The following is a 72089-nucleotide window of genomic DNA, read 5'->3' as shown; positions in this document are numbered from 1 at the left end:
GAAAATACATTTTGGGGAGAAGTGGAACTTAAAGTCATTTTAGCATGAGGGGGAGATCATGATTACTTGATATCTGGGCTAATGCATTCAGTTGACACACGCAGTACAAGCCAGACTGTGCCGATTGCCTATGTCAAATGAGGGTCAACGAGCTTGTTAACCTAACGTTACACAGCCTAGGATAGCTGGAAATATGCGCAGTGTTGAAGAGAAGACAAATGATCACGCATCGCATCGCATTTCTCTGGATCTAATGCAAGCGGTTGGTGCCTAAAAACGTGGATTTCAATGTGTTGCTGTTGTCCTCTCCAATTGAACATCCAAAGGTAGTAGATCCCTATTTGAGATGTATTGATGATCAGTTATTAATCCAGTGGCAGCGAATGGTTTCCAAGCTGTTTAAACAACTTTGAGGTCTCCCCCTCTGCTGTCTGCTCAGAGTGACTGAGTGTGTGAGGAGGGGGGAAGGGGGAGGGGGGAGCAGGATGCGTTGCAGGGCAGGCTGTGTTCTCGGCTGCAGTGAATGGGCCGGTTAGCGAATCGGCATAGAGGTGGGCGGTATTTTTCCGTACGTTCTACCTACCGTTGAGTTGAAGTTGAGTTGGAGTGGATGCAGAGTGGGCGTTAATGGGCTTGGAAGTGGGATGCGGCTTTTGCTAAATTGTATAATAAAGATTAAAACGGATCTACCAGTCTTACACGTGAACCTCTCGATGTGGAAACTGATTCAAACATGTTTGTTCATACAGCACAATGTTTATTATGCATACAAGCACTCAAATACTGTAGACATACTTTTGAATCTTTGCACACGCACGCACGCACGCACGCACGCACACACACCTCAGGGGTAGGCAACCTTAGGCAAGTTGCCAACATTGGTCACTGGCACAATGGCGGAGGGAGAGGATTTGGAGTTTAAAATAAAATATATATTTTTAAATGTAGTCAATTGAATTAAGTACCCCCACATCTGTATGCAAATAACATCCTGCACACAATTCTACATTCATTCAAACTCTGAACTCTGACTGGGCAGGGAGTCTGAGATGGGATATTGCTATCTGAGAATTACAATGTCTTGATGAAAAGAACATATTTCAGAAGAAGGGGGGAAAAAAGGTTATATTTATGGACAATCAAAATCTGCTGGAAATATTTTATTCTGTTGTGGTGTCATAATTAAACAAAATGTTGATATGGCACACTGACTTAATACCTAGAAAATAAAAACAAGGCACTTCATTTCAAAAGGGTTACTGACCCCATGTCTAGCTGTTTGCTCATTAAATGTGTGTTCTCCTCACATAGCTGAAGGAGGCTAAATGAATTAGCAGCTCATCAACGGCCTGCTTTCCCACCATAGACTGTCTGTCACCATGACAGACAGAGAGAGAGAGAGAGAGAGAGAGAGAGAGAGAGAGAGAGAGAGAGAGAGAGAGCGAGCGAGAGAGCGAGAGAGAGAGAGACGTCTGAACGACTTTGAGGTGTGGAGTGGGGGAAAAAAAGAATGTTGAATGTGAAACAGAGGGGTATGTGTTTTTGTGTGCTAATTAATTTCAAAATGCTTCCACTTTCTCAGTATAAATTATAGCCAGGAAACCCAATCTGGTTCTAATGAGGCCTATCAAAATAATAATAATAATAATAATACAAATAAAAAGAAAATGCTGCTACCTAATGTTGAAACATGCTGGTGTTGGGTCAATATTTGTTCTCCAGTGACATTTAGGAATTAGGGTAGAGATGGTTAAGTTCATCATGAAACGGTTTGGTGTGGTTATGGTCAAGGTAAACATGTGGGAGTGCCAAGTTAAAAAAAGAACATGAAAAACACTAGAAAAGTGTGCTCTTCGGAGCACAGACCTACACCAGCGTGAGTTGCCTACCCATTGCTTGGAGGTGAACTGTATAGAGGCCTTCATTCAACTTGTGATTCCAATTTGAGGATGACTGGATGTTGTGTTCATGATGTATGGTGTGTTTGTAAGAGACAGGCCCGGCCCACACTTTTGTAAAGGCGATTACAGGCAAACAGTACGGACTATCAAAAACCTGTTTCATTTGGTTCCTAACCAAATGTAGCTGTGTGGACCCGCTGGAACCCCATTATGGACCCTGGTGGTCCCCGGAAGGAACCCACATTGAGAACTATTGCACTATATTAGAACACATCTCAACACAACACCAGATCTAAATACCTACAACGATCAGTCCTCCCACAGAAACATATTAGACATGTTCATAGTTTGTTGACATTAGCCTGTATGTAAAACATCACAGGACCAACAATTTGAAACTCACATTCTGACTTCTAGCTACGACAACAACATTATTTCCCCATGGAAATATTTTTTCCACTGGCCAATAACCCTGTGCCTGCTGCTGTCTCATTATATTGTAACGGCTTTCCGATGTGAGAGGAATTTCACTCCTACGCACTTGGCCTTCGGACCGCCAGGATTACAGTGCTAGGCGTTCCACCTCAGCCCAACGGATCAAAATCCCCTCGGCCGGTGGGTGCTCCGCTTGTCAGCAATTACCACGGCTAGACACTACGGGAGCTTGTGTGTGAAAGAGTGTGTGTGTGTGTGTGTGTGTGTAAGAGAGAGAGAGACAGAGACAGAGAGAGAGAGAGAGAGAGAGAGAGAGAGAGAGAGAGAGAGAGAGAGAAGAGATAGTGTGCTTCAAGCGACAGGGCTTAGCGGCTTTAACATGCACAAAAGATGTCAAGTCTGTGATTAGACCAGCTGATAACAGGCTTAGCTGTGTGTGTGTGTGTGTGTGTGTGTGTGTGTGTGTGTGTGTGTGTGTGTGTGTGTGCGCGCCCTCGTGCGTGTGTGCATGTCTTCAGCACTATTGTATGATCATTTGGCCATACCTGAGGGAAAGACAAAGAGATTCAGAGATTGTGTGTAGTACATTTTGTTATACTACATTGCTGCTCCAAAACAGGCCTTCACAAAACTGAGAGTTGATGCTCCTCTCCACACATGCATATTTGTCCCGTTGTCCACTCCCTTTTCTTTTTTCATCCCTCCTTCTCTCTCTCTCTCTCTCTCTCTCCCCTCTCTCTCCAGCTGCTGAGTTTTGACATACTGCCTCCAATTCTCTTCTCTCCACCGCAAATCTATTCCCTCTCCTTCTTCAGCTAACAAGCAGACAGAGCTATCTGTATCTGGCTGGCTGGCAGAGTCATAAATTTGAATCCATTAACACATACCACGATCCAGGTATCTGCCCTCAGTCTTTTCATCTCCCCTAGTCCACATTCCCCAGCAGCTAGCTATCCTCGTGCTAGCTACCGCATACGGTGCCAACTGCAAGGCTCGGTTTGTACTTCGCTGTACTATGGTGTCGCATGACGAAAATAGCCAATTTACAAGAACACAGTGCGTTAAGGATGCGGAATGTTGTGAGCTTGTAAAGCAGCAATTTTTGGGACAAGTGACGTGACGTGGCACCGTTGTATGATGAAGTATAATACCAGTAAGCCTCCCTAATCGGGAGATAAGCGACCGTCAGGTCGCAGCGTGATTTTAGGCCAAAATGTGTAGGAGAAGTGTCCAAAAATGTATTTGTAAAAATCGGCCTGATGGTGGCGCTATATGGGACAGATGCATGTTGATGAGATGAGTGTAGCCATACTGTGTACCGATTTGCGTGATTTTAGGGCAAAATCTGTAGGAGCAGTGTCCAAAAATGTGTTTGAAAAAATCAGCCTGATGGTGGCGCTATATTGGACAGATCCATTTTGATGACATGAGTGTAGACATGCTGTGTAGCGATTTGCGTGATTTTAGGGCAAAATCTGTAGGAGTAGTGTCCAAAAATGTGTTTTAAAAAGTCGGCCTGAAGGTGGCGCTAAATGGGACAGATCCATGTTGATGACATCAGTGTAGAGCAAGTGTGTACCGATTTGTGTGATTTTAGGGCAAAATCTGTAGGAGTAGTGTCCAAAAATGTGTTTAAAAAAAATCGGCCTGAAGGTGGCGCTAAATGGGACATATCCATGTTGATGAGATGAGTGTAGACATACTGTGTACCGATTTGCGTGATTTTAGGGCAAAAATTGTAGGAGCAGTGTCCAAAAATGTGTTTTTCAAGAATCGGCCTCATGGTGGCGCTAGAAGAGGGCCATGTGAGAACCCCGAGCTGCTTGTAGAGTCGTGGGTGGTCCTGGCTCGCTAGCCGCTAGCCAGCTAGCCGTTCTACTCTGTCCGACGATATATTCCATTAAAAATGGTTTAAAATACATTTTTGAGCTCCCCAATGTTCACCCGATGTTCGGCGCCGCTTCCGATGAGTACACGAGTGTGTCGATCCCGAAGTAGTTCGGCTTTATTTAATTAAATGAATAAAATGATAAGAGGCCTTCTGAAGCCTGGCTTGATTTTTGTAGCTACTAGCCGAAAGCTAACAACGTCCCAGCCGGCCGTAATTTGCGAACGCAATCGCCAATCTCCGCCTAATCCAATGAATGACCGCATCTTTAAAGGCTTATATCTCTTTTTTGTGTTTTAGGAAAGCGGCGCAAGGTTTATTTACGGCGAAATCGCCCAAAAATGATCTTTTAGATGACAAAATGGGAATAGCCATTCTGTTAGCATCTTCATCCGGGACATTTCCATGGCGTGCATCAACGTGAGCACGTCAGGTCCTGGAAGCTGAAGTCCTGGAAGCTAAAGCGCTCGCCTATGAGAGATGCGCTGGCATTCTTTGGCCCCTAGAGGGCGCTGGCACGCAAAGAGTTAATAGTGTATTCATTTGGAATACAAAATGCTTTTTTAGAAATAGGGATGCTGCAGTTTGTTAAGAGGCCTGAGGGACATTACTTTAATTCTGAGAGTGTACAAATGTAACCAAAATGGACCATTTTGTTTACATTTGTACACCCTTGGAGTTACAAATGAAACACTGATGTGTGTACAGTAGGTGCATGTTGAAGCTTGTGTGTCTATATTTGTAGCGATATGACAGCTGATGTTTAAACACCATAAGTCAAGCCCTTAACCCATTTAGACCTGCTGCTACCTATACGTTGTATTACCCTTAAGGCCGGCTGCTACGTCTGTGTCACATCAGTATTTGCTATACATATAGCAACATAATTTATTTTATATTTTTGGAATAAGAAATTGAAGGTTTTCAGAAACCTTAGGTTAGGTTTTAGAAGGTGTTTTCAGAATCGGCCTCAGGTCTAAATTAAGAGTTAAGATCTGTTTATTTGACAGGGACCTTGCTCATTAATGGACATGTCAGTTTTCACTTCAATGTAAATGAGCCAGATTTAGCCCGCTGTGGGCTAATTTCCATCTGCAGTCCCTGGACCCCCATTGGTGGTGATCAACCAAGGTCTAAATGGGTTAAGAGGCCACCTCCAGGTCATTTTACAGTTTTATTTCAACTGTTTTTGTCCATTATAGTGTGGTAATTTTGTGTAGGGAAAAAAGGGGTTAAATTTGTTCTCCTGCTATGCCACACAAATGTGGAACGTCCTACCAACAGTCCCTACTCTCCTTCAAAACCTCTTTAAAAGAGCGCTTACAAGGTGGCTGTAATTCAAAACTGGCCCCTGTAAAAACTCAAAGTCTACTCTCCTCCCCGGCCTCTCACTGTTTATATGATGTTTTGCTAAGTATTATATTGTATATTTGTCATTAAACGTTTTGATGAATTGAGTACAGAGGACCCCAATGGAAATCAATCAAACAATGAACGCATAAATCTCAGTTCTCATATAAACTACAGGCTACCCAATATACTTTTATACATCCATATACTATTCCTGGATTCGAGAAACTTTACTGGAATCAATACACCCATCTGGCCATTCTATTTACCTGTACAAATACAAGCACTCTGGGCCCTATTTTACGCCAGGTGCTAAATGGCGCCAGGTGCAGCAAAATGATCATTGCTAGTTTACAACCAATAATACAGTTGTCATTTTCACACCCGGCCCCCATGTTGTGTATAATTACCAAATGTACTTAGCTCATCTGTGCACTGGTGGGCGGTGTTGGTCTTAAAACCAGGTGTGGTCTGGTGCATTGCTATCTTAACACATTGCCTGCCCCACGTTTTTAATTAAACTCTTCCAAAACATGTCAGGGTTTTGGAGCATTTTGACTCCTTTTCAATGAATATTTAAAAAATGTGTTTCTTAGCTATGAACAAATGGAGTATACCGATGGAAAGATGAAGAAATATACTTTTACCAATAAATACATGGGGTTTAAATGTTGTTTCCTGATTTTTCCCTGATTTTTTAAGTGACTACTGTACTGGCCCAACATGGGCTAATTTGAATAAAAAAGCCTAAAAAAAGCCTTTTTATGAAACCAGCATGAATACGTCTCTTATTTAGTTTCAAGCCAATAGATGGCGCTGTGGTACTGTGTGCTCACTCAACACACACGCACACGCACACACACTCACACACATGCACGCGCATGCGCATGTCTCAAGCAACAAGGAAGGTCACGTGATTTCTCAGATAATGAAACCATGACATTTTAGGGTAAATGAAACCAATTGCTTACACACACACACACACACACACACACACACACACACACGATCGTGTAACTTTTTCGAAGCTGACGAAAGTTTGGTGGAGTGCAGAGTCTGCATACAGGACAGGAGGACAGGAGGAGGACAGGAGGAGGAGGAGGGAGGGGGGGGGGGGGGGCGCATCGCTGAGTTTGAGGATCGGCTATTTTCACCGCACACACACCACTGGAACAGAGATGTTTTCGCATGGGGGACAGATGGGGGGGGTGCATCGGTGCACTCTGGGCAGCACATTACTAGCAGTGAGTGGATGCACCTTTGTTTACTGACTGGATCTATACTCTTTTACATGGCGGATGGGCCGGCGTTTGTGGACTTACTCATTCTGTTTAAATCAATCAATGGATAACATGATGCTTGAATCTTTTACGAGCCATCAGGAGAGAAGGAGGAAATGAGAGGTAGGCGTGTGTGTGTGTGTGTGTGTGTGTGTGTGTGTGATCCATTCCTCCCCTCCCCTCTGTTTTCACGGAGACAGCGTCTCCTCTCCACCTCTCTCCCACTATAAAACTTTCTTCACCTAAATACACTCAAATCTAAACGAATTCTACTGCCATCTCTAGGCTATCAATCAACTATCTAAACTCTAACTCTAACTATCCTATATTCAAATCTCAACCGAGCCGATCCTCTTTTTTTTTTTTTTTTCCTTTTTCCTCTCTCTGCTGGCTTGTGTTTCTGCATTGTGTCTCCCAAACTGCTAGAGTGGTTGTTGTTGCCTCTCTCTCAATCTGTTATTTTGGATTGTCTGATAACATGTGTTTCAATGCAGTTTTTTGACCTTTTTTCTTCATTCACGTGAATGACCTGGTTCCCTTTGATGTTTCCCTACTGTATTAAGTCACAGGCAGCGGGAGAGCACCATCAACTGTAAAACAATGAAAAGACGATAGCACGTTCATAAACGTGTTGGGCGGTAGATAGCTGGGTTTAATGGAACGTTTATAAACGTGCTGGGCGGCAGATGAGTTAATGACAGTGAGAAATGTCAAAAAGTTATCAAGATAGACCAGGCCCGGTCTTATATCCAGCCCAGTGACAGCACAGGAACTTCCTGTCCATTTAGAGAGTGCATTAAGGCCATGATAGTCTCGCGTAGCCAGACAACTATTCCACAATCTCTGAATGCTATATAGAGTCTGGAACAGCAGCTCCCTAACGGTAACGGCGAGTAATGGAAACGAGCATTACCGTTCAAGAAAATATATTTTAAAATGTAATTTCTGCTAAGCAGCAAGCTAAACATATTTATATGATTTTTATTTATATAATGATAAATATGTGTGATGTGAGACAGAAACGGAAGTGACGAGGAGGCTTCACTTCCGCTTCATCTCGCACTCATCATTTATTTCTATTCTGGTTTGCCAGACTGTATGCCGGGAGCATTTGACCAAATCGCGGAGGCAACAGTCTGGCCACGCGAGACTAAGGCCATGACTACATGGGTGTTTCCTATGAATCCATCATGATTAAAATTGAGTTTGAAGTAAGAATGGGTTTGTATAGGAAGGGGGCGTGTCTGATAAAATGAATGTCTAAATACCAAAACTATATTTTTGCCGTTTGCATATTGATATAGTAGATCGTTGCAAATTAAAATTGTTTATTTATTTGTTTAATGCAGTTGCTATATTTACGTTACATTACACCCCTTCTAAATACTGAATCAAGTAACTTAAAAACTGTCTGGGGTGCTCTCAAAAGCCTGAGTAGACAATGACCCCAAACATGTTTGAAAGTGAAACATCCCTTTAAATTTTCAAAGAGCCCAAAATGATAATAGCCTCAGTATCATCCCCATTTATAAGAGCCTCCTTACTGTGGTGATACAGCAGGGAGGATTCAGGTATAGACAGCACAAAGAGGAAACAAGGGAGTGAAAAAGAGGGAGAGAAAGAGAGAAAAACCAAGACGGCTGAGAGAGAGAAAAAAAAGAGGTAAAGGAATGGAGGAGGAATGAGAGCTGGGTGGAGAATGTGGTGCCTGGCAGCACATGTTGCTGCACCCCCTGCACACATCAATCCTGCTTCATTCTGTTTAGCTGAAGTGCTTCAACACTACCATCTAGTGGCCACCCCCAACAAATCACCCATTGTGGGCTACCAGATGCACTGATCTGATGAAATGTGGCGATAATCCTCGATAGCTATCCCAAATTATTGCTGACCATATGATTTTGACCATATTTGTTTGAATTGCTGCAAAATAAGTGCAGGTAACCAACCAGGTTTGCCAACCAGTCCCGACCTTCCCAAATCACGTCAGCAGGTGCTAATCAGGAGCATGGCAGCCATGATAGAGTGACGTCTTCTCAACAAACAGATTGTAGTTTGATCCAAGCCGCATGTCGCAATGACCCATGCACTGCCCCTGGTCTGTATTATGATTGCTTACAGTATGTGTCCAATGATATTGGAGGTCACCGTTTTTTGAGGATCCTATTTTCATGCATATAGGTTTGTATAATATAATGCATATAGCATGAAAATTACCCAGCGAGATTAAACTGCTTTGTTCAGTTGAACTGAATATTTCATAAGCCTATATACTACATGGTAGAATCCTGAGTATTAATTTACCCTTGAGGGTGTAAAGACTTTACTCTTGTGGGTCATTTTTTTACGCTCAGGATTATACAGTGTAACACTACAGTATACATACAGTATGCTCCCATTGATCTGCTTTGGATCTCAGAGCACATTCCACTAGCGCGTGACAACCATTCACCTGGAACCAACACACAGCAACACAACAGGTATCAAAAGCCTATTAATATCAGCCACCCAGCACCCAGCAGCTCCTGAAACTCAATTACTTAAAGCAGACGCAGGTTCCTGTGTGTTGGTGTTGGTGTGTGTGTGTGTGTGTGTGTGTGTGTGTGTGTGTGTGTGTGTGTGTGTGTGTGTGTGTGTGTGTGTGTTTGTGTGTGTGTGTCTGAATGCCTGTGCATACTAATAGTGGTTTATTTGTAGCGGGGGGTGATACCTCCGAGGCAGAGAGAAGAGGATAGAGAGTGAAAGTTAACGGAATGCGGGAGGCGCTAATGAAGGAACGCAGAGAGGATATGTCATGCTACCTATCACAAGTCATCATTTCAATGAGTTCCCGCAAGGTGTTTATATATGCTCCTCACTCTCACAATTACACCAGGAGATTGGATTTTTATTGCATCAATGTACTGATAAATACAATATGGTACTACCTGAAACCCGAATATGATTCTTGTTTATTTTAATAATGGATACGAGTTCAATGATCCCTCTATGACCAGGAAGACGCTCTCAGTCCATGATGTCTAGATCGATCTGGCTTCGAAAAATGTTTTCTATCCCAGTGCTGTAATTTAATGTTGTTGTACAACGGACCCCAATGGAAACTAGCCATAGTGCTTTCTTGGATTTAAATCCTATAGCAGACCTTGTACTGTACTGTACTTTCCTATGCTTTTGTCTGCGAACAGCTAATAACGTATTCAAACCAATCATTCAAAAAAGGTGCTGTGCATGTCCAGGTTGTGCATTGTCAGATCATCAGAGATCTCTGCCTATAGATACATCTGGAGGACTTCTAAAGGCAAGATAGCTGCTAGAATAGTAGCTAACAAACCTACACTCACTGCTTTGGAAACCAATCATGTCACTGCCGCAATACGAGGGACCACCCTAAAAGCTTTTGATTGGTTCAGCAATGATTTTTTTGTCTCCACCAGGCCGAAAAACATGGCCGAGACAATATGTTTTACACCCTGTTTGTCTGTCTGTCTGTCTGTCTGTCTGTCTGTCCGACCGTCCGTCCTTGGCATGATGGCAGCGAAACTGTGCACACACACTCCCTGGATGCCAAAGCAGAACCTCTGGCCCAAACTTTTCACATGGGCCTGTTATAGCCCACCAGGAGGCCGATTTTTGCAAAACAGTACTTTTGACATTTTGATTATGGAAGTTAGATACTGTGTATCTGTGTATATATAAATATGTACTCACTACATTACAGTACATACATAAACATGCATACTGTACACCCTCAGCTTTGACAGTGTGTGTACAGATAGGAGTGAATGGCTAATGTGAGTGGTTGTGACAGGCAGCCCGAGGAGGAGTTGATGGAGCAGGCTGAGATGTCTGACAGGGGGGTCTCTTCCCGCATCTCACTCACCTTCTCCTCACCCCAATGGTCTCATGCTACCGGTATGCATTGGAGAAAACAGGCATGCTGTGTGAAGCCTGTCTGTCTGTGTATCGGTTTGTGTGACATGTATGTGAACTGTATGTGTGTGGCACGGTGAGGATGGCAATGTGTGCATGTGTATTTTTATACTTATGTTTTATGTAGGGATACTGTACAAATAATCAGCCATCATATCAGTATAGGCAATATCAGCCTTAAAAATGCAATATCTATATCGAACGGTTATCAAAAATATATCCGTTTTAGCCAATATGTTGAATACTTGTTTTGATGATTAATGCGGCAGATTCAGTGTTTTCTGGGGAAGCTTTCAAAAGGGTCAACAAGTGGTAAAAATGTTGAGTAAAAATAGTACATTTAAGTTGTTTGAAGTTTGCTTCGGCACCCAGAATCACAGTTACTAGGTGTAAGGTAAATCCTAATGGAAAATGTCAGCATTATCAGCATCGGTATTGGCCAATTGCAATTAATCAGTAAAAGGATATTGGCCAAGATATGTACATTGTGCATGCCTAGTCTGTCATCTTCTGTGAGAAATAAGGCAGCTCCCACTCTATTCAAAGAAGACTCTTATTCTGTGGAATGGGTGTGGGTGCCAGGGACGTGCTGGGCCCCTGATTCAGCCCGGGAAAAAGAGTTGTAGAGGCCCTCATTGCGCGCTATAGCTGCTACTCAAAGATTTGCCATTTCAGATCATGACAAGTGACAAGCCAGTGGGCCAATTACATGAGTTATATTTCATTGTTGTCGGGTGGAAACGTCCAAAACCGTTTGTTTTGTATTTATCATTTTAAAAATGATTTAAACTAGTGAGAACAGTCGATCTACAAGCACACAACACCTCGCACCGCGAGGCGTTGTGTGCTTGTAGATCTGCTGTTTCATTTTGTGCGACGGCCTTGTATGATGAAGTAGGGCTTTGCTTTGTGAAAAAAATTACAAATTTGAAACTTGAGAGATAAAAGGTTTCTGCCCGACAGCGACGATTTACTTTTTTGGCCACCCAGCCCCCAAAATAGGATTTTTTTCCCTAGTGGCCGGCCTGGACCGGCCGGGAATGAACCGGCCGTTCGGGGGTTGTCCCGCTTTTCCCAATGGCCAGCACGTCCCTGGTGGGTGCCAACACTGTATGTGTGTTGGGGGTGTTAGAATAAGAAGCTTAATTTGCCTTAAATTCTACAGCTCCTTTCTGACCAACAGAGGTTGCTGTTTATAAACACAACAGGTGTGACTACATCAGACCAGAGACCAGGCAGCCACAAGAGAACGAAACAAAAAACACATGTTATGGTCATCAACTGGCAGAAACACACCTTTACGGTGTCACACACACGCATGTACACACACACGCACATGCACACGCACACGCACAGTGGCAGGCCGTATTGACTGGACCTGTCAGTAAATGTAGAAAACAAGGTTGGGAAGTAAGAGCCAGCGGAGTCTCGTTGCGATGCGACATCATTAAACGCTGGGAGCCAGTATCAGTGAACTCTGGGCCAACGGCTTCATTCAATAATCATTTACAGCGAGCTGGCACACCAAAAATACGCTGCGGGACCAATCAATTGTGTGAGGGAGGAAGGGGTGGGGGTGGGGGAACTCCACACTCCACAGCCTTTCGTTCCGAGAGACAGTGAAGCGGCCACCTCACGCTGTGTGACAAAAGCCACGGAGGGAATCGCTAGCAACTGTGATTAATGCTCAGTAAATAGATCACTCCTCATCACGCCAGAGATCAGTACCGCTCGCGCCAGGGTGCACACGCACACACACACAGACACATTGAATAAGCAAACATCTCTGCATCTATGTGTGATACGCACATAATACATGTGTGTGCGCATTCTGAGCAAACATACAGGTATATATGCATACAGAAATACACTATATCTAGTGTCAAGCAGGACACGCACACGCCATCTCTATGCCTTTCTATTGGCCATGTGAACACATGGCTATACTACACACCTGCACACACGCACAAACATAATATGCAAACACGACGGCCATCCTCCGTGTCATCCTTTCATTACTGTCCCAAGTGTGTTACCATATATTACAGCTGAGATGTCATGCGTGTAGTCAGCCATAGAAAAGCTGCCGTATGCGTTGAAAAAGGCCACTTCTCCATCAAACCAAACCAATCCCATCCAATCTCCTCTTCTTTTTCATCTCCCAATCCCCCATACCTACCACTGAGTCACAGTTACGCTCATGTATGCTGACATTCGGACATGGATGTGTGTGTCAAAGCCTTGTGCAATACAAGCACATTTCAAATGGCTTTGGAAAAGTAGGATTTCTACTTTGCTGCCATATTCATCCTTTTTTTCTACAGTTTACATGTTATCTTCTCAGAATGTATTCAGCTTTATACCAGGGCCATGTAGAACACTCAGTTCTGATTGGCCAGTGAGAGTGCAGTAAGAAAACTGAATGGCTATATGACACCACCATCATTGTAAATTCATTTACTTATACTGTAATAACAACTGTATGAACAGTTATTTGCCAGGTTTAGCTACAGCTATCCTGAAATACTACATGGATTTCAATATAACCTTTAGGGTAACATTAAAAGTACATAAAAAGATTGATATTGTGGTAAATTATGTGACAATTGCGGTAGACAATTACTACAGCTTCTCTGCTCTTGTTAGAGTGATGAATTAAGGTTTACAAAGTTATTCCAAGGTTGAATAAAGTTTACATTTACGTGTGGAGGTTGTCTGCAATTTTACAGACAGGTTAGTTAGAAACACATAAAAGATGTTTAAATAACCCATGCCTTCATAAGTCATATTCTCACAACCACATTAGGCTCAAAGTGGTTGTCTTTTGATTACAGTCACCTGCTATCTTATCATAATCACCTGTCATCTGCCTCTCCACAGTCCACAGACAGCTGTGAACTGTGAAGGGCAGCAACAGCACAGCTGCTGTGTCCAAAGCCTCCTCATCACACTATATCTGGAAATGTAATGTTTACTAGGCACTTTTTGTAAACACCGTAGAGCAGGGGTTTTCAAAGTGGGTGACGGGTCACCCTGGGGTGCCGCGACGGCAGTCCAGGGGTGCCGCGAGATAATTTGATAACATTTGAAATGTATTTGGACATTTAAAAATACTAGTCCTTACCCGTTCAAAGATATGAGCTCTGAAATGATGTGCAGTGTGTGGGTTATGGGATGTGCACTGTGCACACAGTATATGAGGGATGGAAAGTAACTTTAACTGGTGCTTGCATGATAATATGTAGGAGAATCAATGTAAGAAATACCCGTTTCGTTTAATGGCTACAGAGATACTGTGTACCGATCTGCATGATTTTTGGACAAAATCTGTTACAGGGCCAGACAACAGACCCCCCCCCGGCCGCCCACCCGCACACGCGCCCACCCGCACCCACCCGCGCACGCACGCACGCACGCACGCACGCACGCACGCACGCACGCACGCACGCACGCACGCACGCACGCACGCACGCACGCACGCACGCACGCACGCACGCACGCACACACACACACACACACACACACACACACACACACACACACACACACACACACACACACACACACACACACACACACACACACACACACACACACACACACACACACAGAGCTGGTTAAACATGTTGCCTCATGCTAGATGCAGAATAGATATGCCTCAAGCTAGATGCAGAATAGATACAGTATAGATACACCATAAAAATGCTAATATACAGCATATGATTTGTGAAAGTGACAAACGGGCTTCACAGTTATGTTAGGTGTGTTCATATGCTAATGGTGATGCGATTTCAGATCAATTGCTCCAGCCACTGAGGAGAAACGCTGTGACAGACACTCACTCAGACAGACAGACACTCAGACAGACAGACATTTGGAAAATTATATGTTTGATATTTAGTATCATTTTAAACTTGAAGTACAAAGTTATTTTCAGTCAGTTCTAATCAAAATGGCTATTATCTCACTTTCCTCGCAACATAATCGCTAAAATATGCTATAAATATATGGTGCTGGGAGTGAAAATTAGGAATATAATAATGTAGGGGTGCCTCGGATGAAAGAAATATTTATAGGGATGCCCGAGCCAAAAAAGTTTGGTAACCCCTGCTATAGAGGACTGAATGTGCCAGGATCATGCAATGTTTTACCTGTATTAAAAGCAAACCTTGAGCTCCCCCTGGTGGCTCAACCTGACCATATATTCTACAACTTCCTGGGTTCAAATTTTGCATGACTCAGACATACAGGTATAGTCAGATCGCTGATCTGACTATATGCAACATAGGTGTGAGGGCTGCATTGTGGCCTGAACATGATTGCAGGGATATCATGCATGGCTTACTACTGTTAAGACACCCTCAGAACTGCCAAAATGACTTAATCTTATTCAATTTAGTCAAAGTAGGTCATTGTCTATTTTCACAAGAATAAGTGGATATAATTTAAGACATTATTTAAGACAGATGTAGACTCGGCAGATTCTTCATGATATTTCATCTCTGGTTAAGAACAGACGTGCCAGTTCAGAGTCTGACCAATAGAGGTTGCTGTTTACCAACAAAACAAACAAAACAGGTGAGGCACACATCAGGTTCTATTTTCTGGACCATTTTTGTGAAAATTGAACAGGTGTTAATATCATCAGCCTTTGTTACTTCAGAGCTTATTTCTGTAATTTAACTCAAACGCAACCCAATGTAAATGAGGCTAACCTCATTGCCTTTCGAGCATAAATAAAGGTTTGAATGAATGAATGAAAGGGCACGGGTAATACATGGTATTGGCCTACAAAAAGACATCGTCCCAGGTTGAAAATGAGTGTTAACATGATTATTTGTCTATTTTCATTCATGACTAGAAACGCAATTCGGAAGACAGGCATACATCAAAGAGAGTAACTAGAGGTAAGTTCTTGCTATTTGCCTCACAGCAGATACCTTACTGCCACTTGCAAATTTGAGGCAACCTTAGAGCTGGTCCTTTTGTTATTTCATCATAACTTCAGTACAATTTGTTGGTGTGTGTAGTGCAACCAGAAATGTAAATTCTATGACCATTCTCTGGCTAAGATGTTTTGATGATTGATTTGACTTCTACCAACATCCAGACAGCCATACATACAGGTACAAACAAACCAACACACTGAATATACTGTACCTCAATAAGTACTGTAAATATAGAAGTAAATAACACAAATCAGATGCATATTATTTTAGGACCGGGGTGTGGCCCCAGCATTGACTCACCAGTAACTTGGCCTTCTCCAACTCTTCATGGGTCTTGCCTTTCTCAATGAGCAGCGCTGGAGTCAGATCATCCAGGCCCTGTGCCGGTGCACTCACTGCATCGGCTCTCTCTCTCTCCTTCTGGGCCAGTCTGGCAAGCTGCTCCTGCACCAGAGCCTGCTCCTGCTCAAACCTAGCGGAGAGGGAAAGCCTTCATTTATTGCCTCTTTTCTTGGCCAGGAGGGAAAGCCCAGGTGAAGTACACAACTCACCACCCTGCAGGTCTCCACATAATACAGTTTAAGCAGATTGCAGTGTTCAAGACTGGGCTACAGTTGGGCACATAGAAAAGCATGGTGGAGCTCTGGTGGCTCACTGAGTAAGAGCGCACACCATACTGTGAATGGGAGCACACACTGGATGAGGGAGGCTGCGCAGCGGCGTGTCGCGGTATCGACGCACATGAAGTGCCACGCGGTAACCCCAGTACCATGTTCACCGCGCGGCAACGCTGGAAAAATAGAACAGCAGCGTATCGGCACGGCAGGCGAGGCGGCAGAGTAGACCCACGGCTGCGCGCGTCTGACGTCACCGGTATGGGTTAGTTCATTGAAAATAATGGGGCTGTATGTTTTGACGCGCCGCTTCCACGCCGCCTCCACGTCCAGTGTGTGTTCCCCTTGAATAAGGCTATCCTTCCCACTGACCCTGGTTCAAATAATCTGACCCGAGGCACTTTAATGCATGCCACGCCCAACCTCACCCCTCTCTTTGTTCACTGTGCCTATCTGAAATAAAGTATACAAATTGTAAAAGTTACATCTTATAAAAGTGCCCTGGAGATCAATAAGTGTCATGACAGATAATACATCTGCCATCAAGGAGCTCTCTTGATACTATCAACATGTAGCTAAAAACATAATTACAACTATATAATATACTATAGTCTAATATAGTGACTAGTCTTAGTCTATATAATCTATAATATTCCAGGAAGTAGACCATCTTATATATACATTCCTTTAAGAGCCACTCCCACACTCCACACAACGGACATGAAGCCTCCACAAAACGGACATTCACTGCTCTCTGGCCAGCCTGTGAATTATAAAAAATTAATTCATGTAATCAGCTTTCTGCACACCTTCTTCAAGATGCCTGCCAAAATGGCCGCCATCCACATGCTGTAATTGTTTGTGTGTGTTAATCTAAAAATGGATTTTTGAAAACATTTTAATTTTTTTTTTTCCTTTTTTTTTTTTTAAATCTTTTTTTTTCTTTTTTTTTTTACTTTTTTTTTAACTAGATGTCAGCGGCCCGAAGGGCCGCGACCCTCTAGTTAATGTATAAATGGCTTACTAACACTTTTTAGGGGCAATCCACACAAAGCACTATAACTATATTGTTCACCACTTGTATTAAAACAATATGTTCATTGTTAGTTACAGTGCTTGGTGTGACCTTGCTAGCTCCCAATTATAATGTTACATGATGCAGGCCTGAGTGAACATTCCATCAGCATAGCAACATACATTGTAGCTGACATACAGTGTTGACAGGTCACTCAGCATGTATACATTCCGATTGAGCTTCAAACATTAGCATCAAGTGTCTGATAGATACTGTATATCTCTGTCAAGTTCAACCCAATTCGATATCAGCTGCAATAAGCGGCAAGCACTAGAATCTCATGTTGTCAAAGTCTGATATGTGATTGAATTTAGAATAATGCATTTGTATCATAGGTAAGCTTCAAGTCCAAAGTAAGCCAAGAAGTTGGCAGGCTACATGTATATGTACAATGAAGTTAGAAGTTAGTTACTTTCTAAATACGGTAAAGCTACAGTAGGTTATAGTAATGAGTCTGTTTCTTCTCCTGTGTCTGCTGCTCTGTATTGTCTGACCTCTGTTGTCAAAATACTGTAATAGTTTACACAGGCACACCTACTTTCTGCGCATTTCCTCCTGTATTTCTGCCATAGATGGCCCTGTTGGTGTTGGACCTGCAAAACATTATCACACATCTTCAAAGACACAGTCCATAATCACAGTACTGTGACATCAACACATTGTGTACGGACTTCGGACTAACAGACTTGAGTGCATAAAATCTTTAATTCTAGTTAGCTATGAGACAAAAATATTATCTAAAGTGGCATTATGTAACTTTTTTAATGAATAAAGTACAGTAATTTTGTCCAATCTGTATGGTAGAGTATTATTTATGTATATATAATATAACATACATTATACACAATTGGGGTGGGTGGTTGTATTTTGTCCCCCTTCTCTTCTATCGTGACATTTACATCAGGTTCAAGGTCATGTCTCACCTACTAGACACATGGATCTTGACCTGATGGTCAAGATTCAATCTATCCCCTGAGCAAGCAGGCATGCTCTATTAGCTCAATGGTAAAAATGTCAGCACTTGCGCAGGAAACCGGGTTCAAATCCAGGGTAGAAGAAGAGGAAAGTTACAGTGCAGCTTTAATTCTACTTCAGTACCCAACCATAACTGTGTATAGATTTGTTCAATTGACAATGACACAATGAGTCATGATGACAAAGGTACACACATACATACTGTACATGACGAAGGTACACACATATACAGTACATAGTAGTACACACACAGTAACACAGATGGGGTATAGGTGAGGTCATACTTGGTGGTGGTGGCGGCTCTGGTTGTTGTTTTTGTGGTGGTGGTGGTGGTAGTGGTGATGATGAAGACCCCTGGGATTCCCTCATCCGCTGGAGGACATCTTCTGAGAGCTGGACATGAAATGGACAAACAAATGAATAATTTGTCTGGTGGTGACATTGTACAATCTATTGCATAGATTGTACAATGTCACCCTTTTAAAATAATAATAGCCCATGTGATTTTTTATTGCGACCGTAAGGTCGCAGTTTAGTATCAAAACCTCCACCGGCCGTCCGTCACGTCCGTCACGTCACACGTCACACGTCACACCTTTGCCCTGCTCATATCTGGGCTCGTTTGTGTATTGTATGACATCACGCCACATCATCGGCTGAGGACTGTGTGATGTCATCATATCTCCATATATGGAGACATAAGTTGCTCATGCCCAAATATGGGCTGGTGAGGTCAGACTTAGTGTGATGCGTAGGTTATCTCCATATATGGAGATTCAACTTCAATGAGTAACCATGGCAAATCACACCGTACACAAATGACCCTTATATAAGACCGGCATTATCTACCGACAGCTGCTATAAGCCAACCCTGGCGATAAGGTCTGAGTCGAAGAAATGCTTCTTTCCTGGCAAGAATTGCCCCTTTATACTGTAGGGCTCGTTTGTGTATTGTATGACATCACGCCACATCATTGGCTGAGGACTGTGTGATGTCATCATATCTCCATATATGGAGACATAAGTTGCTCATGCCCAAATATGGGCTGGTGAGGTCAGACTTAGTGTGATGCGTAGGTTATCTCCATATATGGAGATTCAACTTCAATGAGTAACCATGGCAAATCACACCGTACACAAATGACCCTTATATAAGACCGGCATTATCTACCGACAGCTGCTATAAGCCAACCCTGGCGATAAGGTCTGAGTCGAAGAAATGCTTCTTTCCTGGCAAGAATTGCCCCTTTATACTGTAGGGCTCGTTTGTGTATTGTATGACATCACGCCACATCATCGGCTGAGGACTGTGTGATGTCATCATATCTCCATATATGGAGACATAAGTTGCTCATGCCCAAATATGGGCTGGTGAGGTCAGACTTAGTGTGATGCGTAGGTTATCTCCATATATGGAGATTCAACTTCAATGAGTAACCATGGCAAACTGTCAACTGCCCGTATGACTTGATAATTGGTAAAACAAACTTTTGGCCTATTTGTGGAGATAGCGGTCGCTTATCTCCCGATTAGGGAGTCTTACTGGTATTAGGCTATATTGTCATTGTCATATATCTTGAAAATATGACGTTGCCATTATTTTTTAAGAATTGGGGACAGGCTCACGAAAATGCGTTCGGCATAATCAATAATTATGAGTTCATTATGGCATCGTTCATTGGGGACCGTACCTATGTTCCCCAGGTTCTATGTTCCCCATTTACCCCCACAAAAAAGGTTCAATGTTCCCCACTTACCCCAAAAAGGTCCCATGTTCCCCAGGTTCTATGTTCGCCACTTACCCCCCACAAAAAAAGGTTCTATGTTCCCCACTCATCCAAAAATGCAGGAAACATTCATTTCTAATTATTAATAACAACTCAAAACACACAATAATGGGGAAAAATTACGAATACTAGTGGGACAGGGGTACCAGGGACATCTTGACACCATACTTTTGTTAAGACTGGGCATCTGGACAAGTGGGCACCTGGACATCTGGGCAATAGGGTGTGCCAAATGTAGTTCTAAGAGCGGCCATTTCTTGTGACAACACACAGCCTTACACAGGTGTTCTGATTAGACTATAGCATTAGTTCTATGCAATCAAACAATTGAAACACCTGTGTTTTGTCACAAGAAATGGCCGCTAAGGACTACAATGACGTAGCCGCTGGCACACACTATAGGGACACGTGGGCATTTGGATGAGTGGGCACCTAGACAAGTGGGCACTTAGGGGTGGAGACATCTGGGCACCTAAATTAGGATTGCCCACATGTTCTTAGTGCCCAGATGTCCCACCATTTCCTGCATTTGAGTTGGGAACATACTTTCTTTTGTTTGTTTTTTGGTAGGGAACATACAGTAGATCCTTTTTTTGGTTGAATGGGGAACATAGAACCTTTTTGTGGGGAGGGTGGGTGGGTAACATAGAACCTGGGGAACAGAGAACCTTTTTGGGGGGGAAGTGGGGAACATAGAACCTGGGGAACATAGGGTGGACCCCGTTCATTGCCTCTGCTGTTCATGCTATCATTCATAAAGCAACTGTCAACCATGCATGCATAGTGACATGATCTAGCAAAGCTAACTGTTATTATTCACCTCTGCACGTGATCAGCTGTCTGTGTGTTTATTGGCTGCTACACAGTGTGGGGGCAATAAGCCTGTAAAATATCAACATTATTCTATTAAACTGTGTTACAATGTAGCCTCACTATGTAGCCGGCTCTTTTACTGGACCGCTGTCTTTTTAACATTAAAAAAATACATAAAAACATGGAAGCTAGATAGCAGCACTGGCCGGGGCGCAGAGGACGTGACCGGGTTCATTTGAGGACATGGGAACAGTATCTGACTGACTGACCGGACGAAGCAGACTTATTCAATGACTTTATGCATTATAAGCTTAAACTTTGCAATTTTTTTTATACCTTCACTCCTTGAATGACTGTGACATTCTCCTCCTCGTCCAGTCCGAACGATACCTTCCTCGTCGTGCTTCCATTGCCGCCCATTCTGGTCTGCTGTTTGATATTAGGCAGAATATAATACGGTAAAATTAAATAATAAAAAAACCCTGTGCTGTGTCGTAGTCACAAAAAGATGACAGAGAGCGACATAAGTCGCCGCCACTGCGACCGGCGGACAAGATACTCCAATAAAGGTCACTCTCGACCACAAACGTGACACAGTATCCCCAAACCGCATAGGTTGGATTAAATAATTCGGGCCAATTACATTGGATGGTGTATAGCTGGACAACGACGAGGGAACATGGGATATGTAGTTACAGTCCTTCTTGTTGACACATCAGACAGGACATCCCTTCTCAACGTCGACTCGCCGCCAGAAGAAAAATAGCGTTCAGAATGTATATAATCCCAGTCACATGTCACTTTAATACTGACACAAAAAAGTGTTTGGAAGAAAAGCTCAGCTGTCTGCAGTGCCTCAAATGAACAAGCAGATGGCGCCCTGTCCTTAAAGAAACAGCAGTCATAAATGTTAAATGAATGAATGAAATAAAGCATAGTTTAATTTGCTGCTCAGAGAATTTTCAACACGTCACATTTAGGGGTTGAATATTCAATAAACAATGCACTTAAATAAAAAGGTAATTTACATTCCATTCTCAAACTGGTTCCACAATCAAATATCTTCAAACATTTTGTGTAACCAGACAGCACCAAAATGACATCTCAGTATGTATGTGAATCCGGCCCTCAGCACATCAACTTCTTTCACTGCACATTGACAGGGATAATCCCACAGTACTATTTTTGGCAGGAAATTCAGCCCAGTGTACAAGAACAATTATAATCCTTAAAAATTATGAAAAATATTTGAAGAGCAAAGCATGGAATCTGTAAGAAATACCTTTGTCCATACATTACAATGCTGTGTTGTGGCTTTACAAATATAAAAAAAAAAAAAAAGTCTTGTCATACACTGTAGTAGGTCACTACAATAGACAGAATACTGCTTGTTTAAATAGTCTACACTAATCCTTCCATACCATGTTAGTACTCTACTACAGTGAGTGGAGCATACTCAAATATATGTAGTATTATATAATTTAGCCTATAGATAAGCAGGGTTGTCAACATTGGACGGTCAGAATCCAGGAGATTAATTTTTTGGGGGGTGCGCGGAACTCCCCTACCGGGGTCTGGGGGTCCTCTCCCCAAAACCTCTTAACAGATACATATATTTTCCTGTGTTCTGTTGAATTTTGTGCATGTTTGATACTTTTATCAGGCTTGCTTCACTAGCACTGGTACAATTTCAGCCTTAAAATGCCAAATGTAGGTGAATAATAATGACTTCTCATCTTTAAGTCATTACACGTATATGATCTTTCTTGCATGCATTGCCCCCAACCCTAAAGCGGGGGGTCTGGGGGTCCTCCCCCCGAAAAAATGTAACATAGTAGATGTCATTTCCTGTGTTCTGGTGAATGTTGTGCATGTTTTATACGCATGTATTGATGACTGAACCAAAGGACATCTTTAATGATTTTACATTTTTAAGTCATTACTTAAGTGAATATGTGTCTGATCTTTCTTGCATTCATTGCCCCACCCCTAAAGCGGGGGGTCTGGGGGTCCTCCCCCAGAAAAAAAATTACATAGTAGATGTAATTTCCTGTGTTCTGGTGAATTTTGGGAGTTTGATACCAAATCCAGGAGAAATTCAGGAGATTTGCCAATCCAGGAGACTCCCAGGAGAGGGGTTCAAAATCCAGGAGACTCCTGGGAAATCCAGGAGAGTTGACAAGCCTGATAGATAAGCAAACAAATAGGGAATTTCACTTGAAATGGAATGATCTTCAGTCAAGTGTGTGTACAAGTAAGCCCTTTAAGTTATACACTTAGCTGCAAACTCCTGATTTATGTAAGCAAGAGATAAGATGGCTGAACCGATGGTGTGAGATATTTCATAGGAATTACATTTCAGAAGCTGACAAGAAGTGAAACAACTCAATGCAGAATTGGACAGGAAAACGTAATCATTCTCAAGTCTCAAGCAGCTGTTTACTTGAAATTATGTGAGCCTTAACACAATGGCGTAGAGTAGATGAGGTAATCATTCCAGCATGTTTTGGTCAGCAAAGGAAATTGTTATTTTGCCTTGATACAAAAGTGCAGTAAGCAGTACATAATAATCCTTAACTAATCACTACTTCCACCCCTGTGGCTGACTTGAATGATGTTTATGGTCCAATATCATGAAAGTAGTATTTGTAGGAAACAAATCAAATACAGGTGTGTCCGATTTGGAATGGAAGATAATTTGTCACACAAACATGGTTAACTTGGGAATAATTCTCAAGTGCCATGTCAAGTGCCACCTCTAACATGATGACGCTACCAAATATGAATGCATTAAACAGCAGGAATGATTAGTCTGACACAACAACATACAAGTACAGCAAAACTGTAAAATAAAATAAATAAAAAGGGATGAAAAGATACAGGCATGTTACGACCGAGTCAGTTTCATCGATCATTAGTGTTCTGCCAGCAGTACGGTTCTTCATCTTTCACATGGAGTTCAACCATGTGTTTAACACATGACACCTGACCACACTACAGACTTTCACTAAGGAGAGAAATAACAGCACTGATTTCAGAAGTCAAAGAAATCACACAGGTCAGAATGAATTAGCACAAGGTCTTGCCCTGTGGAAAGAGAGGCACAGTGATTCAATACAAGCCAACAAGCAAGCCAATCACAGATCTAGTATAGATAGCAGATAATGTAGTCAGTTGAACTGCCGTCACTTAAATAGCAAGCCTTGGATGGGAACGCCCAGATGTTTTGTTACCATCGAACAAACAGTCCTTCACCACAAACTGTTACTTAAAGGGACGCCCAACTTCATAATGATTGTATACACTTGCAGTACATAGCTACAGTAGGTAAAGTATTGAGGGAAATGAAATGGGACCTGGCAGGAAAACACAGACAAATCCCACTGTTCATTTAACTCTGAAGAGTGTACAAACGGAACCAAATGGTCCAATTGGTTCCATCTGTGCACTCTTTGGCGTTAAATCAATGAACACTGGGATTTTACTGTGCAGAACCTACACTGAAAGATCTGTCAACCTGATCCTACTGGGCTAAGATTGCGGACAATGTCCTTGGCGAGGGCCTTCTTCCATTCTCTGTCACAGCAGCAGCATTCTGAAACAGACACTCAATTCACAGTACTGCCTTTTAGAGGCTATCAAAGTTCTGTCGTCACTCGGTCCACCATCCCTGTAATGACAAAGACCAAGTGTTTCCCTGCTTGGCCTCATGCTGCGTATTCTGCTCTGTTCTGGCAACTTGCCTACCAACACCATGTTACAGCGTGGCTCCAAGTCCAGCAGAATGTCCAACTGTCTCTCCTTCCAAATTTCCATCCAGCCACTCCTCATCTTTTCAGGCATTGATGGCTCTCCAGCGGTCGCTGTCGATGCTGTTGATGCTGCTGGCCCCATAGGGGCCAGAGGCCACATCGTCCAGGTAGGCCCCAACCACGCCGGCCATACCGGGACCTGAGCCATCAAACTGGGTGGAGGAGTAGTATAGGCCCTGTTCAGCCACCTCCTTGCGTCCCAGGTTTGAAGTGGGAGGGAGGTGGACGTCACTGTCATCTGGCTCATCCACCTGCGACTTATAGGAGAACAGGATCTTTGGCTCTGACCTGGGGATACGCCAGAAAGAGTGGTTTTCACAATTAGTTAAGTCTGTTTAATAGCAATGGTGACACATACAACTGCGCACAGGTTTTAGACGGTTATATTCTTACTCTACATACCCAAAAAATCCTTTGAGGAAGGTGACGTAGATGAGTGGGGCGAAGATAGAGAAGTAAAGGAAGGTGGTGACATCCACACAGCTGGTTGAGAAAAACAGCATTGAAAGGTAAAACATTATTCCTGTGAGAAGCCTAATAAGAGTGTAAGTGTGTTATCAGCAGCAAAACACTACAGGCATTACAGTCAACAGGATCTAGCTGAGGTCAGAGAGAGATGAAGAGCTGAGTGATGCTAGTCATTAACCCATTTAGACCTGAGGCCTAAAACCCCTTCTATATCCTGACCAAAGGGGGGGGGGGGGGGGGGGGGGGGTTCTTCTTTTTTTAATGTTGCTATATACTGTACATAGCAACGACAACACCAATAGGGGTTCCTGGATTGAATGGTAATGTAACGTATTGGGTGCTCCAGGTCTAACTGACATCTAGCATCTATTCATGGCTAGACTGAAGAAAAACTAGGTAAGCGAAGTATTTAAAGTCCAAGTGCTCTGATGGTTAGTAAACTAGTAAACTAAACATTTATTGTGTGTAGATCAACAGGAGATTGGAAACAAATGTATTAACTAATTATAGCACGGCAAGCTTGTCCTTTTTAAATGACCAACACTCGTGGCATTTCTCGATTTCTAATATGTCTTGCCTTTCCCTAATTTGCTAAAGGGATGACTTAATTAGCTAACTTGTTACAAGTCATACGTCTCTGCTTGTGATGGTTATAGAGGAGGGTGCGTGAGAGCCCTGGATTTCAAAAGCACTCGAATAAAGGGGTGTGCTGTAGATGACTGTACATCAACCATGTGTTCACAGCATAACTGTTTCAAGACCTGCAGTATGTCTCTGCCCCGGCTCAATTTCCTGTCTTGTCTAAATAAAAAAGGTCCTGTGTAAAAAGAACATCTAGTATGAGTACATGATATACTCACAAAGGAAGTGGAACAGGTATACACTAATAGACACTGACACACAACATCACAGCTTGCTGAAATTACCATTTGTAGTTAGTATGTGATGCCTGAGAAACAGTATGCCAAATACTACAGTATACCGGACTCAGTATATTGCTACATTTATTCACCATAAAATGGTACAGAGTTATCACTCAGTTTAAGCACTTTTAACCTGGCATCCCTATTGTATGTCTTATTGTATGTTTTACAAACATACTGTACATAAAATACATACAGTATATCTGATCTATGAGCTCATTGCAAAGCATTGTGAGCTTTTATGTGCTATTTTCAGGGTTTAAAACAAGGCCATTTCACAATAGGGGGCCTCAGCTAGTGACCTTAACCTTGACCCCTGCTTTAGCCTATTGAAATGTTGAAAATACTGACCAGAGTCCCTCTATGATGTCAGCACACAGCAGAGCACTGCCCAGCCCTTGGACCAAATTGAGCAAAGATAAGATGGCAGCATACACATAGAAACTCTTCTTAGCTGGAAACAAAGACAATATTGCATTAGTAACCGAAACATTTGAAACACAACAACACTATACTGATTTGCTTCATTTAAGGTGTCATCATTACATTTGTATGTTAAATGTTTCTTTTGTTTTTTCTCTCTCCTTCACATTAATGAAAAGGTAATATCTTGTAACCCACATGGCAGTGATATCCTGTCCTTCACTGGAGTTTTAGGTAAGATGACAATCAGCGAGTACACCTAAAAAGAAAATAATAAATCATGACATATTTTCAGATATATGATAAACAGTACATATGATGATGCTTTTTTTCTGTGTTTGTGCAATAGTTGTATAGGTGTTTTGTTAGTAGCTACTGACCAGAAAGAAAAAGCATGAACTGGCCAACCAGAAATGTCTTCCTCCATGGCCATAGATGTTAAAGTCTTCTGCAGACAGATGTCTGTCTGGATACAGGATCTCTAGTGTACCCTGAGAGGAGAAGAGAAATTACTCATGATCCTTTTTAAATGCTATACAAACTGATCTGTCAAGGCGTACTGTAGAACGGCAATAACTAGAAATTCCACACTTGCGTGCGTTAGTGTGTACTGTATGTGTATCTGTCCTTCATATAGCTTGAAACCATCCAACCAGTCGTCTTCACATTTGTGTGTGTACTGCTGACACCCTAAGGGATTGCAGTGTTATGTGTGAAGTTGGTTGGATCAGCGGTTCTCCACAAAACTGCCATGCTCCTCAATTAGATGCAGGGTCAATGCAAAGAAAAAATCAAACCTCGGTTTGAAGTGGAGCGGGGAATCTGAGCAGCTATACCCTGCGTGTGTGTGTGTGTGCGTGTGTCAAGTCTGCACAACAGTGCTCTAATCAATCTGTTCCTGTCTGTCAGTAGTTTACAGTACAGTACTGGTGTGGCTAGGCTACGCAACAGTGCCCTCTTCTGGTCACCAATTGTCATTGCAGCTATTTATGCTGGACGGGACAGGGCATGAGACACACAAAGCTATCCATTGGGAGCGCCATTCCACCGCTCCAAAAAAGGGCCTGTACTGACACCTTAATACCCGCTGATAAGGTGTACCATACTAGTCAATTTAATGTCAATTATTCATCACATCGTTGTGTATGTGTGTGTGAGTGTGTGTGAGTATGATATATCAGCATGACATGTTCACAGGGTGTCCACAGTGTGTGAGCATCAAGCATTTGGGGTGTTTGTGTGCCTTGCTCAAGAGGACTTTGGCAGACTTGGTGGGTATCGTACGGTAAATGTAATACCTTCTGTTGCATGCTGGACCAGTGACCTTTGAGTCTCTGATCGGCCTCCCGAAGTTAAGGCCATATTATCTTCGAGATAAGGCATTATTGTATTCAGGGGATCAATATCATGAACAGGCTGCTAAATTTACCACAATGAAATAACTCAACAGCAAATCAACTCATTGAACCCATTGATCTCAAACTTACATAATGCATTGCAAAATACCACTGAAATCTAATTGCTGTCAAATTTATCATGGACGATTGTTTGACTGCACTTATTTTTTTAATTATTTATTTGACTGGGAGAGAACGTTTCTGAAACGAAACTTTCAAAAATGTTCCAAGTTCCAACATCACAGACAAGATGAGGTCATCAGAAAGGCCTTTGAACAGCAATTCTTGTGTTATGACTATGAACACATGAATCACTTGTCACTCAACAGATGATTATCTATTAGTTACCTGTGTGATTGAGTAGCCCAAAGCCAACACAGCAGTGATGGCTAACACTCGCTTTATACTTGAGTTGCTCTCCAAATGACCTGATATAATGACAAGGATCAGAGGGAAAAACAATTCAGCGTTACCATTAGCATTCAGGTGAAACAGCAGCACACATCCATTTTTATACACAGGGACTCAAAACTCCCGTGTAGCCATGTTCTTGTAAACTGGAAGTGAAACTGATTGAGGAGTGAGGACTAACCGAAAGCCAGCCCCAGGATGATAACACTGAGCTCAATAGCCAGCAGGAAGAACCGGGTGATTTCCCACAGGACCTAAGGGGACACAGAACACCATAGATGTCACAATATTAAAATCCACATGCCGATCAAACATGTACCATTAGAGCCCTGATACAGCCCATGGCATTACATAATCCTTTACCTTCACTTGTATCAGCACTGCATGGAAGACAGTGTGCAATAGAAACAGATGCATGGGGACCTGTCTGGTATGTGAGGAATGCCAGCCATGCCTTTGCATTCAGCGTGAAATCCTTGAAAAGTCATGCAGAGCCTGGCTCCAATAAACCTTGCTGAGGAATTACTAAAAGAGGCATTTGTGACTAGATAAGGCAGCTGCTGATTCCGTCAGCTGAATTGAACACTAAATGGTTAAACTTTCTACTGATCTAGGAAGATTTGATTCTGCTGCATATCTGTGAGTTTGCAGTAAAGTCCAGCTTGACCATTATGTTGTGTTTCAACTGGCCATGCATTTATTTTCACAAATTAAAGTAAGGCTGAATTATCACGTGTTCATCCTGAACCGATATGCACTGTTCAAAGGAATCCCCTACTGTAACTTAGCGAGACACATTTCTCCAATGCGCTGTTGATTAGAAATTACATTGCACAGTCAAACAGCTCTTGAAATCCCACTTTTTTTTAGTACACAAACGAACACAAATAAACAGTAACTGATCCTATCTAACATCATAATATCCAGATTTTCAAATAGTAAAATCATCAGGATGTTGACATTTCTTCTTATTCCTCTTATTATTTTTAATGGCGTAATGGATTTTGTGGCAGAATCACTTTTTCCCCATATTAATTTATGTGCAAAAAAAGTGACTTTGAGAACTGTATCAGTGTGTCAATGAGGAGACAATCTTTTTGATTATTCATTTCTAATCAACAGTGCAATATATCTCGTCGTCAGTTGGACTAGTTACATCATAACAAGGTAAATAAACAACTTCTAACAATCATTTTGTGGTCTTAAATAAACAACTTCTAACAATCATTTTGTGGTCTTACTTTGTCTATGATGGTGGCAGCACTGGATGCACTGACAGTCATGGACACAATGGCACGGGTGATTCCAACTGCTGCTACTACAAAAACCTAACACAACAGGAAATGGTTAGCCATAGTGCCAAGCCAATAAACTGAAACATAATAAATGTACATTTCATCTGTTTTTGTTTTTCCAGACAGCGATGACGAATATGTACTGTGTAATATAAAATTTGTTTTGTAAGATAGTGTATTACGTGTCAAACATGATGGTCTAGTCTCATTACATGAACTAAATGTGCTTGTTAGCCAGCTAACAAGATGAAGCAGTAACATTTTGAGTGAGTGTTCACACAACCATCACATTGTGTCAGAACTAGGGCTGTCACAATTATTACATAATCGTCTAGTCGCAATTTCTTGACATAATCGCAATTATTTTGTGATAATCGTCATAATCGTTGAAAAATGTACAAACATTAAAAAGATAGCGGAAATAGCAGATCTACAAGCTCACAACGAGTCGCATGAGCTTGTAGATCGGCTATTTCCACTATCAATGTTCTTTTTAAAGTGTAAACTTGTCAAATATGTCCTTCATTTCTTTGTATCTTTGGGTTATGTGTCATATCTGCCATGTGCAACTTCAAAGCCTACAAGCCAAACAGGAATGTAATTGTCAACGACAATTAAATTGTTAACCGCAATTATTTGAGTGACAATTAATCGTCATGTAAAATGTCATAATCGTGACAGCCCTAGTCAGAACTTCATCTCTTCACCCGATGATGATCACACAAACCTTCTGTTAGTGTCTATCTGGTGTGAGCTCTGAGTGCTCCCACTCCCAGCGTGCAGTGTTCTTAATTTACTAAGGAACACGCTGATCGCTCTGAATTTCCCAACAACATGATGAAACCACTCGGAATAACCTGAGTGAATGTATGAATACATCCTAAATTTGATAAATAGGTTAAGTACTGTGTGTGTAACTTCACAGGCCAGTCACAAGAAACCTAGAGATGTATAACGATGATCCAAATGATTTACTCTAAACAACGTACGCTATCGGGATCACACACACAGATTGTTTCTCTGGAATCACATGTCTTCAAGGACATGGTCAATTATAAAACCCTGCAAGTAATGTATAGAGCAAGATATAACCAACTGCATGTAAACCTACAATGCAGATTTCTGGATTAGAAGGGGGGATACAACCTCAGGCGACCACTGAACTTTGTGAAAAAAAAACATGTGATGCGAACCACTCCTCTTATGGAGAAACTAACTATATGGAATGAACCGATTGTGATATTATGATGACTATTGTTGTAAATATCTAAATGAAAGAATTGTATATGTACAAATATTTTTATAGACATATATTCTTTTTTCTTTGTATATTTGTCCAAGGAAACTGAAAATAAAACCGAACTGAACTGAAGTAAGTTGCTGCAAAGTGCCCTACCAGCAGGTAGAATGTTATGAAGATGGGACTGGATGTGACTCGTATCTTCGCCCTGGCTGAAGGCAGCTTCCACATCAGGAACACGAAGAATGCAACATTGGGCACCAACAGCAGCAGGTCCCAGAACCTTACCCTGAGATGAAGAAAATAAAGGGCAAGGCATGATGTGCATGTGTGTATATTTGCACTCAAAGGACCACCACATTGCAAATAAGCTGTCAAGCTTTGAGGTTTTTGCTTTTGATATTGTACAAAATGTATGGTCATCTTCGCATAGGCACGTTTGGTCAATAAAAACGTAAATCAATCAATTAATGAGATTAGTTCAGATCCCAGCTTTGATCAGCAGAATTAGATAAAGAAACAGTTTTATCTGTGGTATATACTATAAATCACAAAAACCTCCAACTATGTTTTTATTCAAATGGTGAGGGAGACAAAATCACAGTGTCAAGTTCGCAGCCTGGCACATTCTCTGATTCAACTACACAGTCTCTGATATCTTGTTTACCTTGAGTCCCCAATGTCCTCGTACAAAACCTGCAGACATTTGTGAGGCTTAGAGATGTTAGCCTCAATGTCAGACTGCCAGGTTGGGAATGCTGTGGTAGTGTTCTCCGCTGTCGTGGGGAAAATGCTGCCATTGTATTGTGCAAACCTCACCACCGCAGTTACCATGTCCCGCATCGTGTATGGAGGCTGGGGGGAAGGAACCGTCAACAACACACAGTACTAATTATGTCATATAATAACAACAACCCTTCACAATCACAACACAAGTGACATGACACAGGTATAAATGACAACGAAGTAGTAAAGCGTTACCAAACAAATCTGCTGGAATATTTCCAGAAAACAGGTTTAGGTTTATATTATGCCAGATTGAATATTTGTTTGCAACTAGACACCTTGGTGTACCTTTTTTTGTCATTTAATGTCTATTAATTGAGTACAAAAGGACCCCAATGTAAACAAGCCATTGTATACATTGGCCAATGTGCTTTACTATTAGTAGGTCTACCTTGTATCTGAACTGTACCTGTGCTGTGCTTTTCCTATGCGAACTTCTAAATAAAGTATTCAAACAATCAATCAATCAATCAATCTCAGGATATGATTGACAATTATGTTTATGGTGTTGCCGATATAGCAGAGACAAAGCTACACCTTTATACTAGAACTGAGCAAACCTGCCCCAAGTCCAACAAACAGGACAGGATTGGGTTTCACTTCACCAACTATGAGTTAATGTTTGACTGTTGCAAACATACTCTACACCAGTGGTTCTCAAACAGTTTCATGTCAAGGACCCCCAAATTGACAATTATAACAAGCCCGTGGACCCCTATTTGAAAAGACATGCCCCATACGAGAAGGTTTTTACGGCTCTTGATTCCCAACAATTTTTATTTCAAGGACCCAGTTTGACATTCATTAATGGCATTACTATCTCTGGGACCACAATTTATATTGTAAAATCAATGTTAATTTAACTCTGAGAGTGTATACACTCTGAGTTACAGACTTATAAGGGACTATTTGGTTACTAACTATCATTTTGCTGGGGACCACCTGGAACTCCCTCAAGGACCCCACTTTGAGAACCACTGCTCTACACAGGAACAGAAGCTAACCCAAAACGGATGACATGTGTATAGACACAGATTTACAATTCATTTTTAGCAGGACATCTGACCAACATTAACCTGACCTATCGGGTCAGGTTAATGATCCTCCTACCTCATATGTCGATCATAACATATTACCATGTTGAACCTCACGTTAGCTAAAGGATTATCGTTAGCACATATCAAACGCGGCTAACACCAGCTAGCTCTTGTTAGCCATCTGCAGATGGTTTGTTCCTGTTTGTCCACGACTGCGTTCAATAATCAATTATAACATGTTAAATATCATGCACAGCGTCAAAACACAAATACAAACAACAGATAATCATCAATGCAGCAGCTTCAACTCTGATCTGTCAGGCGGATAGATAGTATTCAGATAGCTCACCCTAGTAGTAGTAGTAGTATAAACTCTCCAACGGCACAAAATAATACTCCGTAGCTTTGTCGCAAGTTGTACCTTTTTAGTACATGGAAAACATGTCTTTCACTTTCACACATTCTAACTGCGATCGATAAATCAATAGAACACAGGGCAGCGATGACATCGCCACAGGACTGACTTTAGGAACAACATTTCTCCCCTAGTGGTGTACTGGTCAGGTGACAAACCCGCATCCAAAACATCCAAGCTGACCAAGCCGTTGTCGCGAGATGATGGCTGCTGAAGCTCCACCCAAAAGCAGCCCTGAAAAAAAGACTATTGGAGATGGAGAAAAAGGAGAAAAGAGAAAAACGTCATGGCTCGAGTTGCTCGACCTAATGAGCAGTTTAGCCAATTTGCCACGTACGTTTACACAAACGTTCAAATGTCAAACATAACGTGCGTACCGAAAGCTCACGGGTGTCACAATATGGTACGGTAAAGCAGAATTACGCGTATCTTCCGTATTCATTGTTTAATAAAAAAGCATTTTGTTCCGATCGACGGCCATTGTCTCGGATTTTTCTCACGTAACCCCATCGGTTGTGAGGTGTACTGCACTCTGATACGTGAAACCCTTTCTTTAGAAAATGACCACCGATCGGATTAAAATGCTTCTTATTAAACAATACGGAAGATACGGGTAATTCTGCTGTATTGCACAACATTGTGATATTCGTTACCACCTGATGACATCAAATTTTCCTGGCCAAGGCAACATTCACCAAACGTGAATGGAGGAGAAGCATCGTTAGATGTAATTATAATCATAGAACTCTGGGCAACCAGTGACTTCCAGGAAAGTCTGGATGGAAACCGAGGAAGATTGGTGACGCTGGACTGGAGAGACAGATGACCACCAGGAAGAGCCTGGCGTGGGTGTATGAGGTTAGCAACCTCATGCACAGCACTCGCGAGAGGGCACCAACTCAAGCTAAAGACATTTATACAGATACCCTCAGAGTCTCCCGAGAGGGGGGGAGTATGTGAGACTCAACAATACAAACATAACGGTAACAGCCCTTAACTAATCACAGCTAACGAGATGGCTCACCTAAACAACATCAGCTGGGGAGAAATTGGAAATAAAGTGTCACTGCGAGAACATCTGCAGGAACACAAAAGGTAAAAATACATCAAGCCAGGACCAAGTGTGGAGAAGAGGGGTCACAGGTGCAGCGCACAACTTGGTTGGTGAGTTGGTGAGACGAAGGAGAACTCCAGGCAGGAATAACCCCACAGTACTGGAGAACTCTACGCACCTGTGTCACCTCAAGACCTCAGGAGGGACCCACCCAATACCTCCCCAGAGAAGCCTCTTGTTGGGAAAAAACAAATAGAGCAGGAGAGGGGAGTTTAGCCTTGGTCAGGAGGAGGAGATGGGCAGTGATTTGGCCACCACTGCCGAACCGGCCATCAGGAGGGTGTTGTGGTTTGCGGTTCGAAACACCTTATGATCGATGGTTACCACCTGATGACATCAAATTTTCCTGGCCAAGGCTACATTCACCAAACGTGAATGGAGGAGAAGCATCGTTAGATGTAATTATAATCATAGAACTCTGGGCAACCAGTGACTTCCAGGAAAGTCTGGATGGAAACCGAGGAAGATTGGTGACGCTGGAGAGACAGATGACCACCAGGAAGAGCCTGGCGTGGGTGTATGAGGTTAGCAACCTCATGCACAGCACTCGCGAGAGGGCACCAACTCAAGCTAAAGACATTTATACAGATACCCTCAGAGTCTCCCGAGAGGGGGGGAGTATGTGAGACTCAACAATACAAACATAACGGTAACAGCCCTTAACTAATCACAGCTAACGAGATGGCTCACCTAAACAACATCAGCTGGGGAGAAATTGGAAATAAAGAGTCACTGCGAGAACATCTGCAGGAACACAAAAGGTAAAAATACATCAAGCCAGGACCAAGTGTGGAGAAGAGGGGTCACAGGTGCAGCGCACAACTTGGTTGGTGAGTTGGTGAGACGAAGGAGAACTCCAGGCAGGAATAACCCCACATAGAGAACTCTACGCACCTGTGTCACCTCAAGACCTCAGGAGGGACCCACCCAATACCTCCCCAGAGAAGCCTCTTGTTGGGAAAAAACAAATAGAGCAGGAGAGGGGAGTTTAGCCTTGGTCAGGAGGAGGAGATGGGCAGTGATTTGGCCACCACTGCCGAACCGGCCATCAGGAGGGTGTTGTGGTTTGCGGTTCGAAACACCTTATGATCGATGGTTACCACCTGATGACATCAAATTTTCCTGGCCAAGGCTACATTCACCAAACGTGAATGGAGGAGAAGCATTGTTAGATGTAATTATAATCACGTGATCCTTTAGTAAGCACGTTATCTTTTAAATGTGAACGTTTTTGTAGACGTACGTACGTCACGTGTCAAACTGCTCTTCACCACGCTGAACCTCGTCCATGACGAACGTGAGGGCTTCTTGTAGTTTTATGGCTGGATGCACACCGCCATCTACTGTAGCCTAATGTACTAGCCTTAGACCAAGACCCTGATCAAGCTTTGATTGGTTGATTGATTGAAGATTTTATTGGAAGGCTGCATAGGAAAAAGTACAGTTTCACAGTAGTTCACTGGTACAAGGTAAACTAAAAGGAGATCCTAGTAAGCTTTACGGCTTATTTACACAGAATCCCAACATGCAGACATAATATATATAATAATACAGTATGTATAGGATATCATCAATAACAAAAAAGAAATAAGCAGTTAAGAAGAAGAGAAAAAAAGGATAGAAAGATCAAAAATAAAAATATTTACAGTGGAAAAGGGGAGGTATTAGTCAGTATTGGTTTCGAGTAGCAGCTGTCTGGTGACTTTTTAGGCAGATTTTGAAGGAGGCTAGGGATTTGCACTCCTTTAGGGCCTACAAAATGAGAGGACAATATACCGGTAACTACCAGAAAAACATAAAGAGCTAGCCCTGAATGACTATAACAGGTCTGTATAAACTCAGAGTGTTCAAATTGAACCAAGGTTTCATTTGAACACTCTCAGACTCAGAGTTAAGGGGGTCCATGCAAATACAAGCCTGGGTACTGACTACCGAGGCTAAGGGGGTCCTTGCAAATAAAATGTTTGAGAACCACTTGTTGTCCTATATGTTGTCTAAATAAGTGTCATGGGTCTGATCAAAATAAGAACATTATAATGGTAATACATAGTCTTGATCCAAGGCTCTATGTCTGCTAGATGCAAACTACAGTAGAAGAGTGGGCACCTAAACATACTGTGTGACAACTGCAGTGACAGGCAATCTGTTTACAATTACAATTGTAATTTAGGCATTTTAGCCTATAGCAAGCCGATGCTCTCATTCAGATGAATAACCACAATGGAAAACAACAAGGGCTCTTAATGTTATCCTTTTAACATTCATTGTAAAATCATACCTCTACTATTTGCAAACTGTTAATAACGTATTAAATCAATCAATCAGTGACTATAGACTACTGTAACGCAATCTTTGAACCATCGTCAAAGTAGAAAAGGGAAAAACAGCACCCCCCCTCTGTTAACTGTAATGTAGTTCATATACAGTAGTAGGCTTTACTATCAATTTGTGGGTCCTTCACATGATAAGGTTTGAGAACCACTGCACAACAGTACTTGGATGCTAACCATTCATCCTTCTGCTGCGTGAATGTGTTGTTGTTGTTGTTGTAGGTGCTTTACATTTTTTGGCTGCAAGATACAGTATCAACATTACATCCTATGTCATCCTATGTCAATAAATGGTGCATTTATATAGCGCTTTTTATCCAAAGTGCTTTACATAGATTGTGCATTTCATTCACCCATTCACACACAAATTCATACAACGATGGCGGAGGAAACCTTGCAAGGCACCGACCTGCTCACCGGGAGCAACTAGGGGTTCAGAGTCTTGCTCAAGGACACTTCAACACCAACTCTGGAGGAGCCCGGGATCGAACTGGGAACCTCACAGTTCCCATCCGGCTGCTCTAAAGACTGGCCACTCTACCCCTGAGCCACTGTCATTAGTTATGTGGAATAATTCCTTGCTGTCTTGTGTACTCGTGTGTGTTGTGTGAGGAGGCATCTTGACATGAAGATATTTGCACATACTCCTTGTATGGGGCCTTGCTGGGAGTCTGAATATTCCAAGACGCAACAATGCAGTCCTGGTATTTATTGTTATGAAGCTTGACTTTGTGGCACAGCAGGCCTCTTTGGTCAGGGGATTAAAGTATAATTAGATTTTCAGTAGGAAAAATGATTTTTTTAAATTCAATTCCTACTGAAAATCTACTTTAATCCCCCGACCCTCTTTTATCTCTGTGTATAATTATGGTCCCATCCCTCCCTGTTTTTTAAAAGAGAAATACTTAATCAACCTGTACTATGACTTCATGTACAAAACTTCTATCATGGTGTCTCCAGGGGCGGCCGGCAGGGGGGGCTAGCGGGGCCATTGCCCAGGGCGCCACTTTGCGGGGGCGCCAGAAGAAGAAAAAGAAAAAAAAAAGTAAAGTGACGGCCCTGCAGAGCAGACGTAAGATCAACAGTCCACTCAGACCGAATACAACAACACCCCCTGGTGGTAGTGATAGAGGCTGGCAGCTCCAGGCAGCCCCCCCCCCCTCCCCTCCTGATGTGATGACATATTCACGCGCCAGTATTGAAATTGAAAACAACATCTGTTAAAAATAAAGCATGGAGTTCGAGCTCTTCACTACTATGGACGTGACTACCGGTAGATATTATAATATAGCTGCTTGCCCTGAAACATCACATGGAGAGGATCATTTTGTACCTGACTTCCTCTACAAAACACTGACCTCAGGCAGGCTCTATCAGCCAGGACTTTGTCTCACTGTGCGTGACTGTGAAAGAACCATTTCCTCCTGACCAGCCCAAGGTAAGACTAAGACAGTCAGATCATGCTTTTATAAACCCTATTATATTAAGCCCAAAATGGTTCTGCCGCCGTGTAGAACCGAACCGCATAATTTGCCCGCAAATAACTTGAAAAAATGCATAATTTGCCCGCAAATAACTTGAAAAAATGCATAATTTGCCCGCAAATAACCGATTTTTCGCGGCGCCGTTGAGGGGCCGCGCTTCGCGCGGCCATAGGGCAGCGCTATACTACCTCGCCTAGGGCGCAATATACATACCAACCGCCACTGGGTGTCTCTGACGTTGTTTGTGTCATCCTGATTGATCCGGAAGTTCTCAACTATTACTATAGAGCTATTCTCGCAAACACATTGCCAGTAGGCTGAACATGTTCTTTACTTTTGGAAATATTTAGCTTTAATTTTATAATGGATGGATGTTGATGGCACTTAAACCTCTCCAACTGATCCAAAATGCCGCGGCACGACTGGCCTAAGATCTCACATGTCTCCCCCCTTCTCCGCAGCCTCCACTGGCTCCCGGTTGCGGCCCGCACTGAATACAAAACACTGATGCTGACCTTCAAAGCAGCCAAAGGTATGGCTCCTCCATACCTCCAAAACCTGATCAACCCCTACACCCCCACCCGTTCACTTAGATCAGCAAACACAGGGATGCTGACAGAACCCTCGCTAAAAACCCCAGGGCAAAATCCACTCGTCCGAGACAGTTTGCCCTCCTGGCCCCAAAGTTGTGGAATAAACTCCCTGTCGCACTTAGAACAACAGACTCAAAAAGGTGAGTCCACTGCGAAAGCTAGCGAGAGCTTTCGCAGTGGACTCACCTTTTCAGACTCCACCTAAATGACCATACATGAAGCTAGTTAGCATTTGTTTTTAGGTGTTTTATAACCTTTTTTTTTCTTGACTGATTATATTGTTTTCTAGATAGATATTCATTTGCATTTATTATATTGCTGTTGATGTACTGACATATTATCTTGTTTATTATAGTGATGTATTACCTGCTTATTGTAAGTCGCTTTGGATTAAAAGCGTCTGCTAAATGCCTAAACTGTAAAGTGTAAACTGTAATGGCGCTCTGAAGGCTGCAACCTTTCCCCATTTTTATTTCAAATGTGATAGATGTTTGTCAAAGACTGACATCATAGATGACTGACATGACTTCACAGGCTTGAAGTCACTATGAAGTCCCAGATCCATAGCATGAATAATGTCTCAAATCAACTCCTAAGTCTCCATAATGAATAGCATGAATGATGTCTGAAGTCAAGTCAAGTCTTCATTGATTGGTTGATTGAAGACTTTATTAGAGGTTTGCATAGGAAAAGGTACATGACACAGTACAGTTCACTGAACTCATATAACATTGAATGACAGACAAATAACAAAACACAGAAAATATATTTAAAAAAAGTATTTACAGTAAATGGGACATATGTGGTGCATTTATATAGCGCCTTTATCCAAGGCGCTTTACAGAGATTGTGAATTACATTCACCCATTCAGTGCGGTTTTAAAGGAGGGATTTACACTCCTTTAAGGCCTTTGGTAGGGTGTTCCACATTTTTGCGGCATAGCAGGAGAACGAATTGAACACATTGTTTGACACAAATCTGGAGCTGCCAACAGTGCCGTAATTGTGAACATCCTTGACGTTTTGGAAGTATTTTGTTAGGTATAATCGTGTAGTGTATCTTGTACTCGAGGCCCATCGCAAGATGCTGTACTCTGCCAGCTACCTTGAGTCACCCCACACTTAAGAAGTGATTAGCGGTAAGGTGTGCGCGAGATGGAAGGTTAAGTAGAAGCCTATCAGTTTGTTTTGGGCTGTTTGGTGTCTTGTTTTTAAGGCCTTTGTGATGCTGCGATACCATACTGTATGTGAACTCCATAGTCAAAGTGGGGCTGAATGAGTGCTTTTGCTAGAGTCTTCAAAGTATTTTTACTGACCAGCGGGGCGATCCTCTGTAAAACAAGTTCTTTGTTTGATTTCTTTGATAATTTTGTCACTGGAGAGATTAGCCTCTAGGATGCAACCCAAGTAGATGTCATCAGTAACAGTGGTAGGAAACTAGTTATGTTGCATTAGTTTTGATACATTTTTATGTCTGATCAAGTCTTCCAAGCCAAATCATTTGATGACTCAAGTCTTTAGCTTTGTTCCTATGTGGACCAGAGTGCAAGATACTCATAAGCAAAAACAGAAAGTGAAAGAAGCAATAAATAGTGCTTAAAGCTTTAATTTAAAGGGTTACACCCCGCCACTCCGACATGTCTCCTTTCCGACATGTCTCCATTCCGACACTAACCCTATCTCTAACCCTTACCCTTAACCTCGCCAACCAGGCTTTCTGGGGGAAAGCCTGGTGTTCGTTCACAAAATCACAACAGGCCGTTTGGTTTCCGCCCAGAGCGCGGAAACCACTAGAAGAAGCGGCGGAGCTTTGATTTGGTTCCCCCCGTTTGTTTCCCCAATCCCTATTAAAATGCTCGAGTAGCCTGGTGTAGTCTTGCCAGTCGCTAAAAGTTCGATTAAAAGATGCATATATCAAACGAATTTTTCAAAAGCAAAACTACTCTGCATCAAGGAGTTTATTAGGTAGGCCCTAAAAGTGTGTCCTTGAGCGCAGGGGAATATTTTGGGTTAAAACTGAATCCGGTTTGATCTTTCCGGCAAATTGTAGTCCTTTGAGTATTACAACATGACGTTTTGTGGTTTCCGCTCCAGACCGGTTACAAACCCGAAAAGTGAAGTGATCCCAGACTACTTACCCTAAACTTAACCCCTATGGAAGTGTCGCCACTCCGACAATAAGAAGTCAATTTCGGAGTGGCGACATGTCGGAATGGAGAGCGACACCCAATTTAAAGCAAGGCAACAGAAGAAAAATAAATAAATGTAACTGTACTTTCTAACTTTTCAAATTCTCAAGAATATATAGAGTATTATAGGCTACAGCAGCAAACTAGAAGCAGTGCTCTTGCGAGCACAGGTCTCCACCAGGCCGCGCGTCCTGGTGGTGCTACTGTATAATAGGCCAATGTAAAATTGGTGGCATATGTTCTTCACCATAGATCTTTCATGGCAATCGGACGCTGCATGCATGATTTGAAGCATTGTGTTCCAAAAATGTGTTTTGCTAAAGTCTCACCTGCTGGTGGCGCTATAACAGGCCAATGTGAAAAAGGTAGCATTTGTTCCTTGACCTAGTGGGAATATGTGTGGCAAATTCCACGGAAATGGCAAGCTGCGTTGATGATTTGAGGCATTTTGTTCAAAAACAGAGCAATCCTGCAAACCTTGGAAGCTAATATTAGCCAATCAGAATGGAATATGAAATATCAGATGGATTGGACTTGATCACATGACTATAGAGATACTGTGTACCGATTTGCGTGATTTTTGGATAAAATCTCAAGGAGTAATATCCAAAAATGTGTTTTACATAAGTCGGCCCAAAGGTGGCGCTATAAACGGCTGATGTGAAAAATGCAGGGCAAAGGTTTATCCTTAGCCTCTAGGGAGTGCGCTTACAAAGTTTGAAACTGATCGGTGGAGTTATAGGTAAAACCACAAATCGGCCTGTTATAGCGCCACCATGAGGCTGATTTAAAAAGAAATTAAGTGGCATTTCTTCCTCGGCCTAGTGGGAACGTGTGTGCACGATTTCATGATAATTGCACTTTGCGTTTGGGCTTTGAGGCATTTTGTTCAAAACGGCTCAATCCTACAAACTTTGGAAGCCAATCTTAGCCAATCAGGATGGAATATGCAAAATCGGACAGATCTGTGTCGATCACATGACTGTCGAGATACTGCCTACCGATTTGTAGGATTTTTGGACAAAATCTGTAAGAGTAGTGCACAGACATGTGTTTGGCGAACATCGGCCACTAGGTGGCGCTAGAAAAGGCCCATTTGAACATTTAGAGCAGAGGTTCTAGATTGGCATCCAGGGAATGTGTGTGCTCACTTTGGCAGCGACCGGGCGAACGGCGACTGAGATTAGGTGCACACAAACTGCGAGGACACACGGACGCACGAACGCACGCACGCACGCACGCACGGACGGACGGACGGACACACGGACGGACGAAGGGGAAAACATACTCTCCTCCATGCCTTTGGCTGGTGGAGACAATAACGAGCCAACACTTACCAAGGAAGCTGGAAAAGAGAAGTCAACTATAAATATAATTTTCATACTGACTCACTGCTGATAGCTCATCGTGTATAAGCTTGTTTCCAGGGACATCCCTAATCTAAACTTTAATAACAAAGCAGATTTCCTGTGTTCAGGTGAATTTTGTGAGTTTGATACTTTTATCATCAGGCTTGCTTTATTAGCATTGGAAAATGATGGGTACGATTTAAACCATTAAAACGCAAAATGTAGGTCTACAGAAAATGATTTGATGACTGAAGCAATGTAAGACCCATCTTTAATCATAACCATTTATTAAGTAAAAGTGAATATCATCCCCCCCAAGCAGGGGGTCGGGGGGTCCTCCCCCACAAACCTTTTAACATAGTATATAGGCCTATGTAATTTCCTGTTCTGGTGACTGTTGGGAGTTTGTTACCAAATCAAGGAGAAAGCAAGGCGAAATGACAATCAAGTCCAGAAGGAGATGTGATTAAATCAAGGAGACTCCTGCAGGATCCAGGAAGGTTGTGGCAGCCCTCAGGACCCTTAGTACACCCATTTGACCCAATTGTACAGGTGGAAGCATGTCTGGGTAGACTGCTAAAGACTAATTTAACATTTATATTCCGTAGCATGACAGTGTTGCGTTGCCAAAAAGAAAACATCTACAAACCATCAATTTCTCACGATGCGCGTGGCTTGTGGATGTTTTTGGTTATACTTCCTGGGAAGTAATTACATTCAATAAACCATTTTTTTAATTATATAAGTAACAGATTAATGAACAACATACATTTTCAGAGATAATTAGACAAATCTGAATTGCGGGTTGATACCTAGTTATTGGCTGGCCCCAAAAAGGTTGAAAAACACTGATGCTATAGTTGCTGTTGGGCAGAAACCTTGTATCTCCGCACTTCAACTTGAATATGTATTTTCGTAAATCAATGTCACTGTTGATCATACAAGAGTGTCACACAAAAGTTGTGTAAATATCCTATCTACAAGCTCACAACGTGTTCCGATGTGATGCGTTGTGAGCTTGTAGATCACTATTAGGCCTACTTACTTTTTCTTTCTCAAGTAATAATAGAAACATAGTATTAGGACATAGTATTTTTTTTTTTTTTTTTTTGAACAGCGACACATGTTTCACATTCGGTAAAACCCCAGCACTGTCTTTGAGATAATCTGAGTTCCTGCTGAAAGCACCCTTTCTTTACATTTGTACATGTTGTGGTTAGAAAGACGGAACATATGAAGAGGGTAGCGCACGCACATCCATGGCCCAGAAGCAAGACAAGCAAAAATGTCAAGCGTCTGCAGAACACTGGTGATGCTGTAAAAGGTCTGCTGTGTTTTTACTGCGTCATAAACGTTTCGGCCTATTCAGATATTTAAGTGGTTAAAAGAAATTTAAGTCAGGTTAAGAGTACTCCAAGAAGTGGTCCTAACTATACACTAGAGCAGGGGGTTTCAACTCAAAATTGTGAATGAGGGACCACTACCCTGACTAAGAACCAATTGGGGACCACTATGTTGGGTCAAGATTAGTGCTTTGGTAAACACTATGCTATGCATCCCATGTCTATGCATCCCACTGTTTCTCAACCAATGGTCCAAGAAACTACTAATGGTCCAAGGCATAATTAGACCTGCTGCCTGCAGGTGTTCCATTGGGAAATGTTTTCAAATGTAAACACATACTAATATGTTAAAATAGTCCATCAAAAGTAAGAAAATATGTGAATTAATAGGCCTGGCACGGACTGTTAAGCACTTCATTTACAACGTGCAACAAATTATATTAAGCAAAGGCATTATTTAACTGAAATAAAAATAACCACTTATCTATTCCTATCCCATGCTTAGCCTTATTCCAATTATCTTACTTTATCCAACATTCCTTTAAACTCATGTTAACTGATATACAAATGATTAGTATCACTACTAGGGAATGTGCTAATCGTCAGTGGTGGAAAAAGTATGCACATATTTCAGTTGGGTAAAAGTATCAATACTGCAATATAGAAATATTCTGTTACAAGTAAAAGTCTGGAATTCAAAATGTACTTGAGTAAAAGTATGAAAGTGTTGACATAAAAATGGATATAGATTGTCTATTTTCAAAAAGTCAAGGTATAAAACAGGGCTAAAGTAATTTATGTATGTTTTTTAATATTATAATTTATATCTGCAAAGTAACTATAGTAAGTTTTCAAATAATTGTAGTGGAGTAATCCAAGTTTGTAGTGGAGTAGAAGTATAAGTATTGGAAATTGGACATACCCAAGGAAAGTACAGTACTTAAGTAAATGTTCTTAGTTAGTACATCACTGCTAATTGCATATGTCTGCTCATCCCTAGAATAGCACATTTCATAATAATGATGACTAAATCAGCCAAACACTTCCCTTTTCTTTGGAATGTCTTTACCTTGCATCATCATAGTCACCGGGTCATTTAGCGCACATGGAAGAATATATTACTAAATGCATGGGACCACTTGCAACAACTTCACGGACAGTGGTTCACTGACCACCAGTGGTCCACGGATCACCAGTGGTCCACGGACCACCTGCTCGTCCGACAAGACATTTTGTTTTCTAATTTAGCTTTAGACAGGCTGTGTATGGGATGAATGCCTATTTATTCCCTGGCTGTATCATTGAATTGCAACTGTGCAACTGCCTATCTCAATTCCCCTTTCCAGCAACGGAATAATCTGTCTCAATAGATGAGTTGGTAAATAAATGTAATTTATTCCATGAGATTTGACAACGGAAGGGTAAATACATCATCAGCACATGTAGAAATTGAGGTGCAGCTTGAAATGCAATTGCCATTACCTATATACGTGCCAAATGCCAACATTGTACACTGTATAGCTTTCCATGCACTTTAATGAATACAAAAGTCTCATTAGACTTTGTTACAGTTGCTTTGTGGTAAGGCTAAATGGTAAGCAATGTAAAACATGAATATAAAATAATTCTCTCTTCACTTGTCTGTACAGACAACTACAGTATTTGTTTGTGATGTTTTTTTTCTTCTTTCCCCGTTCTAGTTATTCTATTTATAGTGACTCATAGTCATAGGAATAGATTACGTGACAACCAGGAATAGTCTGGTGACCACCGGAGAGACGGGTGACAGCCGGAATGTAGACGGCACCCGGGAGCAATATGTTTGCACTGGGAGTCTGGTGCAACACACAGGTCCTGTACCTGATGAGAGCAGGAGTGGATCTGGTGAGACGTACTGTAGGAGGATTGATTGATTGATTGATTGATTGATTGATTGATTGATTGATTGAATTATTTATTTGGACAAAAACATGAATAACATAGACAAGTACATACAACACAGCAGTGCAGCACAGGCAGGTTAAAACATCCAGTCCAAAAAGGAACATCCCAATAAGACCTTTTACAGCCTTGTTTACGTTACCCTTCATACCAATTCATCGCAATATAGTACTAGCACAACCCTCAATGCACTATAAAATACATCCCATGTACGGAGTAAAAACGACATTCACTGTACAGTAACTATAAAATACAAGTACAATTCACAAGTTCACTGGGAGGATATGTGACTACTACCGGTACCTTCTCCTCTGGCCACCTGATAGGTGGATTCTCAGGGCAGCCTTGAAGGAGCCCAGCGAGCTACATTTCTTAAGGGAAGGATATAGTACATGTCTCTATGAGAAATCAGTAGTCTAAGAGAAATCTTGAGACTTTTTAGTTCCAGAAGACCTCTCTTCATTGAAAGCATTTTCAATTCGTGAAGCTAAAGAGTTCAACAATTTCTGCTTGATGTCTTTGCTGCCCATGAATGCATAGAGAAACGGGTTCATGCAACTGTTTGCACTTACAAGAGTCACTGATATATTCATTCCACTTGCAATTAATCTGTGGTCACTGGGGTTAATATCTTGTAAAATGAAGATGTGGTAGGGAAGCCAACAGATGACAAATGTGACTATCAGGGCAGTCATGACTTTGAAGGGCTTTGTGGACTTGACCATCTTGTTGTTCTGTAGCCTCACAATGATAATAGTATAACACACAGTTATGATTACAAGTGGCAGTACAAAGCCTAGAACAAATCGAAAGACAGGAATCATTATTTTGCCATTGGTTAGAATTGCATGGTTGTTGAAGCATTGATTATGAGATGTAACATTAGAGCCAGATGTAACATCACGAACCACTAAGGAGGGAATGCTCAGCACCATGGAAAAGACCCAGGCAACAACAACTGCAACTGCTGCCTTTGTCATTGTACGATTGTTTTGGGCCCAAACTGCATACACAACAGCCACACAACGGTCAACACTGATAAGTACCATTAGGAAAATGCTGCTGAACATGTTGAGGAACAAAACAAAGGAGGTGAACTTGCACATGAAAAGTCCAAAAATCCAAGATCCTGTTGCCGTCAGGGTGATGTTGAAAGGGAGAGTTGCACAGAAGATTAAGTCCGAAATGGCCAGGCTGAGGTACCATGTTGTGGCGATTGTCCTCTTTTTCATCTTGAAGCCAATAACCCACACGACCACGCCATTCCCCAAAACCCCTAGCAGGAAGATGATCACATTTATCACAACCAAGGTGACACACCCTGCTTGGTCAATGCACAATGGTGAGGGTTTGTCAATGATGTACGGGTCTGAATCAGTGTAGTCATAATCAATTGGTGTTGTGCCATATTCATCTGCACTGGTAGGTAACAGTGATGGTCCAGATGTCATGGTTGGTAATGGTGATGGCACAGATGTCATGGTTGATAATGGTGAAGTCATCATGCATTCCTATAGAAATGGAAACATTGATTTGTTCAAGTTAAGTACATTATAGTAACTAGAGGTTTGGGCCGCTACATGTCCCACCCTCACACTTATGTTGCATCGCTGATCTGTATATGTCTGAGTCGTAGTGTCAGGGACTTTGTCAGAGTACCCATTGTACCCGTCTGTGTCCCTTTTGTGCCCATATGGATAGCTCGGTATCTGTCTGTCTACCTGAGTTTTTGACCACTGAGTATTTGGTTCAGAAATTATTTTTTCTATGAGGTGGTGACTAGAGTATCAGTGTAGGCTATATCTATTTTTAAATACTCTTTTTGAAACCCAGGTTGAAAAAGAAGAAGAGAAGAAAAAATAAATAAAGCTTTATGTGACAAACCAAGACATTCCTGCCCACTGTTAATATACTAATACTAACGGTAACACTAATTTAAACATTTGTTGGACAAATGCTGTAAGTTCACTCACCTCACACAAGACTACCTGTCGAGAACAGATGATAACAGATCACAAACTGTCAGTTAACTTCTCTACTTCTCAGGATGGGTGGAGGTTTATAAGCAGTGGTGTAAAGTAACTAAGTACATTTACTAAAGTACTTTACTTAAAGGAGTTGTTCACCCCCAAATTGACTTTTTTTCTATTGATTAGTCACGCCATGGAGACTAGAGTTCAATAATATTTTTTGGTTTTTGTCACATTCCTAAGACAAAAAATTGATTAGAGTAAATTTACCCCATTGATTCCGGATGGGGACCCGTTTCGAAACGTTGTTGTAACAACAAATGGGGGTACATTTGTTGTTATCACATTTTTGTCTTGGGAATGCGACAAAAAACTAAAAATATTATTGAACTCTAGTCTCCATGGCGTGACTAATCAATAGAAAAAAAGTCATTTTGGGGGTGAACTACTCCTTTAAGTACAATTTTGACGTATTTGTACTTTACTTGACTAATTCCAATTTGCTATACTTTTACTTCTAGTCCACTACATCTCAGAGCCAAATATTGTACTTTTACTCCACTGCATTCATTTGAAAACGTTAGTTACTAGTTACTTTGTAGATTTTGATTATTATCACAAAACATATAGTAACCACTTCAGCCCTGTATACATTTCGGACATTTGAAAATAGCTATAGCCTACAAGCTCACAATGTGTCGCGATTGATACTATTTTAAAAATATTATACATTTGAAAACTTGAAATAGGACACTCTGCCTAGTACCTTTACTTTTGGTTGTTTAATTACATTTTGATAACTATACTTTTGTACTTTGAATTCCACACTTTTACTTGTAACAGAGTATTTCTACACTGCAGTATTGATACTTTTACTTAAGTAAAACATGTGAGTCCTTTTTCTACCACTGGTTATAAGGATGGGTTAGTCAAGACATAACATGATAATAATAAAACTTTATTTGTATAGCACCTTTCATGACATGAAATGCAGCTCAAAGCGCTTTACAGAGCAGAAGATGAAGCACAAGTGCTTAACAGAGAAAAGAAATGCTCCTATATCACAGCTGGCGTGTGAGGTCCACCGTCGACCCGCTGTCCACCCATTGGGCAATTTTGATATAGTATAGAAAAGCACATTTGCCATGCAGGAAATTCAAAGCATACAAAACAAAACAAGAGATTTCTGCCCACTGTTAATAGATACAGAGATAATAATGTGCAAGTACATGTTAAGTAACTCACCTCACACAAGATTGCCTGTTGAGAACAGATCTGGGAATGCAGTAGAAAAGAAGTAAGTCTTTTATAGCCTTTTCCACTTTTCAGTCAATGGGGTGGGGGTGGTAGGTGTGCCTCTAGGCAAGTGGGCCTTCACTATCACTTCTGCCACTTCTATGGAAAGAAGTGGGAAAACCCACAGGTTTGAAAGTTAATCATAGCCAATCAGTATGGTCAGTAATCAGTAATCGGATTTGACTGACACATGATCTTGATCACATATATGACACAGAAAAAGTTCATGACTACGAAACAAATAACTAAGAACTTGCCCAAGGGTGTGCACGGTTACACATATAGCAGGATAACAGGAAACACACATGCTGCTGTTGCAACAGACATAGGCCTACGTGTAAATGTGACAGGAAAACAAACTATCACGCTGCAAGAAACACTCTCAGCTTTAATAAGCGGTAGGACACTACCATGTCACTTTAAAGACATTTAACGAGAACATTTTAATATGAAAGCACTTTATAACGTTTAATTGAAAATAACAAAAATAAAAATGTAATTAAACAGAACATTAAAGAGCTTCTGTCGAGTTCTTCTTCCCACTTCCTTAAATTTTGCAGATTTAGTAGTTAAGAAAGAAGGAAGAAACATAAGTGAGCAAGGGCCCCAGCATTCTCTTAATGAAACTAAAGATATTGCTAATGCAGATGAATTCTTGTTCCCCATGCTTTTACATGGGTCAACCTTCACCTCAAGGGGATCATTAATATTTAAAGACCTTCAACATGGCGTTGTTTTCCTACTGTATCTTGGCTGTATACAACTAAAAAAAATAGCAGATATTCAACATTGTGCAGTTTAGACAACATACAAAATATTTACATTGTTGATTTGATATCCTTCTATTGACAACTTCACACTGCAAACAATTGCACCGAATTGTTTTACCGGTCGCGGGGCGAGATGGCCGGGCGAGATGTAGAAGCTGTTGGCGAGAATACCAAATCTGGGTGGCGAGAATTCCACAGAAATTGGTGAGTTTTCCCGGGCGACTCTTCTGCGTTTCCCAGCGACCTTCATTCCGGCGACACTAGCGTTTACCTATAGCTGCGCCTGACCTTGCTTATATTGAACGAGCAAGACTATAGTTTATCTTTTGCTATAATTTAGTTGCGTTGTCTAATACAAGTACACAGAGAGTTACCATACACTATGACCCATGAAAATGATACAGATATATTCTTGAGCGGTGCTAACCGCTTCTACGTCTGGCTTTGTGTCCATGTCTTTATGAGTGTCCGTATTATGAGTACGAGACTAATGTCACACAAGACTAACGCCATAGAAACGCAGAGACCGGCATCACCACTGTGGTGACACCACAGCTGATGTCACGGACAGAAAGGCCCATATATTCACGTGTGTCCTGTTTGATACCTTGTGAAGTGAGCATCGCTCACTTTGCACAGGTGCGATTTTTATATGGGATTTTTAAATGTTTCATAATGCAAAAACAGCAGCAACAACAATAGCAGCAAATTAAAAAAAACATTATAATACAAGAGGAAAATGAAAGAAATAATTTATATTTTTGACACATGATTTAACATTCAGTGACTCTTGCCCTCACAGCATTTATAAAAATAATGGGTCACACTCAAAGTAGCAAGAGTGGTCTTCCTCTTCTCGCTACACAGTATGTCTACACTCATGTCATCAACATGAATCTCTCACATTTAGCGCCACCTTCAGGCTGATTTTTTAAAACACATTTTTGGACACTGTTCCTACAGATTTTGCCTTAAAATCACGCAAATCGGTATACACAGTATGTCTACACTCATCTCATCAATATGGATGTCCCATATAGCGCCACCATCAGGCCGATTTTCTCAACCACATTTTTGGACACTGCTCCTACACATTTTGCCCTAAAATCACGCTGCGACCTGACGGTCGCTTATCTCCCGATTAGGGAGTCTTACTGGTTATTCTATTCTACATGTCGAATGTTCATTCAACATGCAAAGAATGATAAAAGAGGAAACTCACTGATGTGAATCTGGCTCTATTAATGACGCCATATTTCTTATGTTGTCTGTTGTCACTGTCTGCTCTGGAGACTGTAAGTCTACGAGAACCAATGTGATATTCATTGATCTCTATAGAAAGAGGGTGAGATAACACCTATCTAGTTTAACAGTGCCCACTGGTAAACTTACTATGCAAAGCTTGCTTAAAGACAATGAACTTGATGAAGAGACGTCTAATCTATTCAGGTTGTATGGAAGGTTTTGCACCTCCAGCGAGCCAATAGTGACCCACCCTGTTCTACATGCATATACTTGGTATAAAAGATGTCTTCTTGAAAGTGTTGTCATTGTGAGCAAACTCAGGCATGCCGAATGGCTGTTGGGCAAAGGGCTCCATCCTGGAAGATCATGTACTCTGCAATAATATGAAGAACCTTCACTGCCTGCTTCTCTCAACAACTTCTTCTCCAGAAAACACTTAGAAATATTCACGGATCCTCATTTTCAGCCTAATTCAGTCTCAACATATACAACATCACTCTTGACACTCTGAATGCGACCCATTATTTTTAGAAGTGTTGATGATCTAAGAGGATATCTTTGTCAACAACACAGTAACGCAGGGCAACTATTAGAGATTTGGGCGAGGCGCACCGTTCAAGTCGTTGTGTTGTATGTCTTCCGCTAATATGTTGGTTATTTTCATAATGCCATCTCTCTTAAAACGGAGTCTGGCATAGATGTCAACATTGTCATAATTGTCCAGCGGATGTATTGTCTCGCAAAAGGATTGGGTCGTTCGTTACATTCAATTAAATAGTAGTCAATATAATCAATGCGGTCTACCATGTTAATAGTTAGCGATAGTTGCTCTATTACTCCTAGGACTTAGTGCTGCCAAAGGGCTTGTGTCAATATTTAGTTGTTACTTAGAGAAATGTTATAACTATTTTGTGTAGTGCAATAGCTGACCACATTTTTTGTAATGCGTAAGTCTTGACTTAAAGCTATTTACGCTATAACTAGGCTAAGTTCCAACTTAGTGTGAGGTGGTGCAACCTGACACAGATGTAGGCCTACATACTGTAACATCATGCGATTTCAATGGCATGTTGCATGAGCATGACACCAGAAATTAAATACCAGGAGGACAGAATTTGTTATTCAATTAGAAAACAATTGTTTGTATTCTCTAAAATGAACTTGAATATATACACAAGATTCTCATATTATAACATTTTATTATGTGATTGCATAATCATTGGATGAATCATTATAGTATTGCAACTAAAAGCTTATCTCAATTAACCTGTCCAGCAAACAGCAAACACAATACTCTGAAGTGTCATTTATTACATCACATTTTACAATTGAAGCTTAATTACATATACAGCAGCACCATAAAATATACAAATTGGTGAGCAGCTTGAAATGCATTGTATACAGTATGTGCCAAGTGACAACGTACACTGTTACCTTAATGCACTGTACAAATGAAGACAATAGTCTGTTTAGACCATGTTACTGTTACTTTAATATATTGTGATAATGCTCATTGGTGAAATATAATACATCAACAGTGTAAAATTACTTCAGACAATTATATGTCCTGCACCTATAGTCCTATACAGTACATTTTTGCTAAATTATTTCAAATTAAAAAGAAAATCAAGTGTAGACTCTAGAGATGTGCCATTTTGTTTTTAGAAAGCTTAAGCTTGAGATGTAGATGTTGATTTACGTAGAGAGGACCTTTCTTCATTGAAAGCATTTTCAATTCGTGAAGCGAAAGAGCTCAACAATTTCTGCTTGATGTCTTCGCCCATGAATGCATAGAGAAACGGGTTCATGCAACTGTTTGCACTTAGGAGAGTCACAGATATCTTTAGTCCAATTTCAATTAATGTGTGGTCACTGGGGTTAATATCTAGCAAAACAAAGACGTGGTAGGGAAGACAACAGATGACAAATGTGACTATCAGGGCAGTCATGACTTTGAAAGGCTTTGTGGACTTGACCATCTTGTTGTTCTGTAGCCTCACAATGATAATAGTATAACACACAGTTATGATTACAAGTGGCAGTACAAAGCCTAGAACAAAGCGAAAGACAGGAATCATGATTTTGCCATTTTCAATGGCGTTGTAACATCTAATAACCTGCTCATTCTCAGATGTAACATTAGAGCCAGATGTAACATCACGAACCACTAAGGAGGGAATGCTCAGCACCATGGAAAAGACCCAGGCAACAACAACTGCAACTGCTGCCTTTGTCATCGTACGATTGTTTTGGGCCCAAACTGCATACACAACAGCCACACAACGGTCAACACTGATAAGTACCATTAAGAAAATGCTGCTGAACATGTTGAGGAACAAAACAAAGGAGGTGAACTTGCACATGAAACGTCCAAAAATCCAAGATCCTGTTGCCGTCACGGTGGTGTTGAAAGGGAGAGTTGCACAGAAGATTAAGTCAGAAATGGCCAGGCTGAGGTACCATGTTGTGGTGATTGTCCTCTTTTTCATCTTGAAGCCAATAACCCACACAACCACGCCATTCCCCAAAACCCCTAGCAGGAAGATGATCACCTTGATCACAACCAGGATGACACACAATGCTTGGTTAATGCACAATGGTGGAGGTTTGTCAATGATGTACGGATCTGGATCAGGGTAGTCATAGTCATCTGTGGTTGTGCCATATTCATCTGCACTGGTAGGTAACAGTGATGGTCCAGATGTCATGGTTGGTAATGGTGAAGAAGACACAGATGTCATCGTGCACTCCTATAGACAAGGAAACATATTTGTTCAAGTTACAGTAGGTACATTATTTAACTAGAGGTATACAGGCCGCTATACATATCCCTAAAAAAAAAAAAAAACTAATGAGATCAAATACATTTTAATTTACATGAAAATTGCAACCCTGAAAGCATACCAAACAAACCAAGACATTCCTGCCCACTGTTAATATACTAATACTAACAGTAACACTAATTTAAACTTTTGTTGGACAAATGCTGTGCATGTAAGTTCACTCACCTCACACAAGAGTCAAGACTGCCTGTCGAGAACAGATGATAACAGATCACAAACTGTCAGTTAACTTCTCTAATTCTCAGGATGGGTGGAGGGTTATAAGCATTGGTGTAACTAAGTACATTTACTAGTATCATTTTGATGTATTTGTACTTTACTTGAGTATTTACAACTTTCAAGACTTCTACTTATACTCCACTACATCTCAGAGACAAATATTGTACTTTTACTCCACTACATTTATTTGAAAACTTTAGTTACTAGTTACTTTGTAGTTTTTGATTATTATCACAAAACATACTGTACAGTAACCACTTCAGCCCTATATACATTTCGGCCATTTGAAAATAGCCTACAAGCTCGCAATGTGTCGTGATTGATCAACTATTTTCAAAAGATGTTTGTACATTTGAAAACCTGAAATAGGACACTCTAGCTGCGTAACTGTTGTACTTTTATTCAAGTACATTTTGAATTACAGACTTTTACTTGTAACAGAGTATTTCTACACTGCAGTATTGATAGTTTTACTTAAGTAAATGTGAGTCCTTTTTCTACCACTGGTTATAAGGATGGGCAAGACATGACATGACATATTTGTACTAGACGTTAAAGGAGTAGTTCACCCCCAAAATGACCTTTTTTCTATTATTAATTATTACTCGGGTGTGGAACAAACTACGAGAGCATGTGGTAGACTCCATCATGGCCTTCAAGCCTTTAAACACAGAGTTCATAGACATCTCTTGACCACCCCTCACACTGACTGTTGAGCTGCAGTGAACCATATGATTGGCCAATGGATGGTGCACATTATCTATGGCTATTGTTCACAATTGCATCTAAAAAAATAATAATAATAATAAATATTGATCCGGATGAGGCCCCAAATGCATTTGGGTCCCCATCCGGAATCAATGGAGGTTAAATTACAATAATCAAATATTTGTCTAAGGAATGCGACAAATATTATTGAACTCAAGTAACCATGGCGTAAGTAATCAATAGAAAAAAAGTCATTTTGGGGGCGAACTACTCCATTGCGGCCGGTATGTTCAAATATACTCCTATATCGCAGCTGTCGTGTGACGTCCACCGTCGACCCACTGTCCACCCATTGGGCAATTTTGATATAGGATAGAAAGCACATTTGCCAGGCAATTCAAATCATACAAAACAAACCAACTGATTTCTGCCCACTGATAAAATATACAGAGAGAATAATGTGCAAGTACGTGTTAAGTAACTCACCTCACACAAGATTGCTTGTTGAGAACAGATCTGGGTATGCAGTAGTAAAGAAGTAAGTATTTTATAGCCTTTTCCACTTTTCAGTCAGCAGAGGGCGGGGGTGGTAATATAAAGGGTGTGCTTCTGTTGGGCCTTGACTTTCACTTCTGCCACTTCTATGGAAAGGGTAGCAGGAAAGGTCAACCTAAAAAACAAAGTTGACCTCATTCGCACGACCGGGCGTTTTCCAACAGGTCTGCTAGATGCAGAATAGACCAAAATCATGTTTGCTTCTGGGGGTCCCTGGAACAAAATATTTTGCGATGGGGGTCCGTGGCCAAATACATATCATTCTGGGGGTCCTTGACATGACAAAGTTTGAGAAACAATGATAGCAACATAAGTTTATTTTTATTTTATTTTTCGAAAACTGGATTTAGAAGACATTTGTAGAATCAGTGGTTAAGGACACCCAAAATGGGTTTTTGGCCGCGGACCCCATCTCAAAATATTTTGTTCCACGGATGGACCCCTATCACAAATTATTTTGTTCCAGGGACCCCCAGAAGCAAAGATTAGATTTCAGTCATCTCCAAATTTGGGCATTATATGGCCAGTATAGAGACACACAGGCTCCTACAAATTCACGCCCACAAGTCAGACAGCGGCCCCACTTCGGGTAAGGGAGAACAATGTACTGTCAATGCAATCCTTATGAGAGGCATCGTAAAATACTGTACTTTTACTGGTTGAATACGGAGATTGTAGGGAGTGCTATTGGATATGTTAAGTTTAAGTGGCCACATAGTACACACACACGTCATGGACACATCACTTGGGGTTTTCAATACCCAGATACACTTCTCTCATGCATAATTAGGCTATTTATTTTGGAAGATTATCGCATCTTTCTTCTTCCAAGTCTTGCAAGTTATTTTTATTTTATTAATACTAACCTGGACAATTCACTCTGTGGTTGAAAATGTTGGAATCTTTAAAGTTGGCGCTCGTAAATGCATAGCAGTAAAGACAGTGATTTAGACAGTATTTAGAAAAGATATGTTGGAGTCAGTCAGTACATTTGGAAACATATTTTTAATTTAAATCAATATAGTCTTCAGTTCATGTAGGATTATTTTAAAAGTCTGCTCACTACAGTTGAATTGCAATGACTTCTATGGGCTGGCTTGTGGTACACCGTTCTCTCTTACCCGAAGTGGGGCCGCTGTCTCAATTGTGTGTGTGAATTTGTAGGTGCCTGTGTGTCTCTATGTGACATCAGGACTATGTCGTCAGGGTACTGTATAGCCGGCGGACAGACAGACATTCCGTAAATTAGTTAGATGAAAAAAAGTGCTGGATGGACTTTCACTTCTGCCCTATGGAAAGAAGTGCGAAAATGTCATCTTTAGCTATGTATGCCATAGTCAGATGACTTGTTTTTATGACAGAGAGCACTAGCCATGTTGCTTAGACAACACTCAACACATAGCAGGATAACAGGAAACACAGGAAGCAACAGACATGGAAAAGACACTCTCATGCTGCAAGAAATACGTTCAGCTTTAATAAGCAGTAGGATAATACACTACCAGGTCACTTTAAAGACATTTCATGAGAAAATTAGAATATGAAAGCACTTATAAAAAGGACATTTGAAAAAAAAAACAAAAAAAAACAAAAAAAAAAAAACAGAACATTAAAGTACAAGCCCACTTCCTCAAACTTTGCAGATTTTGTAGTTATGAAAGAAGGAAGAAACATATACCGGTATGTGAGCAAGGGCCCCAGCATTCTCTTAATGAAACCAAAGATATTGCTAATGCAGCAGAATTCTTGTTCCCCATGCTTTTACATGGTTTAACATTCACTTCAAGGGGATCATTAATATTTAAAGACCTTCAACATGGCGTCCCTTATTTTGGGGGGAACAAAAACCTTCAACATTGTTTTTTGTTGTTGTTGTTTTCTTCTTCTATCTTGGCTATTATACAACTAAGTATACAGTTAGCTTCGCATAGCCAAGCTTACTCATCTGCGAAGAGAAAAGCCTCGTGACAATATGAGGCAGAGACAATTCTAGGAGGTGGGGATGAATTTTCCCAGAAGTTGTCTTTTTGATCTGTGTTGTGAGACACACATCCGATAGACCCTATTCACAGCCAACCCACACATGTGCACTCAGCGAATTTCTCAGCAACCTCCTGGTGCTGACGTCAGCTTTGGAGGGTAAAATAACATAGAAATAGCTGGACTTAAAGCCAACAAATCATTATTTTGAACGGTAAAATAAATTATACCGCTTTGTGCCTTTTACTATCTTGTGTTCTTGATCATGCTAGCCATATTTTACTATTTGGAAATTGCATTAATTTGCGATTTGTGTGTTAACTCTATGGGATATTAGTCGTTTTTCCAGCCCTGTTACAGATGTTGTCCAAAAATCATGCAGATCGGTACACAGTATCTCTGTAGCCATTAAACGAAACGGGTATTTCTTACATTGATGCTCCTACATACCGGTATTATCATGTAAGCACCAGTTAAAGTTACTTTCCATCCCTCATATACTGTGTGCACAGTGCACACCCCATAACCCACACACTGCACATCATTTCAGAGCTCATATCTTTGAACGGGTAAGGGCTAGTTCCTACAAGCACAGAGGAGGTCGGCGGAGATTGGGGGTCGCTAACCCTCCGGTCGAAAGAGCGCGATTTCCCCTGCGCAATGCTGCCCCCTACTTTGGACCCCTGGCAATTTGCATATTCTCAGAATAGATCGATGGACGAGGAAATTGCCCTGGCTCTCCACTCCAACATCTGGACATGAAGAACAAGTGCAGCAGGTGCGTCAGAATATTGTTTGTGGACTATAGTCCAGCCTTCAACACAATCGTTCCTGCCAGGCTTGACACAAAGTTGAAAGTCTTGGGTGTGCATCCGGCACTGTGCACTTGGATACAGGACTTCCTGACCAACCGCCGCCAAGTGGTGATGGCGATGATACTGCTTACAGGGAGGAGATCAGCCAACTAGCACTATGATGCCAGGAGGACAATCTCACCCTAAACGCAAAATAAGACCAAGGAGCTGATCGTGGACTACAGGGTACCAAGGAGAGCGCACGCCCCTATTTACATCAACAGGGTGGAGGTGGAAAGGGTCAGTGGATTTAAGTTCCTCGGGTTAAACATCACAGAGGGCCTTAATAGTCAACGCACACCACATACGTGGTGAAGAAGGCCCAACAACGCCTCCACTGCCTCCGGCAGCTGAAAAAGTACAATGTCAGTCCCAGCATCCTCAGGTTACAACAAACGGCACAGTCGAGAGCATCCTGCTGTACTGCTGCACTGCCTGGTACGGCAGTTGCACTGTACTCGACCAGAGGGCCCTGCAGAGGGTTGTGAAAGCAGCCCAGAATCATAGGAGGTGAACTTCCATCCCTCCAAGGACTATTTGAAAAACGATTTGCAGCCAAAGCGCAAGGGATCCTAAAAGACATGTACCGGTACCACCCAAGCCACAACATGTTCAATGCCTGCAGAAACCCTCGTCCCGGAAAAAGATACATATGCATCCCAAGTGCCACCAACAGGATGCTAAACAGTTTTTTTTAGAAAGCTTAAGCTTGAGATGTAGTGCAACTGAAGAGAATAGACTTTGCCCTGGATTTTGGGCTGGTGTTGGCTAGGTGTATCCCGGGATTTGAAACAGCGACCATAATCTGCAAGTGTAATGTAGTGTGGTCGCTGTCTCGGATCCCAGGCTACACCCAGCCAACACTAGCTTGAAGTTCGGTTTGAAGTTCAGGAAAAGTCCAGGATATGGGGTTGGTCAGACTTTGACTGACGGCCAACGCCAAGAACTGTAGAGGGAGTGCAACTGAAGAGAATAGACTTTGCCCTCTGACTTTGCCTGGATTTTGGGCTGGTGTTGGCTAGGTGTAGCCTGGGATCTGAAACCGCGACCATAATCTGCAAGTTTAATGTAGTGTGGTCGCTGTCTCGGATCCCAGGCTACACCCAGCCAACACCAGCTTGAAGTTCGGTTTGAAGTTCAGGGAGACAGAGGCAAAACAGACAGGAGGTCAGACAAACAGTATGTATGTATGTATATGGATATATATTAATAAAGGATAAAATAAATAAAATGTCCATATACAGTATGGGCACAACAACAATGTTATTTCAAAACATGCCCATATATGGACATTACCAAATATGCGCATGTTTTGACATAACATTGTTGACTATCATGCAGGGGTCTCCATATATGAGTAACTGGTCCCATATACATCACTGGCCGTCTTACTAGTATTGAATGAGCAAGACTATATTTTATCTTTTGTTATAATTTAGTTGCATTGTCTAGCTACACAGAGAGTTACCATACACTATGAAAATGATACAGAATCAAAATACTTTTTGAGCGGTGCTAACCGCTCCTACGTCCGGCTCTGTGTGCATGTCTGTATGAGTGTCCGTATAAGTACGAGACAAGACCAGCATCACCACAGCTGATGTCATGGAGAGAACGGCCCATATAAGGAGATATTCAAGTGTGTCCTGTTTGATATGCATGTGAAGTGAGCACCGCGCACTTTGCACTGGTACGTGAATTATAAAATGTTTCATTCATAATGCAACAGCAGCAATAACAATAGCAGCAAATTAACAAAACATATACAAGAGGAAAATGGAGAAATCACTTTTTGACACATGCTTTAACATTTAGTGACTCTTGCCCTCACAGCATTTATAAAAAATAATGGGTCACACTCAGAGTAGCAAGAGTGAGCTTCCTCTTTTATTATTTTTGACATGCAAAAATGATAAAAGAGGAAACTCACTCACTCTGAATGCAACCCACTATTTCTTTTGAAGTGTTGATGATCTAAGAGGATATCGCACCAGAGCACAGTGATAACACAACTTGCCCTCAGAGACCACCACTTTTGGAATATAAATGTAACATTTAAATGTATTTTATATGCAATAAATGTCATTTAATAAGGTACAATAAATGAAGAGAAAGAACCTGTGTAGGGTTGCAACACCAGAACGTATGTTCTGTCCTAAGTTAGAGGTCCTTACTAGAGGCTTAGTAACTACTAGTTAGATTGTAACTATTGAGTTACTAACTTATGTTGCATCACGACTGTTTATTATGGCATAACTTAACTAGTAATTTGTATAGTTCTTAAACTATGTATAGTCGCATAAAATGCCATCATAGCTCCCGGATTGAAAGAACACGAGCGGTTTCTACACTTAAGGAAGTAAAACTTGTATTGTGTTTTGTCAACAACGCAGTAATGCATGGCAACGCATAATTGGAGACTCAGTGCACCGCTCAAGTTGCTGTTGTGCTGTATGACTGCCGCTAAAATGGCGGTTATTTTCATAATGCTATCTCTCTTAAAACAGAGTCTGGCTGATGTCAACATTGTCATAATTGTCCAGCGCTGGCAGGGTGGGGGTCGTTTGTTAAATTCAATTAAATAGTAGTCGATATAATCAATGCAGTCTGCCATGTTAATAGCTAGCGATAGTTGCTCTACAGTTACTCCTAAGACTTATTGCTGTCAAAAGGCTTGTGTAAACATTTAGTTGTTACTTAGAGATGCATACCGGTAATAACTACTTTGTGTGGTGTAACAGCTGAAATATATAGTAATGCGTATTTGTCTTGACTTAGAAGCCATTAATGCTATAACTAGGCTATTCCAACTTAGTGTGAGGTGGTGCAACCGGCCCCTGTAGAGCATCATGCGATTTCAATGGCATGTTGCATGAGCATGACACCAAAATTAAATACCAGGAAGACAGACTTTGTTATTCAAAGGAGAGAACTATTGTTTGTATTCTGTAAAATGCACTTGAATGTATGTGCAAGATTCTCATATTATATGTTTTTTTATTATTATGTGATTGCAGTGCCTATATCTCTTCCCTGGCTGAATCATTATAGTATTGCAACTATCGTTATCTTATTTACCATGTCAAGCAACCACAATACTCTGTCTCAGTCTTTGATTTGGTAAATACATGCAAGTCATTTATTGCATCACATTTCACAATAGAAGCTTAATTACCTCACCATTACAATATACAAATTGGTGAGCAGCTTGAATGTATTATTTGCCAAGAGACAACATTATACACTGTTACCTTTCTATGCACAGTACACATGAAGACAATTGTCTGATTAGACTAGACCATGTTTGTTACATTAATATATTGTGATAATGCTCAATATTGTAAAATTAATTCTAACTTCACTTGTCAATTCAGATAATTATATTTGCTGCACCTACAGTACATGTTTGCTAAATTATTTCAAGTTAAAAAGAAAATTACAGCGAGTGTTGCCTTTATGGTGTGTACAGTATAAGGGCAGAGAGACTCTATCAAAATGAATAGCCTATAGTATACTTCTGTCTAAAGCTGAGAAATAAGTAGTTGGTTCTCAACTTTTTCAGGCCGCGACCCCCAAGATAATCATATTTTAACTGGGGATCTCCAACCCTGACGAGCACTAAGAGTTGAGACATTTAATTTTTATAACACGGTTCTATTGTGAAAATAACGGATCTACATGCTCACAGTGAGCATTGTGTCGGCTATTTTCACAATTTCAGCCTCTAATATTTAGATGGCCAATGTTTAATTTGTCATTTTAGAGGTACTAAAATGTCCTTAAATTGTCACTTGTGTGCAGATACCCATAATAGTCTATACACTTAAACTTTGTCGGTTTGTTTACTGTTGAGACAAAACAATGTTGCACGTTAAGTTAATCATCTGGGGACCCCCCAAAATAATTTGGGGACCCCCCTGGGGGTCCAGACCCACAGGTTGAGAACCACTGGTCTAGACTCTACCGATGTGCCTTTTTGTTTTTAGAAAGCTTAAGCTTGAGATGTAGATGTTCTTTTACTTATAGAGGACCTCTCTTCATAGAAAGCATTTTCAATTCGTGAAGCGAAAGAGTTCCGCAATTTCTGCTTAATGTCTTCGCCCATGAATGCATAGAGAAACGGGTTCATGCAACTGTTTGCACTTAGGAGAGTCACCGATATCTTTAGACCAGTTTCAATGAATGTTTGGTAACTGGGATTGATATCTAGTAAAACAAAGACGTGGTAGGGAAGCCAACAGATGACAAATGTGACTATCAGGGCAGTCATGACTTTGAAGGGCTTTGTGGACTTGACCATCTTGTTGTTCTGTAGCCTCACAATGATAATAGTATAACACACAGTTATGATTACAAGTGGCAGTACAAAGCCTAGAACAAAGCGAAAGACAGGAATAATGTTTTCACTGTTGGATAGAATTGTACCGGCAAAGTTGTTGTAGCATTGAACCTGCTCATTAACAGATGTAACATTAGAGCCAGATGTAACATCACGAACCACTAAGGAGGGAATGCTCAGCGCCATAGAAAAGACCCAGGCAACAACAACTGCAACTGCTGCCTTTGTCATCGTACGATTGTTTTGGGCCCAAACTGCATACACAACAACCACACAACGGTCAACACTGATAAGTACCATTAGGAAAATGCTGCTGAACATGTTGAGGAACAAAACAAAGGCGGTGAACTTGCACATGAAAAGTCCAAAAATCCAAGATCCTGTTGCCGTCAGGGTGATGTTGAAAGGGAGAGTTGCACAGAAGATTAAGTCGGAGATGGCCAGGCTGAGGTACCATGTTGTGGTGACTGTCTTCTGTTTCATCTTGAAGGTAATAACCCAAATGACCAGGCCATTCCCCAAAACCCCTAGCAGGAAGATGATCACATTTATCACAACCAGGATGACACACCCTGCTTGGTCAACGCACAATGGTGAGGGTTTGTAATTGTCAATGATGTACCGATCTGTATCGAGGTCATAGTCATCATATTTAAATGTGCCATATTCATCTCCACTGGTAGTTAGTGATGGCATAGATGTCATGGTGGGTAATGGTGATGGCACGGACGTCATGGTGCACTCCTATAGAAAAGGAAACATCCATTGAACATTGAAGAAAGTTAAAAGCGCATTCGAGTACGCTGAAATATATTGCGCAACTGCAAAATCAGTGAGAGATTCATTCATCAACATTTAACCCAATTGTACCTGTGCATTCTGAACTGGCTTATCATGCATTCTGTATATTTGGTACTATGATCACATCATTAGAAACAATTGTGAACATTTGCCGAACAATGCCAATTAACTATACTGCTCAAAGAAATGAAGGGAACAAAATGTTCCCTTAAAGGACAACTCCGCCCTAAATCACTTCTAGGCTCATTTTCCTACTTATATTGATTCATAAAGACTGTCCATGGGGTCTATTAGGCACAAATGCTTCTGTTGTCCAATTTCCCCAGGAGAACACAGCAGCTGTCACAGCATAGAGTGGAGATAATAAGCCTATCGCTATGACACTAATCGTTGTGCTCAAAAGTGATTTTCTTTTTTCATAAATGTGTTACTAGTTGTCATTACAAACACATCCATGCCTTGGTTGTCCCACACAAGCCACCACAATCTCATAAATAATGTTTTGGGGTGAGCATTGGGCACAAGTGTCAATCAAAGTGACTGCACTGGCCAATCACAGGGCATCTTTTCCGGGACTTGGCAAAACACATAAAAGCATAACATCTATTTAGCAGAGTGTGGTGGCTTGTGTGGGACAGCGATGACATGGATGTGTTTGTAATGACAACTAGTAACACAGTCATGAAAAATAAACACAAAAAATAGTGTAAAAGCGATAGGCTTATAGGCTCCACTCTATGCTATGAGAGCTGCTGGGTTCTGCTGGGGAAACTGGACAACAGGGGCATTTCTGCCTAATAGACCCCATGGACAGTCATTTTGGATAAATACAAGTAGGAAAATTAGCCTAGAAGTGATTTAGGGCGGAGTTGTCCTTTAATTTATTTGAATTATTTGAGTATAGTATACTGTAGTGCTGCTCACATTTTGTAAAAACTTTTTTTGGAACATTTTGTATGTTGTAGTTGTCCATATTTAACTTTTTGCACCTACCGGTAGCATGAATCATAGTGAGTATGAGAATCTGTTAGAGAGTTTTGAAAAATAAAAAAGAAGCTGATATGATTTGCTAATTGTGTCTGACAGTGATTTTGTTCTGATAAATGGTTTTAGACCACTGAGCATTTGGTTCAGAAAATAGAGCTTTATGTTTTAGCAATTGTGAAAAGCTGGCAACAATGATGAGAAAAACTTTGTTTTCTTCTTCTATGAGATGGTGACTATATACAGTATCAGTCAATATCTATTTTTGAATAATCTTTTTGAAAAACAGGTTAAAAAAAGTTGAATGCAGCTTAATGAGATCAAATAAATGTAAATTTTGATTTGACATGAAAAGTGCAATCAATAGCAGACAGCTGCATAGAAGAAGGCCTGAAAGCATACCAAACAAACCAAGAGATTCCTGCCCACTGTTATATACTGTATATGCAATTTAAAAATGTGTCTGAGAAATGATGTGCAAGTATATATGTTAACTCACCTCACACAAGAGTGTCTGTTGAGTACAGGTCTGGGTATGCAGTCGTAAATTCTTTTAACCTTTTCTACTTCTCAAATTAATTCAGTCAACCCCCCGCTGACTGAAACTGAATGTGAGAAGTAGGAAAGGCCAAAAGACTTGGTAGTGGTAAAAGGGTTTGGCCTATAGGAGTTGAGACATTACCCAATTAAGGACAAAAAAGGTCCTACCTGGGGCTACTGCAACGGTGCAACCTACACCGGTCAGTCCAGCTCCTCACAGTCAGACGGACTGATGGACAGTCACAGGGGTGAAAACATATACCCCCCCCCCCCCCCTCGCCGGCCATAATGGTCTAGAAGAGATAATAAACTGAAGAAATAAATGAAATGAAATAGACATGAAAGATGACACAGAAAACAAGAGAAGACTCAAATGATCTCTCAACCACCAACCCTGTTGGTACTGTAATAGGTAAAGTAAAGTCATCTATATCTACGCCACATGTGACTTGTTCTTGTGACAGAGAGCACTGCCATGTCGCTGAGAGAACACTCAACACATAAATATAGCAGGAAACATGCTGCGGTTTCAACAAACTTAAGTGTAAATGTAACAGGAAAACACACCATCACGCTCTAAGAAACACAATCAGCAGGCTTAAATAAGAAGTACAACACACCACCATGTCACTTTAAAGACATTTAACCAGAACATTTTGAATATTTTATACACTTTATAAAAAATAAAGATCTAACAGAAAATGAAAGAGCTAAAGCCTGCTTCCTTACATTTTGCAGAAGTAGTACATGAAAGCTAGATAGCATTTTTAGTGCTTTAGGTTTTTATATAAAACGTCTTTATTGATTAGGTGCTCGGTCTACCTGCCTATTTTTTTCTAGATTGATATTTCTATGTATTTGATGTATTGATGTATTATTGCTTGCTTATTGTTTGATGTATTATCTTACTTATTGTAAGTCGTTTTGGATTAAGAGTGTCTGGTTGCAACAGGCTTAAATTGCAAATTGTAATGCAGCACATTTATTTTCTGTTTCTTTTTCTTTTGTTCCTCATTTGGCTACGAATATACAACTAAAGTATATAGGGCTTAGGTGGATCAAATACATTTAGATAGTCCATGAAGTGGTCCTAAAGTATGATGGTATGACAAATTATAATCTACCTTACCATGTCTGAGGAAGGACTTCATAAGAAACTGTTGAAGTTCATTATTATTTATCCGTTTTTTGATGTTTGCAGACTTATTAATCTCCTTATTGAGTTTTGTTTCAGTTTTGGCATTTGATGCCTGTTTTTATTCTATAGTATACAGATAAAAAAAGTCGACTAGCTCCATTTTAGGATTTTCTTTTTGTTTTTCCAATTAAACTATTGACCTATTCACTTCTTTTTTGAGCCGTCTCCAATGCTTGACTGTATGTAACTACGGTATGTAACTATGTTTGTAGCATGAGCTGCTATATACAGCTGGGTGACCAGTGGCAGGCCTGGATGACCAAGTGGCACTGTTGAGCACACACACGCACGCACGCACGTACACACACGAACACACGCACATACATGCACACACACACACACACACACACACACACACACACACACACACACACACACACACACACACACACACACACACACACACACACACAGTTACATTAAGACGGTAGAGGTTTGTCTCCATAATCTTGGTAGAATTAGCTGTGAGATTATTATTTTTCTCACCTGAAGGGTGAAATAATGAATGGAACGGTATAATATTTTCAAGCTGTCATTTATTTTCGGAACAACCCCCCCCCCCTTTTTCTTTTCCTGTGTTAAAAATGTGTCCGTGACCCACTGATGGTTCCCAACCCAGTATAGTATAATTGAGTTCATGTTCCAATTTTCTGGTTAAATGTCTTTAAAGTGACATGGTAGTGTGTTGTATTTAGGAGTGCAGAGTGTGTTTCTTGCAGCATGATAGTGTGTTTTCTTGTCACATTTACACTAATGTTTGTTGCAGCTGGAGGCAGCATAGTATTGCAACTATACCTGCTTATCTCATTTGTCCAGCAACCACAATAACCTACCTGACGGTGGAGACCTGTGCTCGGAAGAGCACTGCTTCTAGTTTATGTTTTTTCGTGACATGTAGTTTCGCTTTTTGTTTTGTTTTGGTGGGAGTCTGGTGGGACTACGGCGGCCACATAAGCCCCTTTTCCACTGACATGGCCCAACACCACACCACTCCACACGGCCCACTTGTGCCAGGTTTTCCACCACAAGGACCTGGGCAGAGTGGTGAGAAAGTGGTACTAAACATGGTACTAAAAAGTATCCAATCCAGAGTAGGTCTGAGCTAGGCCAAACAGGGCCAACACTTCATAATGACTGATCACTCAATGACCTTTCATTTAAACCACCAGGGTATAGTTGCAATACATGTTTTTCTAAAACGGCTAGTTCCATTCCTTGATTCTGATTGGCTGGTTTCCCTTAATTGCTGTGGTATATGAGACTATAACCCACACGTTGAATCAGTTTATATCAGACCCAGGTGTGTTATTTCTTTCCACAGTGTTCCACAGCTAGTGCACCAATTATCTGCACCTGTGTTGTTGGCAAAAGGCTGGGAACTACTTTCTTGTAGCTGGGGACTACTTTCTTGCAGAGCAGACCTTATAGTGAATTATTAGTGAGATAGAACAGTTTTAATTAGTACATGTCTATATTTCTCATGTTGCCATATTGTAACCGTTTTAGAAAAGCATTAAGCCATGCGAGGCTTGTGGTTACCTGTATTTTACACCGGCTGAGAGAGTTACGCCTCTCAGGTTATACCGTATATATATGATATAGTACTAATATACAGTAGGATAGATTAACCCCCAAAGGGGGCTTTAATTTAATATTCTTTGTTATGCTAAAGAAAACGACAAGCAACAACATTTTATTTTGAAATATTTCAATTCTTGTTAGTTTTTGGCCAGCCCATCCTTTTCTTTTTTTTTCTTCTTTTTGTTAGGATTTTAGTTAGGTATCAGTTTTGTTTCTCTTGGCTCTCTTGGTATGATTAGTCTTGTTGTGTACAATAATAAAGAAACATGTATCTTATTACCTGAATGTACAATAAAATTCAATGCATTTTGAGACCTGACTTTGTCCTTATTATGTTATGGCCATGGTGTTCGAGTCAGTTTCTAGTGGCCGTAATAAATAATTAGACTCAGAAAAGTGAGTTCATTGTTGGCCTCTGGATGAACGCATCATCGTCCAGGGGAAGGTGTGGTTGCATCACCTTTGCTGTGACTTTCCACTGTCTGTATCGTTTCAATTCATTTACCTGTTACAATGATGCCCACAACGCCTCGCGCTGCGAGGCGTTGTGTGCTTGCAGTTCGGCTATTTTCACTAATTTATTTTTAAAATGATAAATACAATACGGTTTTGGACATACAAGCTCTCCACCCGTCAACAGCGATATATGACCCATGTGTGTATATGTATATATAAAATATATATATATATATTATCCGCAAAAAATTATCCGCATTATCCTAATATCCGCAAAAAATTGCGGATATTAGCGGTTTTGTAATGTTGTTTTAGCGGATTTCTGCAGTTAATTTTGTACCCAAATGTAACACAATATAAACAAAAAAAGTGTAAAACAGGTGCTTCTTTTTCTAGACACCATGAGCATGTCTAGTATAGGATTTATTTACTTATTTTGCAGACAGAGGCAGCAAAGCCAAACATCAAGTTAATCATCATTCATCAAGCAATCAAGCAGTCATTTACAGTGTCAAATAAGCATTTCACAAAAACAAATAGTAGACACATCCTTATTACACAATGAACTGCAGCCTCCGGGTTTTGACACTTGCAAACCTTTCAATTATTTTCTGCACTTTAATTTCGTGTATTTTCTCAATCTGTAAAATGCCTATATCTGACACTCTTTTATCAGTCATGGTTGTCCGTAAATACGTTTTTAGTTGTCTCAAAGTAGAGAAACTGCGCTCAGCTGAAGCACTCGTAACTGGTATGGTGAGGTACAGTGTGTAGACGTGTTTTAATGTACCAAATGAATCAGAATTATGCATTCCCTTCTCTTGAAAAAAAGCAAGTTTCTTTTCAAACAGTGTCGTGTCCTCCATTTCTTTTTTTTTGCGCACATTCTTTTTTTTGACACAATTTTGTACCCAAATGTAAAAATAAGTTACTTGCGGTTATCGGTTATTTGCGGGCAAATTATGCATTTTTTCAAGTTAAAATCGGTTCGGTTCTACACGGCGGCAGAACCATTTTGGGCTTAATATAATAGGGTTTATAAAAGCATGATCTGACTGTCTTAGTCTTACCTTGGGCTGGTCAGGAGGAAATGGTTCAGTCACGCACAGTGAGACAAGAGTCCTGGCTGATAGAGCCTGAGGTCTGTGTTTTGTAGAGGAAAGTCAGGTACAAAATGATCCTCTCCATGTGATGTTTCAGGGCAAGCAGCTATATTATAATATCTACCGGTAGTCACGTCCATAGTAGTGAAGAGCTCGAACTCCATGCTTTATTTTTAACAGATGTTGTTTTCAATTTCAATACTGGCGCGTGGATATGACATCACATCAGGAGGGGAGGGGGGGGCTGCCTGGAGCTGCCAGCCTCTATCACTACCACTAGGGGGTGTTGTTGTATTCGGTCTGAGTGGATGTAAAGTTACATTACAAAAAAAAAAAAAATCAAAATGGCCGCCTGGCGGCCAGGGGTTGCACGTGCACCCTAGGACACCCCTTAAAATCGCCTATGCCTGCAGCACCCCTAGTTCCCATGCTGTTCCCATGCTCCTGCACAGTGGCCACTGTGCCAAAACATCACATTCACTTTCTCTTTCAGCGGTGTGGAGATGCCCGGAAGCAAAGAAAGTCACCACAGTTTGATTTGATCGTGCTTAGTTAGTCAATTATGAAGGGATTTGAAAAATTAAAACGTCTCCATATTGCTTGGGAAGTCTACTTCGCAGAGAAACCGTGGCCTTTGCGATTCGCTAATCGCGAGATTTCGCATCGCGATTTCGGTTTGAAAACGATTATGCAGCAGTAGTTCTTTTCTGCTGAGGAGGGGGCGGTGGGGGGCCTTTTGATCGGCGGGGGCCCTACGCAGAGTGCGTAGTCTGCGTATACGGCCCGCCGGCGCTACATGCTTATCTGTCTCAGTATTTGAGTTGGTAACATGCAAGTCACAAATGCATTGTATATGTGACAACATTGTACACTGTTACCTTAATGCACTGTACAAATGAAGACAATAGTCTGATTAGAACATGTTACTGTTACTTTAATATATTGTGATAATGCTCATTGGTGAGATATCTAATACATCAATATTTTAATTATTAATTCAGACAATTTATGTGCTGCACGTAGTACATTTTTGCTAAATTATTTCAAGTTAAAAAGAAAATTACAGCGAGTCAAGTGTTCAACTCATTATGCCTTTATGGGGGCTGTTAAGTCTGACATCATTGTGTAGGCAGAGGAGAATTTTTGGGGCCAAAAGGCCCCAGCGCCCGTGAATCTTTTTACTATTTTTACTATTTACAATTTTTTCTTCTCTTTGTTGTTGAAAGGAAAGTGGTAGAATTATACCTTAGTCGTTGTTTTTGTCTCGGATCTGTTGAAATAGCGAGGAACAGATATTGACAATAAATCTGCTTGGAGGTCTGACTGCAAAATGATGTCACGGCTTAAAAGCCCCTAGGGCAGAGAGACTCTATCAAAAATAAATAGCCTATATAGTATACTTCTGTCTAAAGCTGAGAAATAAGTAGTCTAGACTCTAGCGATGTGCCATTTTGTTTTTAGAAAGCTTAAGCTTGAGATGTAGATGTTCTTTTACTTACAGAGGACCTCTCTTCATTGAAAGCATTTTCAATTCGTGAAGCGAAAGAGCCCAACAATTTCTGCTTAATGTCTTTGCCCATGAATGCATAGAGAAACGGGTTCATGCAACTGTTTGCACTTAAGAGAGTCACAGATATCTTTAGTCCAATTTCAATTAATGTGTGGTCACTGGGGTTAATATCTAGTAAAGTGAAGATGTGGTAGGGAAGCCAACAGATGACAAATGTGACTATCAGGGCAGTCATGACTTTGAAGGGCTTTGTGGACTTGACCATCTTGTTGTTCTGTAGCCTCACAATGATAATAGTATAACACACAGTTATGATTACAAGTGGCAGTACAAAGCCTAGAACAAAGCGAAAGACAGGAATCATGATTTTGCCGTTTTCAATGGCGTTGTAACATCTAATAACCTGCTCATTCTCAGATGTAACATTAGAGCCATATGTACCGGTAACATCACGAACCACTAAGGCGGGAATGCTCAGCACCATAGAAAAGACCCAGGCAACAACAACTGCAACTGCTGCCTTTGTCATTGTACGATTGTTTTGGGCCCAAACTGCATACACAACAACCACACAACGGTCAACACTGATAAGTACCATTAGAAATATGCTGCTGAACATGTTGAGGAACAAAACAAAGGAGGTGAACTTGCACATGAAACGTCCAAAAATCCAAGATCCTGTTGCCATCAGGGTGATGTTGAAAGGGAGAGTTGCACAGAAGATTAAGTCGGAGATGGCCAGGCTGAGGTACCATGTTGTGGTGACTGTCTTCTGTTTCATCTTGAAGGCAATAACCCACACGACCACGCCATTCCCCAAAACCCCTAGCAGGAAGATGATCACATTTATCACAACCAGGATGACACAGCCTGCTTGGTTAATGCACAATGGTGAGGGTTTGTCAATGATGTACGGATCTGAATCAGTGTAGTCATAATCAAATGTTGTTGTGCCATATTCATCTGCACTGGTAGGTAACAGTGATGGGACAGATGTCATGGTAGGTAATGGTGATGGCACAGACGTCATGGTGCACTCCTATAGAAAAGGAAACATTGAACATAGACATAAATGAAAAGCGCATTAGAGTCTGCTGAAATATATTTTGTAACTGCAAAATCTGTGAGAAATTAATTACTGGTATCAACATTTAACCCAATTGAAATTGTGCATTCTGAACTGGCTTCTCATTTGGTACTATGATCACATCATTAGAAACAATTTTTTCACATTTTCAGTTGTTGTGTGTAAACAATGCCAATTAACTGTTGTATTTAACTTTGCAGTCAATGTTTAACATTTTGCACCTAGCATGAAACATAATGAGTGTGAGAATATGTTTAAAGTTTTTTTGAAAAATATCAAATAGAAAAAAGCAGGTATCATTTTCTAATTGGTCTGACAGTGATTTATAAGATTTTAGATTTATTAGTTTTAGACCACTGATCATTTGGTTCAGAAAATAGAGCTTTATGTTTTGGCAATTGTGAAAAGCTGGAAACAATGATGAGAAAAACTTGTGAATAATCTGACTATACAGTATCAGTCAATATCTATTTTTGAATAATCTTTTTGAAACACAGGGTAAA

General features: G+C 41.1%; 5 protein-coding genes across 5 annotated transcripts in view; all 5 read right to left on the bottom strand.

Moving 5' to 3' along the window:
* The window catches only part of chchd6b (coiled-coil-helix-coiled-coil-helix domain containing 6b), a 95389-nt gene extending 73615 nt beyond the window's left edge, over nucleotides 1-21774 (bottom strand). The window contains exons 1-5 of the mRNA XM_080727585.1: nucleotides 21641-21774; nucleotides 21334-21426; nucleotides 18682-18790; nucleotides 17961-18015; nucleotides 16034-16205 (exon numbers count right to left, since the gene is read on the bottom strand). Of these exons, the coding sequence (XP_080583711.1) occupies nucleotides 16034-16205; nucleotides 17961-18015; nucleotides 18682-18790; nucleotides 21334-21417 (420 nt within the window). The 5' untranslated portion in view covers nucleotides 21418-21426; nucleotides 21641-21774. The remainder of the gene's footprint in view (nucleotides 1-16033; nucleotides 16206-17960; nucleotides 18016-18681; nucleotides 18791-21333; nucleotides 21427-21640) is intronic.
* Nucleotides 21775-23147: 1373 nt separating this feature from the next.
* On the bottom strand, nucleotides 23148-33319 carry tpra1 (transmembrane protein, adipocyte asscociated 1). Its single transcript, XM_080728795.1, has 11 exons — nucleotides 33139-33319; nucleotides 31634-31821; nucleotides 31123-31255; nucleotides 29673-29759; nucleotides 28613-28685; nucleotides 28369-28448; nucleotides 27004-27114; nucleotides 26822-26882; nucleotides 26552-26654; nucleotides 25212-25292; nucleotides 23148-25097 (listed from the first exon to the last, which is right to left on the bottom strand). Exons 2-11 carry the CDS (start codon nucleotides 31807-31809, stop codon nucleotides 24833-24835), a joined length of 1170 nt encoding a protein of 389 aa, XP_080584921.1. The 5' UTR covers nucleotides 31810-31821; nucleotides 33139-33319; the 3' UTR covers nucleotides 23148-24832.
* Nucleotides 33320-45840: 12521 nt separating this feature from the next.
* Nucleotides 45841-46998, bottom strand: LOC308287072 (chemerin-like receptor 1; the record flags this gene model as incomplete). Its single annotated transcript, XM_080728193.1, has 2 exons — nucleotides 45841-45918; nucleotides 46120-46998. 2 exons carry the CDS (start codon nucleotides 46996-46998, stop codon nucleotides 45841-45843), a joined length of 957 nt encoding a protein of 318 aa, XP_080584319.1.
* Nucleotides 46999-49697: 2699 nt separating this feature from the next.
* On the bottom strand, nucleotides 49698-53536 carry LOC308287071 (chemerin-like receptor 1; the record flags this gene model as incomplete). The annotated part of the gene is made up of 2 exons (XM_080728192.1): nucleotides 49698-49738; nucleotides 52702-53536. 2 exons carry the CDS (start codon nucleotides 53534-53536, stop codon nucleotides 49698-49700), a joined length of 876 nt encoding a protein of 291 aa, XP_080584318.1.
* Nucleotides 53537-61978: 8442 nt separating this feature from the next.
* LOC308287070 (uncharacterized protein) lies at nucleotides 61979-71499 on the bottom strand (the record flags this gene model as incomplete). The annotated part of the gene is made up of 2 exons (XM_080728191.1): nucleotides 61979-62898; nucleotides 70659-71499. The coding sequence occupies 2 exons, from the start codon at nucleotides 71497-71499 to the stop codon at nucleotides 61979-61981; spliced, it is 1761 nt and encodes a 586-aa protein (XP_080584317.1).
* Nucleotides 71500-72089: the final 590 nt, after the last annotated feature.

The sequence above is a fragment of the Nannobrachium achirus genome (genome assembly GCF_963921795.1).
Source record: "Nannobrachium achirus genome assembly, chromosome: 6".
NCBI lineage: Eukaryota > Metazoa > Chordata > Actinopteri > Myctophiformes > Myctophidae > Nannobrachium > Nannobrachium achirus.
The sequence above is the reverse complement of the archived record's forward strand: the minus strand, read 5'-3'. Positions and strand labels throughout refer to the sequence as shown.

What these genes read in the sequence shown, in the direction of transcription:
- tpra1 (XM_080728795.1), bottom strand. Translation starts at nt 31,809, where the DNA reads ATGCGGGACATGGTAACTGCGGTGGTGAGGTTTGCACAATACAATGGC. An exon ending in TCATAACATTCTACCTGCTG is followed by an intron (nt 29,760 to 31,122) that starts GTAGGGCACTTT and finishes CTGTTGTGTTAG; the next exon opens with GTTTTTGTAGTAGCAGCAGT. An exon ending in GGACAGGATATCACTGCCAT is followed by an intron (nt 26,655 to 26,821) that starts GTGGGTTACAAG and finishes CTTTGTTTCCAG; the next exon opens with CTAAGAAGAGTTTCTATGTG.